The sequence below is a fragment of the Monodelphis domestica genome, chromosome 8 (assembly GCF_027887165.1).
Source record: "Monodelphis domestica isolate mMonDom1 chromosome 8, mMonDom1.pri, whole genome shotgun sequence".
Classification (NCBI taxonomy): domain Eukaryota; kingdom Metazoa; phylum Chordata; class Mammalia; order Didelphimorphia; family Didelphidae; genus Monodelphis; species Monodelphis domestica.
Genome location: NC_077234.1, coordinates 134,736,703 through 134,808,791, shown reverse-complemented (window position 1 = coordinate 134,808,791; position 72,089 = coordinate 134,736,703). Strand labels below are relative to the sequence as shown.

The window sequence follows — 72,089 nt, the reverse complement described above, 5'->3', positions numbered from 1 at the left end:
TATAAGATTGACTAAATATACACTAACCCCAGATCATTCCATGGAAGTTATTTTAATTTTACATAGATTACAATATCAACGTTTTTCTTTTTATCTCTTTTTCACAAAAGTGATATGAAGAAAAAATCATTTTCTTATATGGTTTTTTAAATTTGTTTCTAGGCCATTTGTAGTTTTGCTGCATTAGTAACTAAATTATTTTTATTGTTGACCAAATTATTATTATTGCTACTTATATTAAATTTACATAGATTGTAAATATCAGCTTTTTCTTTTTATCTCTTGTTCATAAAAGTGATATGAAGAAAAATCATTTTCTTATATGCTTTTTTAAATTTGTTTCTAGACAATTTGTAGTTTTGCTGTATTTGTAACTAAAGTATTTTTATTGCTAACCAAATTATTATTATTGCTACTTATATAACAATATATTTACATATATATATTGCTACAATATATACTTATATATTGCTACTTATATATACAAAACTTTCTGTTTTAGATTAGGTATCATTTTATTAAATTAGATGCAGTCAATAGGTTGTTTTTGATTTTGGATCCTTGGAACAATTTAGAGTAAAATTAATGATGCAAATGTAGCGTTTCAATAGTAAGCCATAACTATGTATTTGCAGATGTGCATCTTTTATTTTTATTAAAAAGTCATCAACTTGAACATTACCATAACTAATGAACTCATTCTTCTCTTCCATTGATGCTTAAAAAACATATTTTTACATGTGACAATAAAAAAAATTAAGAACAAACCTAATTTCAACAGATCCACGTTTTTTGTTCTAATCAGAACATTCTTTCAAATGAGCAGGAACTGCTGTTGCCATTAGGAAAAGCCTAGCAAGTTGGGAAGAATTTCATTCTAAAATCTTTTAATGGCTGATAAAAGCACCATGCACAATTAGGTACTTAATGGGTGTTTTCGATGATAATAATATCTGTTGTACATGGTGAAGATGCCAATATCCTCTGAGGAAACTTCAGTGATTTGTCTACCTTAAGATTGAAATCCATGTTTTCCTGGTTTTATTGATTGGTTCCAGATCCATGAATCTTGTCATGCTCCCAACAGGCTTAGTGACACCAAATGACAGTTAATGTCAATATAAAAGAGCTGCACTAGTAGGGCAAGTCAGAAAATAGCCTCCCTTAGCCTGCCCTTTCCCACTAAAATGCACTAGACCTTTTATTTAAAGAACAGCCTGTATCCCTGCTCGGTGAAACATTGGTTAGCGATAACTCATGTTTGTAAACTGCTTTGCGATTCTAAAAGCATCTACTGTCTAACAACCCATGAGATAGTTAGTTAATAAAAATACTATTATTAGAAAGAGTCAACACTCTTAGGAGACATAGGTGGAAAGCCATTATGGTGAGGAAACTTCACATGTTTTGCTAATCTAGTGTCTTGACCTAGCTTTCCACTAATCTATTGAAATATTTTTTTTTCTCACAAAGGAGAATAGGATGGAAAGTTAAGGCAAATGAACTATTTCTTGATTTCATGAATATAACTAAAAATACAAATGTGTTTAATTCCATTGTCTTTGAAAGTAAGACCGTAGAGGGCAGCACTTGAAACCTTTTATATATTTTATGTATATTTTAGTATGGAGTAGATGCTGATGTTGGTAAAAATAATGAAAAGAAGGCAGCAATAGAAAGAAACTCAAGGATTGTCACAACAAACCAAACACCTGGCATCCAGGGGCTGGCGGGCAAGCAGATTCACTGGCTGCATAATCACCTCATCTTGTTGGTCCAAGGAGTTCCAATTAGTCTATTTAGTGAGAGCAGGACTAAGGATTTGGTCACAGAGCTAGTTCAAGGAAAGCTTCTCGCAAGTAAGAGTTTTTCAATCAAAGGTAGAATGAGGTGGTGATCTTGTTTGCACATTAACAAAATCAAAATTGCATTGAATTATTAAAAGAAAAATTAACTGGATATTGCTGAAGAAAACTTGTGGTCAATGCAAATATTCAAGGTAGACAATCAAGAATGGACAGCAATTTTTGAAGAAAAAAAATAGTTTTGAAGGTCCAGAAATTTTAAATTCAAGCCAAGAGTTTTGAAAATTTGGAAAAAAAGGATTTAAGGATAGAGAGGAGTTAAGTAAATATATAAAAAAAAGATACCCCCACTCACCACCTGTATTTATTGCCAGAGAATCAAAGGAATAAAAGGAATGAATAAAACTTTTTGGTTTATGATTTCAACTTCAGAGTTCCCTCCATTTTGTCACATTGCCCCTCTTCCATTTATAACATCCAGAGAAGAGGATAAGGTAGTGTTGGGATGCTGGCTGCTAGAGTGGAATAAAAAATTAGATGCTAAAACTTGCATAATCATAATCATAATAGCTAGTATTTATATAGAGCTTTGAGATTGAAAATCATTTAATATATAGTCTCAAAGAAAGCTCTTATGAAATTCTAATTTGGTCTCCATGTATGGGACGGAGGGGGACTGTTGGGGAAATCAATACTGCCATATTGAGGAGGAATAGACAAAGGATCCATAGGTAAAAACAAATCTGTTGATAGTTAATGCAGATTGGAAGTTGAAATCAGAATGATCGGATTACAGGAATATGTCAGAAAGGTCTTAGTAAATGTACTGACAAGCTGTCTGGGAAACAGTGCTATAGACAATGACCTAATTATTTCAAAGAAATGAATTAGAACAAAATTCCAAGGCAGGGACAAAAGAAAAGGACAATCACATGCAATTGTAATAAGACCTGACCCACAGAAGAACTCACCTGGATGATTAATTGGGTGTGCCATCTTCCAAAGTCACAATAAAAAAGAATTGCTATTAAAATGTAAAACTTGGTTTTGTAGTCTGTAAAAGTACAGAAAACCCCAGTCTACACTTAGAAGATTTCCTATTCTCTTCCTGCAAGAACCATCTGGTGGTTTGTTCTTTAAATATCTCGTAACATGGGGTCACTGTATTATTTGGATTCTCCCAGCCAAGCTTAATTATGTTTGCTTATTAGTATCAAAGGGGAGAAACCTTAAGGTAGATTCCAATTTTTAAAGGCCAGAGAGACAGAATGGTCAGAAAATATTACCCTGGATGGAACTAGTCACCTTGTCAATATAACAGATGAAAAAACTGATTAGCACAGTTGTATTTTGCTTTTCTCATCTCTTAATCATTTGGCAGGACATGGAGAAGCAAGGCTTTGGGAGGGCATGCAAAGGAAAGGTTGTAATTTCACAGGATTTCAGTGAGAAGGAGCTTCAGATGATGCTTTTTTACTAAGGTTTAATCTATTCCATTCAAGACTTTCCCCCCCTATAATGTGATTGACAATTGGTTATGCATTAGTTGTCCTGTACTGAGGGGAGACCCATCACTTCAAGTCATTTTACTTTGTGACAATGTTAATTGTTAGAATATTTTTACTTACATTGAATAGGAATCTGTTTCTTTGCAACTTCCACACATTTTTCTAGTTTTGTCTCCTGGTTGTAGACATATCAAATACCTCTTTAGAAAAGAAAGTTGCCATTTTTTAGCCCCTTTCCAGTCTATACTAGCCCTAATTTCTTTCCCTAATCCTCAAATGGTATGGCCTCCGGTTCCCCTCCCAATCTTGCTTTCCCTCATTTGGATGTTATTCACCATTTTGACTCTCAGAAACAATTGGGTATGTTCATGGTTAGATGTTCTTGTTTAACTCTCAGATATGTTATGGATAAGGCACAACATATCTTGTATTTTTCCCTAATTGCCAAAATAATATGAGTATATGAGTCATAGCAAGTATTTATTGATTACATTATTTACTTGATTTTTAAATTAATTTTAAAAAGTTATGACTTGGATCTACTTTTGTTTTCAAGTCCCTTTTTGGAGAACATTTGGAGTCTGCCTAGTATAGTCTGATGCGTGTGTGTGTGTGTGTGTGTGTGTGTGTGTGTGTGTGTGTGTGTGTTTATGTTGTTGTTTTCTTTTCTCAAATGCTAGGGGATCAGATCTCAATCAGATCTCAAATGCAGCAGGGATCAGACAAAATCTATCTTGAAATCATAGAATGATAGAAGTTTGGAGGTTGAGGAAACATTCAAGACTCTTGTACTTTGGCTCTTCATTTTATATTTAGAGACTCTGATTAAGTAATAACCCAGAAAACTTGAATCACTTATACGAAGTCCCTAAATTAATAAATTAAAGAGTTGGGACAGGTATAGTTAATAATCAATAAACATTTATTTAGCACTAATTGTGCCAGGCTTTGTGCTAAGGTGCTGGGAATATAGAGAAAGGCATAAGATAGTTACTGTTCTCAAGGAGCTGATCAGGGAAGATAAAATAAAAAAAAAGCTAAAAAGTTTGGGTGAAGGAGGATGATGAAGTCCAGCATGTAGGATGGGAAATGTTCTAATGTGAGAATTTCAGAGGTGATTTCATATTATGGAATGATTAGTTTCTGTATATCATAAAGTCCGAGAAAGGAACAGGATGGGAAATGGTGGGGTGAATTCCCTGGGCTCCTTTCTCAAATGATTCTTTTGTTTGACTATATTTGTTTGAAATAAGTGGGCCATTAACTCTGCACTATTTTACAATCAGAATTTCAGGACACCACAGAGATGTTACTAACATATTCCCATAAATCAGACTTTCCTGACGATTCTTGATTTCAACTTTTAATCTGCATTGACTTTTGCCTAGTACCTTTTAGTCTATCCCTTATAGTATGGTTCCTCTCAGTGACAGATAATAAAAAAGTAGACAAATATAACATTCCCAGTAAATGGATGAAATGAAAATGAGTCCCAATAATTCTTTCCATAAAACAAATAAAGGAGATTTTTTTTAAAATCTGAGAGACAAAGAAGAAAATTGAAGGATACATATAGACTCCAAAACAAGACACCAGCCAAATTTCTTGATGAATAGCCTTTTGGGTCAATGGTTGGGAGCCACTTTGATCTTTCCTCTAACAGTTCTGGGAAAAAAGAAGCCACCTATTAAAATTTCATAGATTATAATTAATGATTCCCTTAATAAAAATGTCTCTAATGCCTCTTGACTGTTAGATAGCCTGAACTGACCCGTAGGGAGAATTTTCTTTGCAAGGGTACATAGAAGGAAGATCATAAATCGATTTGTTGTGGTGATTTATTGAGTCTTTGGGGGGGGGGTTCCTAAAACTTTCCTCTTTCTAAACTGAATATTTAAAAAGTTTTCTTAAACATATTGGAAAATGAAGAATCTACTATAGAACTTCATCTTAATCCCATTTTAGTATTTCCTATAGAAGCCCGAGAATTAGAATTTTATTAAGATCCACATTTTGTATTCCTATTGTATTTATCTCTGCTTTACAATTAGTACTTGATAATAGACTGCTATCTCCTCTAATTACTTCAGTCTGTATGTCTCATTTCCCCAACTATTTTGTCAGCTCCAAATCTACTGTGTAAAGCAAGTAACATTTAATGTGGTTGGCATTATAGTACTTAGAAGACTATTCTGGCAATATAGTAAATGTTCAATTGAGACCACTCTTCTCTGCTTTTTCTCATATTGTTCTACAATGATAGATGCATGAATTCTTAGGATTAGTGGGAACTTTAGGAGTTGCTGGTGTATGCTTCTACCCAAAGCAGCAATTGTCTCTGAAACATCCTGGCTAGATGGTTATATATCTTCTGTTTGACTCCATTCAGTGTCAGGGCATGCATTATTTTAAGAGGCAGTTGTTTTTATTCTAATACTTTTTTTGTTAGAAAGTTCCCTACTTCATTGAGCAAAAATGTATTTCCCTGTAATGTCTATTCATTGGTCCTAATTCTGTGCTTTGTAATAACACAGAAAAAGTCTATTTCTTATTTATATGATATTTTCCAGTAGCTGAAGGTAATAATAAATCCCACTTAAGTGTTTAATATGCCAAGGTAAACACCACAAATTCCTTTAACCATTCTTTATATGACAGTTTCTATACACTTGATGGTCTGGGTCATTTTTCTCTAAACGAACTTGTTTGTCAATGTTCCACAATAAATGTAATTTTCTTCCTGTGTCTTTCACTTTTTTCCTTCTTTATCATTCTATAATTGCCTCTTATTCTGAAAGTCTATTTCACATTACACAAAAAGATATTCTGTTGTTGTTCAGTTGTTTCAGTTATATCCAACTCTTTGTGATGTTATTTGGGATTTTCTTGGCAAAGATACTGGAGTGGTTTGCCACTTTCTTTTTCAGTTCTTTTTATAACTGAGGAAACTGAGGTCAACCAGATTAAATGACTTGCCCAGGGTCTCCCAACTGGTAAGTGTGTGAGGACATATTTGAACTCAGGAATGAGTCTCCCTGATCAAGGATCAATACTCTACCCACTAAACTACCTAGCTCCCCTAGGAAGTATTAAACTGACTTGTTAAGGTGAAGTTCGTTCTCAATGATCAAAACTTATTCATGGAAATACTTCATTACAATTTGGCTTCTTTGTCTCTATTACTTAGTAAGCATGCTCTTGGAATTCCTGTCCCATTGATTTCTACTGTTGATAACTATATGATAATTTAAAATTTGCTTAATCAGGATTGTAAATATACTAGATAAAAACCTCATATTTTAAATCTACCAATTCAAAAGATTAGGAAATGGACATAAGTGAAGATACTGACTCTGAGACCATTTCATAGAGAAATGTAATAGGCAGCAAACCCTTGATCTCTTTGCTAAGTGCAGATTTAGATCTTCTAATGTAATGCAAGTTCATTGCAAAGCATTATAGGGAAGAGATAAGTTACAAATGGTATGACCTCTAAAAACAATGAAAATCTATTGAGGGAAAAAAATTAGCTTGCTTGGTGCAAGTCTTAGATAAGCTAGATCATCCTATGAGCATATGAAGATTCAACATTTATTTAGTATTTACCACGTTCAAAGTACAAAAAAGAAAGTCCCCATCTTCAAAGGGCTTATAACTACTAGAATCGATGGAAAGGAAAGAAAAAAACTGGATATGAAATTGAAGAAATATTCTAAAATGAACTTTAACACCTGTGTGGATAGATTTTGCTCCCCAGGGACTCTCTCTACCAGCATCCCAGCTACCTATCTATTTTAAGTACTAAATGTAGGGAAGATATAAGTTTTGTGTAGCTCTGCCTTCTCTTTCTTCTTCCATAAATGCGGCTGTTGTGGTGGGGTGAGTGCCAGGCAGGAGAATTTTACTCACCTGTATTTTACTTAGGCTTTCTAATTTTGTTTCTTTTATTTCTTCTACTTCAAGTGATTATTAATAAATCTTATAAAATATAATACTTGGAGTTGTTGGATATTAATTTAAATTTTACACACCTCAGTATACAATGCACTATATAAGGAATGGAAAAGATGCTATAGAAGTTGAAGCTGGAAATAAAGACTAGACCCTGAAGAATCCATACTGGTAGTGATATAATTATAATATTCAGGGTTAACCTTTTAAGATATCTCAGAGAGTAAGATTCCAAAAATGTGGGGGAAATTTAGACAGAACTTTTCTTTTTTTTAAACGAGACAATGAGAAGACAGTAATGTAGAAACTATTGACTCATGAGCATCAAAATCACAATCTAAGAGTCGTAAGGGACCTCAGAGACCATCTAGTCTAATAATTTCCCATGTCAGAATCCCTTCTACACAGTTTCAACAAATAGCTCTCCAACTATTTGCTTGAAGACCTCTACTATCTTGCCAATGGTAGATTATTCTACTTTTATATAGCTCTCATTGTTCAGAAAAAAATTTCTTGCAACCAACCTAAATCTGCATCTCTGTGACTTCTGTCTATGACACCTACCTGCCCTTTTGGGGTTAAACAAAACAAATGGAATCCTTCTTCACATGATAGCCCTTAAATGCTACTTATGTACCCTCTTCATCTTCTCTTGTCTAAAATAAATATTACCAGTTTATCAAAACTACCCTCACACAGCATATTGCCTAGTCCATATAATATGCTTACATACTCATTCAAAAAGTCTTTGTGAGAATAATCAATGTTATAAAGTAGTCACTGAGGAAAGCATGAGAATGTTAAGGGTGGATTTTATAGATAGCAGAATATTGTCATTATTAATTTTTATAATAGCTAACAATATTATAACTACTGCTTATGTAGACATTGCAAATATTATCTCATTTGTTTTTCTTTTATCTGCAATAATAAACCAGTCAATAAATATTTGTTAAGTACCTACCATATGGCAGGCAGCATGCTAAACACTAGAGATATAAAAGGAGACAAAAGCAATCCTTTCCCTCAAGGAGCTCACAATCTAATGGCGAAGACAACATAACAACAAATATGCACAAAGTAAGGATAATAAGAAATAATTGTCAGAGTGAAGACACTAGAATTAAGAGGGTTAGAGAAGGTTTCCTACAGAAGGTGAGATTTTAGATGTGACTTAAAGGAAATGAGGGAAGCTAGCAATAGAAGCAGCAGAGGGACAGTAGCAAAGGCATAAGTTGCTTGGTCATTTGCTCTTCACAACAACCCTGATAGGTAGGTGCTATTATTATTATTATTATCATTTTTAAAGTTGAGAAAATTGAAGCAGACAGACATTAAGTGACTTGCCCAGAGTCATATAAGTCGTATCAAGGCAGGTTTTAAAAAATAAACATTTGGCTCGATGTAACAACATGTAAACCTAAAAAAAAAAGCTTCCATAAAAGATATCTTTTTCTATGCATGTTTAAAAACATATAAGATTCTGTGATGAATAAGACTGCAGATATAGTTTAGTTCAGTGATTAAGAGCAATCAAGACTGAGAACAAGATGGCCTAAGATGTGACATTATCATTGTCACAGATCTCCTTTATAGAATCCAAATTCAATTGTGTTTCTCCATAGACATGCAAAAGCAGCACAATTTTGTATATACTTATATAATGTTGTCTCACCCTATAGAATGCCAGCTCCTTGAAGACAGAGACTCTTTCATCTATGTCTTTGCTTCACCACTGTCTAACTCAATGTTCAGCACATAGTAGGACTTTAGCAAATTGTTTATTGATCAACATGTCTAACTGCAAAAGAAGGTTGACTAGTCATACAGCAAAAATGAAGGGATTTGCATTGGTAGAGACCACAGATCCATTACATAATATGTAAATGGAAAGCTAAGGGAAAATAATTTGAATATCCTATTGTACATAATTATAATTGGGTAAGCTTGGGCAATGGAACCTAAGTAACCCACAAATTAGAACAGTGGTCTATTTCATAATGGTTCTACTAGAAGATGAATTCATCTCTGCCACCCTGATCTAAATACTTGAAGTCCCAGATATCATTGAAAGTGCTTCTGAACAACCTATATCATGGACCTTCTAACTCTTCCCCCTAGCAATCCATTATATGATCAGGTTGAGATATGTGGGTAAGGGAACATTTTGGTCAGCTCTGTGATGGCAAAACAAAAAAAAAAGTTTTATTGTATTTTTCCCTACCTTAAACCTCTTTTCAATGTGGAGAACACACCAAATAAAGTGATAGATCTAATCACCCTAGTGCTACTGTGACATCTTCCCACAGGCATAGACGTCACTTGCCCCTCAAATGTTTGATTTCCCAAAATGCCTGGGCATAATTTAAACAGGTTCACTAAGTGAGTTCATCCAAATGAGTTAACTCAAAGTGAAATATACAAAAGGACTCTCTTTTTTACCTACTTATGAAAGGTTACTAGGGTTGTATTTTCTCTTTGCTTTAGGGCTAGAGGGAATATTTCACATAGTGAAAAGGTAAATTTGTCTCCTGGTTCATTAAATCAGTTGGCTCTTGCCATCCATAGAATGAAATGATCGTATGCCACAAATTAGATGGGACCTAGCCCCTTTCAGTTGGATTTTGAATAGCCATCATTCAGTAACTCGCACAGAAAAAAAAATAGCAACGAATATGACCCATTGACCTAAGGGGGGAAAGGGTCAATAGACCATTACCAATTCCCTTGAGAGTTTGATCTATGTTGACTTTCTTTTCTGACTGCCACTCTAGCACAATGACATCAAAGCTACTTGGAAAAGAGACAAACTGATCACTAGCATATAGTAAATTCTACTGTTGGTATTTGTTTGACAAACTATTCAATTTTACTTAGCAAGATAGCTTGGAAGAAGGAAATTCTCTATCACAGGGCTTAAAATAACCATGTATCCATATATTCACTGTCATATTAGGTTAAAATATCGGTGTTTATATTCACTGACCACAGCCCTGTTGAAGATTTCTGATAATTTCTTGTCATTATTTATTCAGAACTGATACCACAGAAGAGCAGTAATAATGACAACTGAGTAAAGTTATTTACTTCCCATATATGATCTTATTTTGTCATCACAAAAGCCCTGTGAGGTAGATGTTATGGTTATTATTATCCCCATTTTACAAATAAGGAAATTGAGGCTCAGAGAAAAGTAAATGATTTGCTACATGTCATACACCTAGTAAGCACCTTGAGGAGGATTGAATCTAACTATTTCTAATTTCAACATGTTTGGCCATGCTTCCTCCCATGACTTGAATTTTCTATTTAATTATTTGTTACTATTCCAGAGAGAGGAGCAGAGGGATATATTCCTATAACCTTCTTTTGACCATCTCAGAGAATTACACAGGGCTAGAGTCAATAGTAGACTATTGTGGTAATATTCACTTTGCCAGCCTTATGAAGCCCTTTCACTGAGTGTGGAATGAGTTATGATTTGGGTAAAATGGTGGCACAGTAGTCATTTTATCTAATGGAAATAGAGTACTCCAGCAATCCTGCCTGATCCAGAGATTCTTAGGTAGACACAGTTAACTCAGGCAAGTTTGGCCTCTTTGAGTAGGCTACCACACAGTAGATTCAAACCTGGCTTTTGTGACTTGCTTTGCCCCAAATCTATTACAAAGAAAAGTTTGGGATACGATTTTGTCATTTCTTATCATTGTTGGTAGCTTACTCTGAACACAGGAGATGAGAGAGGACAGGTTAGAAGGGAGGAGAGAACACTGGAAGAAAGGAATCCTGCCTTGTGGAGCAAGAAGAATTAGGAAAAAGGATAGAAACTTCTCCAATTCCTTCTGTTTGGTTCTTATAGTATTTTCTTAAATTTACTTTTTTAGTGTCTGGTGCTCCCTATTTTACCCAAATTGGAAGTGCAGTGGTCACTCATGTGCCTGACCTTATTGCTGTTTAGCATGGAAACTGTAACTTGCTCTGTTTTCCACCAAACTTTGTTCATTCCTTTGTAGACAGCTTGCTGCACCCCCTTCCCATTCCTGGGATCTCTATAACATATTGATGTCAGATAATGCAGACAGATGATCAGCTTTAGCTCTATAGAAGCCTGAACCTTGGAACCCCAGTAATCCACCAGGTTTCCCTTTTAGTAGCTTCCCCTAGTAGCAAGAATGTTAAATATGTACTAACATGCATAGATCTTATAACTTGCCAAATTTTCAGTTTTCTTCAGCTTGTAATAGAAATAGAAATTTGGAAGTCATGGACAGAAAGAAGTTAAAGACAAATCATCATAACTGATAAATATCTAGAAAATCTAGGGTTGGAACTGCCTCATTCTCCAATCTCCTTTCATCGGTCTCTATGTTTCAAGATCTTAGTAAAGTTCCTTAGATTTCCTCTCTCTTAAGGAACACATATTTTCCTAGAGGGAGACAATGTGTTCTTAGATGAATACAGGATATTCACAAAATAAATATACAATGTTGGGGGATTTTTTGGAGGTTGGGGGGTACCAAAAACTGGGAGAAATCAGGAATGGCTGAATTAAGCTCTAAGGGTAGTAAGAGTATCAGAGGTAGACATGAGTACCAATACTATTTCCAACATAGATTAACCTATATAAAGGTACAAAGATAGAATATAGAATCTCTCATAAGTGAACAGGCAATTCGGTTAGAGAATAGAGTGTAAGAGATATTACTATGTAATCAACCTAAATAAATAGACTGGATTCAGATTGTGAAAGGTTTTAAATGCCAATCAAACCAATTTGTATTGATCCACAAGGTGATGGGGAGTCATTGAAGCTTTTTGAAGAAGAAATTGATACAGTAAAAGTTGTACTTTAGGAGTATCAAATTGGCAGTTCTAGGACAGATTGGAGAGGATTAAGACTGGGTATGACATTAACAATTAGGAGTCCATTGCACGAGAGTAAATGAAAATCTGGATTAGAATGAATGTGCTGTAACAGTTGAAATGCTGAAGAGGTAGGATAGACATGACTTGGTAAATGATTGGATTATGAGGGTTGAGTGAGAGTGGAAATTCAAGGATAACTTCTAGGTTGTTGAACCTGAGAGGCAGATAAAGGATCCATACCTCAGGTCCCCCAGATGGTGAACCTATGGCACAAGTGCCAAAGATGGCACACAGAGTGCTCTTTGTGGGCACAAGGCCATCCCCACCCCCAGAGTTCATTATTAGAAAGGCAGAGGGATTCAGGCAGAGCTACTCCTTTCCCCCTCTCCACTTTGCCATATGACATTGTTTCACATCCCCCACCCCTTTGCCCAGAAGCCCAATGGCAGAGCACAGGGGGTAAAGTGGGTGGCTCACAGATGGCAGAGCGGAAGGGGAGCAGAGAGTTCGAGGCACTCTTTTCCCCCTCTCTACACTAGCTGAGACCATTCCTCATTTCACCCACCTCTCTGTCCAGCAGCCCAATGGGAGTGCTTTTTCCCTTCCTTGTGTGGGGTACACCTGGCACTCAGTGGGGATGAAAGGCATGTCATGTGGTCTCTAGTGAGGGTAGGACATGGCACTTGATCTGGGGGATGGAGCCTGGCTCTCTCTCTCTCTCTAAAAGGTTTGCCATCACTGCCCTAGGTAGAAAAGGGGAAATTTGCTTATAGTTGTTTAGGCTTGAATGAGTTGTGGTAATGCTTGTGTTCAATGGAAACAATGACCTGTTATTGGGATTATATCCCTTTTAATTTTTCCAGGTAGTTCCAAAATCAAGCTCTTTACTCAGAATCTAAGTTTCAATTATTTCTCAGGAAATTATGAGTGAGAGCACAGTAGGAACCATTTTAGGTGTGTGCGTTAAGGGGAAGGACAGATGAAGGTGACAGGGATTATTTTTAAAATTGGGAAGAAATCAGGATAAAAGTACCCTCTCTCCTCATACATATACAGTACAATTCATTTGAAACAAGGGCCCCTGCTTATCCTATCTGTTTCAACAGGAGTGCAGATAAAGCTCCAATGTTAAAAGCTAACACAGTTACCTTTATTATTAGCCCTGCAAAATAAAGCTTACCCAGTCCAGAAAGGCTCATCGCGAGACAAATAAGATGGTAAATAATAAAGCTTCTCTAGATGCTAGAAAAATACAGGTAAGCCGTGGTTCCCTCAAGCCTCCATGGATAATCAAAAGGAAAGGAAGTTATTAAAATGATATTTTATGTAAATTGTTATCTATTTTCTGGTTGTAAATTACCTACAAATCCCACCCATTTCCCTAACATATCTGTTGCACAATATATTTGTAACCAGAATCCTGCACTATAAAATATGTTTCAACCTGCCTGCAAATAAAATCCTTAAATTAAATGCTAAAACTCCACTAAATCCAAGTTGGCAAAAAGGGTAAAATCATGAGGTTGATTGAAACTTTTCTGTAGAGACAAAAAGCCCAGTTTTCCAATCCTTATGTGTAGTTATTGTGGAGGGTAGTTTCTAGTGGTCGTTCTTTTGAAAATGACAAATTCATCTTAAACCAAGCTGGAAAAAAAAAAGAAAAAAAAACAACTAAGCAGCTGCCTGGCATTAAAAATTTCTTTTCTACTTTAAGTAAACTTTTTTTTTTACTTTTTATAATAATAGTAATAGTAGCTAACTTTTATTTAGTCCTTACTATGTGGCAGGAACTGTCCTAAATGCTTTAAAATATTACCTCATTTGATCTTCACAATAACCATGTGAGGTAGGTGCCATTATTATTCCCATTTACAGATGAGGAAACTGAGGCAAACACATTAAGTGTCCAGGGTTATTCAGGTAGGAAGTATCTGAGGCTATATTTGAACTTATGTTTTTCTGCCTCCAGACCCAGCCCATTGCTCTTTTTACTATGCTATCAGTTGTCAAGCACTCTTCTAGTAACTGGTGATATTAAGACAAAAAATGAAATAATCCCTGACTTTGACACCATCTCTTCCATCTTTAGCTCAGGAACCTATGGACAAGAACTGTATACTCCATCAAATTATGTTGCACATCACTTTTTAACCAAACTTTAAGTTCAATGTTGGGTGTAGAGGACTCCTAACAGATATTTAAGAATATTAGAAATATTAATGGTTTGGGAGTGACAGGACCCACATTTAAATTCTACTTAGCTGCCTCCTTCTTCTTTCCCTTCAAACCCCTTCTCTCATCAATGAGTTCCTTCTAGAACCTCTGTTTGGGGGAAGGATCCAGACCAAACATCTTGGATTTCACCATTGCATCCCCAAGTTAGCATTCCCCCCTTCCAGTTCCTTTTTATATTATTAAATTCCCTCATTAAAATGTATGCTCCTTGAGGACAGAGACTCCATATCTTTTCGTGCATGCATTTATATTCCCAGCACTTAGTATGGTGTCTGGCACAGAGGGAATGCTTTTTGAGCTTAAGTGCTTATTGTAAACTGACTAAAGACTGCCACTTATTACTTATGGGCCTTGGGCCAAACATTTGACCATGCTAAGCTTCATTTTACTCTTCTTTAAAATAAGGTCATCGTATAAGACTGTCTCTAATATCCATCCATCTAATTCAATGAAATTCCCTCTTCCAATGAAGATCAGCATGTGTTCTATGGCGTATAATCTTAGGTATGGGTGGGAGGATATAATCAAGAGGTTAGATGACTGGTCCAGGGTCACATAGTGTATAAATATATATATATATTTATATATATATATGTATATATATATCAGAGATGGGACTTGAACACAGGTCTTCCAGACTCTTTGGCTAGTTCTCTATTTACTAAGTCAACATGGGTTTGCACCACCTCCAATCTTGTAAAATCCATCATTTCTCACTGTAACTCAGCAGTGCTACAGAAATACCTAGCTTCTTCAATTTAATACAAGAATCAAACAAGGGACTTGTAAGGAAAGAAAAAGAAAAGGAAAAATAATAAAGAAAGTAGGAAAATGAACCAGACCCAGGTCATTTCTGTTGACAAATAAGCCTTCTCTTCAAGTCAGTGCTCTTACATATTTTCCCAAGATGATGGATCCCAATATCCTTTCAAAATTGGTCTCAAACTTCTACATATCTTTAGGAATTAAAAGCCGTTGAAGTGGAGATGACAGGATGTGTTGGAAAGGGTTCTCTTACCCCCTCACATGAGGAAATAATTTCAATGTCTTAATCCATATATGAGGGAAATCTTTAATAAGCAGTTCCATGAGATCTTACCAGTTCCATGGAAACCTGGCATAGTTCATAGAATTTTAGAGCTGGAAAGGGTCTTAGAGATCATCTAATTAGGTAAAAAAACACCAAAGACACCAAATGACTTGACCTGGGTCACATAAGTGAACAGGAGAACTGAGACTAAAAAGAGCCTACTCTAAATCCAGTACCCTTTCCAGTACAAAACAGAACCTATGGAACTCTTAGGGTTTCACAAGGAAACTAAATATCCCAATTCCTTATTCCCATCCTTAGTTCAAATACTTTTTCCAAAAGATATCAAAGGGATGTATGCTAAAATCAGAATTAAATCTTTTTGGAACTATATGATAAGAATAAAATGAGTTAGAATACCTCATCTGAGGGCAAAACCAGAAATCTAGAAGTAGAAGAAACTTCAGAAGCCATCTAGCTCAACCCTTTAACTGTACAAATGAGGAAACATGAATACCAAGAATGTGGAATGACTTGCCCAACCATCAGAGCCCGGATTTGATCTAGGTCTTCTGATTGCAGAGCTCATGATTATTCCATTGTACTTCACCTTACAGCAGGATCAGGATCACCTCACTTCAGGAAGATTCCAACCTAGTGGTGTAAGATTGTCCTTGATGCAACAGCCCTGCTATGAAATCCAAAGCCTCTACAAGTACAAACCTCTTCAATCAAGTTACCTTAACCTCTTTGATTTCTGAGTCTCCAACCCAGGCTCCCAACCCCTTTTGTTTAACTTCAAGAAGGAACATTGAAAAGGAAGAGTTAGTAGAGAAGAAAATTCTCCCAGAAAGAAAGGAATTTGTTAAATAAGTTAAATATTTGGTTGGCACCGTGTTACCAAACAGTTCTAATTTTAGTTGTGGCAGTGGGCGTCCAGTGATCCTCAAAAAGGAAAACAAACACATATTTATTAAGTTTAGCATTCATACCATTTTGGTTACCAGAGCGCCTTGTCAATTTTTGTTATTATTTTTTCAAGATGGTCATATATTTTAATAGTAATACTTTATACCCTCCAAATGAGAAAGGCCACTGGCTCAAATCCTGCTAAACAGAAAACATAACAAAAGCCCTCTGAGCTCTGGTGACTTATCTGTCACACAAAGTCCTGAAGACCTTGATGGAGCTGGGATTAAGCCCTGGTGTCTCTTTCAAATTCAGTATTTATAATTTTTTAAGGATTTTAAAGGCTTTTTTTTTGCTTCTCTGTACAATGTTCATTAGTTCTAATCATATTATAGTCCCAATGTAGCTATTTTAAAGTGAAATTAAAAGGCAGCCCAGCTATGGAGGGTAAGAATTATTGAAAGAGGTGTCTGGAGAGCTATTTAAAATTTTCAAGTAAAAAAAAAAGAGCCGTTCTTTTCCTTTTAAAAATTAAGAAATCAAATACAGAAATGGTCTAATTTACATTAATGACTTCCAATCTATGAAACAATTTTTAACCATTTTAAAGTGAAAGGCTGGTGATTATGTCTATAAGTAGGTGGTGATAATAATAATAAATCTCTGAGAAACATCAGTGGGCTAGGTAGTGGTATATAGACACAGAGTTGGATTATCTTGTTCTGAGAGTTGTTATAAGGCAACAGGCCCAGAATATCCTTTTCGGCACTATGACAGCCCAGTGTGAAATCTTTACTTGCCCGTGGTCATCATTGGGAAGCAGTATTATCCTTCTTCTGTCCATAAAGTCATTTCAAACCATAACCACTTGATGAATACTAATACTACTTAGCACTCAGTAGGGGTTTTGTTCAGGATATACAAGGTTATAATGAGATGGAACCTTTGAGAATACAGCAAAGGAAAAATTTTGATTTCACCTCAGAAATCTTGAGTGTTTTTGGAAGGGACAGGGAGGAATAAAATACTATCTTTTGAAGGAAAAATAGCATTTTTTTCTCATTCCCTCAGAAGTTGTGTTACTAGACAAATGTTTCCAACTCTTAGATTGTCCTCTTTCTCTCTTTCCAAAGATATTCCTAACATTTGCTCAGCCACTATGTGAATTAAAGTGACTCTTATCAGATTTCTGGATCTCAATAATCTCATTTATAAAATTCAAGCCAGTTCAATAAACTTATGTAAGTAGCTCCTGTATGCAGTGCTCTGTGTGAAATTCTATGCAAAAAGCAAGTTTACCTAAGAAATAATAATAAATGATTAATAATAGGATGCAAGACTGAAAAGGGATGTAGAGGTGATTGAGTCTGATCTCCTTATTTTAGACATGAGGAAAATAAGACTGCTAGGAGTAAAATAACCTGCTTGAAGTCCCTTATCTATTGAGTATCTCAGGTGGAATTGAACTCAAGTCTTTTGTTTATTAATTTAATGCCTTTTTTCCCATCAGAGAGGTGCATGGTTTAGCAAAAAGAGTTCTGAGCTAAGTTCTAAGTCCTAACCAGTAGAAACAATTTGAATAAATTTTTAGTTGTGTGGCCTCAGACAAGTCATTTCACTACTGTGAATTTCACTTTTCCAATGTGTAAAATGGACTAAATAATATTAATTTAGAGTAACTCACAGGATTGTTTTTCAGAAGATAGTGCCTTGTGTCCACTAAAGCAGTTGTCTCATATTCTAGTATGGTTGCTCAATACTTCTAAATGCTTCTCCAAAAATATTAAAATGCAATTGGGAAAATAAATACAAATAAAAAAGAATGAAGATAATGTTAATATGTGGTTTTCTAACTCAATATGAGCCCACACAGATCCTTAAATATGGTTTAGTGGCTTTCATTTCTAACTGAGTTTGATACCACTGCCCTAAGGAATTATATAAATGTTAAATATTGGTTCTACTACATTGAGTTACCTCTCATGGAATTTATAGTCTTAAGGAAGATGGAATGTAGGCTTTGTGAAGTTTGAAATACATGGGTTCAGTTATATCTTTAAATCCTAACATTCTGCGGATTCATGATTATATGAAAGAATTTGCAAGGGCATTGGGATATAAGGGACCATCTACTCTGTACCTAGATGAGAAGACACTTGTCTGTATGCAAGTGTATACCGAGGCATATCTGAAGTCTTCTGGTTCTGAAAATGAAAAAGCTGGGGAAACTGTGAATCTAGAGCTTTATCAGAAATGAAATTTATACCTCTTACAGGAGACCTTCCTTCCTTGATTTCCCTAATTGTTAGTAGTCCTCCACTCTTGAAATTATGTTATATTTATTCTGTGTTTATTTTTATTTATTATATTATTATATTCATGTTTATTATATACTCATCAATATGCTGCTTTCCTCCAATAGAGTATAAGCTGCTTGAGCTCAGGGATTTTATTTTTGACTTTGTACCCTTGGTGCCTAGAATAGTGCCTGGGACATAGAAGATGCTCAATTAATACTGACTTGAAAAGAATTTATCAAACTCATTTCACATTCTTAAATCCAAGACAACCATTATGAAAACTCATTGTTAGATCATGCTTTTAAAGAATTCATACACATTTGTAATGAGGATAGACTGGCCTATGGAAATGATTTTATATGTATTCAATGACCCTCAAATATTTGATGAAAAATTAAATATTTCCAAAGAAGTAGATACTTGGGTAGTCCCTTTTTGTCAGATTTAAAGCATTCTCTAGGGAAAGTGTGCCAACATCGCTGATGGAAGGTGTTTTCTCATTGTGAGCTCTCTGATTCATTGGACTGGCACAATAATGAAAAGCTTTGCCCAGCAGGTATGGGCTATGCAGTTATATTTCTCAATAATCTGATTCCATTGATAATAGTCTCTATGTCTGAGTTTGAATTTTGAAGTCTGAATCAAGATAGGAATCCCATCTTAGACATTTATTAACTGTGCAACCCTAGATAAGTTACTTTATTTCCCTCCCACTCCCTAGCCTCAGCTTCCTCATCAGTAAAATGGGGGTAATAATAACAATAACCTTTTCTTTACACAGGGTTGTTGTTAGATTCAAATGGAATAATGAATGCAAAGTACTTTATAAACCTTAAAACAATCCATAAATGTCAGAGATTTTTCATATTGATGGAATATGACATTTTAAGTGATTGGTTTTCCTTGATCCGGTAAAACTACTATTCTAGAGGAAAGAGAACAAGTTCCAGCCCATTTTCAAAACATACAAGAATTTATTATAAGAAAAAGCACCCAAATAGCAATTTATTCAGGTAACATTATTAATGCTCTTACATGTCATCAGCATTAGAAAAGGAGGGCATAACATGTACTCATAGAGTTTCTGTGGAAACGAAATGGTTTGAGTCCTGAAAATTCCACTTTGATTTGGCTTGGGCTGAGCTGTTGTTAATAAAACTTCTTTGCACATTGTGTAGACACAGCACAGCCTTTGCTGTATCAACTTTATGCTCCAATAAACAAGACAATAATGACAAATTATCAAAGCAGGCCTCAGATGTGACCCTCAATTGGGAGAGCAGCAATTTAATGAAGACAAAAGCTAGGTGAAGGCTGCTAATATCATTTACTGATAAACAGATTTTCTCAAGAGGCTCCTAGCTCAATCCCCGGAGGACCCATAAACCTGCATAATTCCATTTAAAATATTGTGCAATTCACTAAATTAGTCTTTGAACATCCTTACTATCCAATTACGAAGCCCCAGCATGGACAGAATAATGAAATTTTTCAAACTGTGGAATGCATGTGGTCTTAACAAACTTATGACAAACACTGAAATTAGCTTTCAATTTTGAGGCCCCGGCTGCCTTCTCTTCATGCTTCGAGCCAGTGTTGCAACAAAAAGCACTATTGCAATGGCTAAGCAGAATGTAGGAAAAATAAATCTCGACGTCCTCAGAATTCACAACAGAGTCTACCTTCAGGAAAAAAAAATCATACGAAGTTGAATGATGTTTTTGCATTTGCAAGCTATTTGGTCCGCTTAAAATCTAGTAAAAGCTTTACTGAATAAAGGGCAAAAAATACCTCCTGGACAGTTCTATCTTCCAGGCAGGCAGAAAAAGGCGAGAATTTGAGGAAGTGAAATTTATTTCTGTTCAAGCATTGCAAGCTACATTATTAAAGTCATTTGTCATGCTTTGAATATTTCTGCCTGATTCACCATTAAATTGGCCTTCTAATTACCAACTTTGTCATGAAAAGTGGTTGGGACTGCTTCATTCACCAGGAAACTTCAATTCTTTAATCATTACTTGCCCCATATGGGGAAAAAAGGACACATTTTTATACTTAAATCTTAAAATAAATGATGTGCAGAAAATTATGCTTAAAATATCAAATCACCATAAAATTTTAAAGTGTTGATTATTATTTAGAATGTGTCTTTTTGAGTTATGAGTTCATTTGGATGGAGTGGAGCCTCGGTGACATTAACCTATTGTCTCGTTAAATGACAGTCCTGCTGTCACCTACATAACCCCTTGTGGGAGCTCCAGGGACCAACAGGTACCTACCCTCATCTAAAAATGCCAGGAGGCTTCCCTGGCTCTCCACTTTCACCCACCCCTCAGTCTGCGTACTCATCTCACTCAATCTGTAGAAAATATCCTGAACTCATAGTTTTCCATAGATACCACACAGGGAGTTTGAAGTAGCCTGGTCAATGTGAGAGGCTTAGAGGAATAGTGCCTTCTCTCTATTTGTCACCCATACTTTAAATTCTCAGAGTAGTGACTGTGACTCTTGTATGTCCTAGATACCGGGGACCAGAAACAACAATATTGCATTGTGGGAGTTACATGAACATTCTCATCAATTGCTTATTATAGTGGTTCTATCTGACATAACATTTTATTTAAAAATTTTATTGATACTCTTTGGGTTTTTTATTACCTTCATTTGTAAATGTATTCCATCCTCCTCCCAATTCCTAAAGAATCATCCATTACATCATAGAATAAAAGCTGAGGGGAAAAAAGTTCAGCAAAACTAACCAACATATCAACCAAGTCTGACAATCTATGCAGTGTCCCACATGCAGTTTTGTACTCCATAAAGGAGGAAGAGTTGCCTTTTCTTCTGTCTTTTTGAAAGATGAGTTTGATCATGATAATTGTACAGAGCTAAGTTTTGGAGGTTTTGTTCTGTCCATTTACACTATTGTACTGATGTGACATTTTACTGTGTGATGTAACTGTGATGTAATCTATCCTAGAGGTGTTTTTTTGGGGAAAGTATATCCTATTAATAGAGTTGACAGAATACCAACAGAGGACAAAGATGCCCATAGTTTGAGAACTACCAAAATACCATTTAAAAATACTTTTTATTGATATCTTTTTTAAATAAACAAAACCTATATTTCCCAACACATTGTATTCTCTTTCCTTTTGCCAGAGAAACATTCTTTACAACAAAGAATAAAAAAGAGGGAAAAGTAATTCAACAAAACTAATCAATACATCAAAAATTCTTGACATTATATGCAGAGGACAGGCAAAGTCATAATCCATTATCTTTTGGGGGCTACATTTGTTTATTGTAGCTTTGCAGCATTCCTTTTATTTTATTTTATTTTATTTTATTTTTTAAAACCCTTACCTAACGTCTTGGAATCAATACTGTTTATTGGTTCCAGGGCAGAAGAGTGGTAAGGGCTAGGCAATGGGAGTTACCCAAGGTCACACAGCTGGGAAATGTCTGAGGCCAGGTTTGAAACTACGACCTCCCCCGTCTGTAGGCCTGACTCTCAATCCAATGGGCCACCCAGCTGCCCCCTGCAGCATTCCCTTTAAAAATTTTGGTGGTTATTTTTTCCATTTACGTTGCTGTAATCATGGAACATGGTTTTCTTTGCTTTGCTTACTTTACTTTGAATCACTGTCATTGTTTCCTGGGTTTCTCATAATTTCTTACAGTTCAGAAATACTCCATTACATTCAACAACTTGTTTAGCTATTACCCCAACTAGAATTTACTGATTTATTTTTTTGAAGTTCTATGTTTTTTTTTTCTGTTTTAATTTAATTTAATTCAATCAATTTAGAACATTATTCTTTGGTTACAAGGATCATATTCCCTCCTTCCCTTCCCTCCATTCACCCTTCCCGTAGCCGACACATAATTCCAGCAGGTATTACATGTGTGCTTGATCAGAACCTATTTCCATGTTGTTGATGTTTGCATGAGGATGATCATTTATAGTCTACATCCCCAGTCATATTCCCCTTGACCAATTTAATCAAGCAATTGTTTTTCTTCAGTGTTTTTACTCCCACAGTTTTTCCTTTGAATGTGGATACTGTTCTTTCTTGTAGATCCCTCTAAGTTGTTCGGATCACTGCATTGCCACTAATGGAGAAGTCCATTACATTTGATTGTACCACAATGTATCAGTCTCTGTGTACAATGTTCTCCTGGTTCTGCTCCTTTCACTCTGCATCACTTCCTGGAGGTTGTTCCAGTTCCCATGGAATTCCTCCACTTTATTATTCCTTTGAACACAATAGTATTCCATCTAGGGTGATTTTGAAGGGAATTCTTTCTAATTCCTGCTGCTGAGATGTGTTGGAGATATATAGAAATGATGATGATTTATGTGGGTTTATTTTGTATCCTGCAACTTTGTTAAAGTTGTTGATTATTTCGACTAGCTTTTTAGTGGATTCTCTAGGATTCTTTAAGTAGACCATCAAATCATCCACAAAGAGTGATAGCTTGGTCTCCTCATTGCAATTTTAATACTTTCAGTTTCTTTTTCTTCTCTTATTGCTACTGCTACTGTTTCTAGTACAATGTTAAATAATAGAGGTGATAATGGGCATCCTTGTTTCACTCCTGATCTTATTGGGAATGCATCTAGTTTATTCCCATTGCAGATGATGTTGGCTGATGGTTTTAGATATATACTGTTTATTATTTTTAGTACAGACCCTTCTGTTCCTATACTTTCTAGCAGAATTTAAAAGGAGATGAAGGACATCTGGATCCTGTAATATCAGGGATGTGAGTTTCCTAAACATATATTATACTATCTGTGTACTCTAAGTTTGTTCCCACTCTTCCTTGTGAGTTCCCATTCATGGTTACTAGGACTATTTTTAAGAGTTTACTTGAGGTTTATTGATGGTAGAGAAAGATATTTTATATTTAATGTTTTTGCTATCTTATTAAAATGCCTTTGTGTTGAGCTAATTGTACCTACTAACATTATTATAGGTAAACTCACTGGTAGGGGCTCACAAGTTATCTATCTATCTATCTATCTATCTATCTATCTATCTATCTATCTATCTATCTATCATTAAGTTGTGGGGCATCCAACCCATAAATCTGAAAATGCAAACTGGGGAGGGAGTTGCCCAGAAGGATGTTATATTTCAAAATATTAAAGTAAATCTGAGAAAATATTGACACACCTTGGAAAAATTCAAGATCCATTTAAAGGAGTGGATTTTAAATTTAATTTTTAAAATTAATAATGAAAACCTCTCTATCAACATGAAAATACCTCCAATTTTATCATACATTTTTATTATTCTCTTTACCTTATTTGATGGTCCAGCCAAATAGTCCTTCTTGCTGTTTCTTACACGAGACATCCAATCTCTTTTCTCTAGGTTTTTGAATTGGCTATTTCCCATGCCTGGAATGCTCTTCCTCCTCATGACTTTATTTTAGAATATCTTATTTCCTTTAGATTTTTGTGACATATACAAGAAGCCTTTTTTGGTACCATATGCCCATTCTGTCAAAAGAAAAAAGTTACTTTGTTCTCTCTCTCTTTATTTCTTTCTCTGTCTCTGTCCATTTTAGAATTTAATTTATAGTTCCAATGGCAGGGAGTATTCCATTTTTAATTGTTTCTCTATTGGTATAAAAATACTTGATTTATTAATCTAATAGTAAACAAAGATTTCTCAATGACGTTGTTGTACTGTAGTTGAATGCCAAAGGTACCTTGGCCACTGACGTTTCCAGTATGTGGGATACTATTATACTATTTAGTATTCTTAAAAAACAAAACAAAACAAAACAAAACCAAACAACCAACCCTTGGAAATGGTATTTATAAGGACTTGAAGGGGAATGAACTTAGCTTCTTGAGTACTATATACTTGGCTGACAGAATTAATTGAGATGACAAATATATCATCTGATTTGCAGTCAGAAATTAGGTCTAGCTCTACCTTTGGAAGATATAAATTCAACTCAACTTAGTAGTTTTTCTAGGGAGCATTAGGTCCTATTTCCAATTATTTTTCTTATAATTTTACTCTGGTTAAAGATTCCTTACAGATCTACTATGGAATTCTACTTATGACAGACAATACTTTAGACAATAAACACATCATAACAAAAGTCAGGAGCACTTAGGATCTCCTACTGGGCAAACGAACATTTTTGTCCACTGACTCCTGGAATCTGTGTGTGATGATCTTACATCACTTAAATTTGCCTGGACTATTTCATGAAAATAGTTGAGTTTTTTCCTCTTTCCAGATGGATATAAAAGCAAAGTAAAATGGGCAAAACAGAATTATGGACTTTCTGTTTAGCCCATACAGCACAAAGTAAAATAGAAACTTGGAAACTGTGTAGATTTTATCAGTTAAGATAGCCAGAATGGATAATGTAAGACTGAAATGATTATCATTTTTTATTAGAGGACCTGAATAGTCTCTATTTGGTTCTTTTGGATGATCACATTAAACCAGAAAATTACCAGAATTCCACATTGTATTATGTAACTGTAAACTTAAAAAAATTACAAAATAGTTTAATAGGATTATAGATCACAGAATCACTAATCTAGAGTTGAAAAATACTTCTGGGTCTACTTAGTCAATCGGTTAACAGATAAAGAAACTGAGGCCCAAAGAAGTTAGTGTTCAGATTTCTTGAGTTTTATACCCAAGAATACCTAATTTTGGTTCTGCAGTATAGCAGAGCTTCAAAACTCAGTAATCATCAAAGTAACAGTTCATATTTATGTCACTTTAAAGTTTACAAAACCCTTGACTGTGTGGTTCTGATGACAAATGGATTTAAGTAATGAGATACCATGGATTACCAGTACCTAGCTTCAGGAACATCACAAATTTGTCATGAGGATATAAATTTTTCTTGAACTTATTAACTACTGCTATTTTATTGAATTTTTTAAAATTTGAAGGTGATCAGTTCATTTTAGTGCTATTTTTTCAAATATTCCCCATTACTGTATTTGAGATCATGAAACAATAATTAAAATCAATCTCTGAAGGATATTGTGAAAAGGAAAGAAATTGTTTCTTTCCAGATAGAGGATGCCAAATAGGAGAATTAAAATATTGTTTAAACTAAATGTTGAGAGGATAACTGATATGAGACCTCATTTTAAAAAAGTTCTTATCTGAGAATCAATCATTGTCTAGAGTGTTACAAATTTTTTTCTTGTCACCAAGAAGACATACACGAAGAAGAGGAATTATCGAAAGGGATTGGTTTATAATTTAAATTCATAAATCCTTGGGTTATTTAGTGCTTCAAAGTGTCCTTGTGAGCAAATAGGAAGCTAATTAACATCTGTTAAGTAGACTAGATGTAATGAGTGACCTATAAAAGGAGAAACTATAAAAATGAGATAATATTCATGTATGACTCATGGAATCTCATTACTTTATATTTCAACCATGTCAAATATTCTAAGGGCCACTCCATCAACAGCTTCTCCCTGACTACTTTAAAGAGGACAATATTCTAAGTTCTACAAGTAAACCAATCATGATGGGAGCAATGTATAGAATCCTAAGGAAGAGTAGAAGAAATGTTGACCATTGGTTTAAATGTAAAGGTAATTTGATCCATTTCTTTGCCTTACCCAGGCCAGGAAATTTGATAAATCAAAGCAGAACTGTACTAAAAAGGGAATACAGTGTTTTGTATCACTGGTCTCCTAGTAACATAATAGCCTAAGAGATTTTTTTATGCTTTCTCACTAGCTCTGGAATTTGCTTGGTTAGGAACTGTTTTTTTTTTTTTGCCAAGTTGGAACAACTCATTTAGCTTCTCTGACTCTCAATTTACTCATCACACCTTTTGTCAATGACAATTACACCTAACCTACCTAAGAGATTTGTCAATATAACAGACAAATAAAATTCTTTAATAATTTCTTATTTGAGTCTTACATTAGGTGTGTATTTTTAGCTTCATTTTAGAAGTGAGGAAGCTGAGGCCCAGAGAGGTTACCTTGCCCATATTTATATATCTAGTTCCTTTTTGCTCACAAGAATACTTTGAGATTTTGAACTATTATGGACCTAGTAGAATTAAATTGAACATTAACTTTTAGATGTTTCTTCCATAAATACAGAATGCCTCCAGAATGCTTTTAGCCTCAAGTGTGACAGAAACAATTTTATTTAAAATGATCGTTACAGTATTTTATATTGAAGTGATGTCTATCTTGGAGAAAGTCCTGTCCAAACTGGCATAATTTCCTATCCCCTCTGCTATATTGCTATACTATCCTCTATCCCCAAACTGAATGATCTGAGGTGTTAAGGGAACATAAAATCAAGAAAAGATATGTTAAATGCAATCTGGTTCACAATTCAAGAACTGTAGAGTGACCAAGTCACCTAGACCACTCCACTTATTCTTGAGGCAAATAAAAAAAAAAAAAAACCTTTCTCTCTTCCATCTATATCTTAATCCTTTCTCATTGGAAAAGGGTAAAGTCCAGCCAATCGCTCTACTTTGGTGCAAAGGCAGTGAACCAGACAAAAAATTGCTCCATTGAAAAAGTTTGGGTACCATCTTTAATCTATTTCCTCAAGAAATGCCCTTTGCTACTTGACCTGCTATTCACTTTTTGAAGGGTTTTGAAAATAGCTTTTTAGAATAAAGTTATTTATTATTTATATTTAATTTATTATACATAATTCTAGAGAAAAAGGGAGGATTATGATAATCTTTCACAATATATGTCTTTCTTGATGGTGAAAAAATTTGGTACCCTTCTCAATGACTCAAACAATAAAATGTGAACCCCTCCCCCTTTATTTTAACCCTCTTCTGTTAAAACCTTAATTGAAACAAGATTTTATTCACTTAGTGGACCTATTTTTTTTCTGGTCACCTATAGAAGACTTCTCTTTCCCAGATCAGGCCTTCTTTCCTTTGTTTCTTCCTTCATCTCTCTCTCTCTCTCTCTCTCTTTTATCCTCTCTCTCTCTCTCTCTCTCCTCTCTCTCTCTCTCTCTCTCTCTCTCTCTCTCTCTCTCTCTCCCCCTCCCTTCCTTCTCATCAATTTCACTTAAAATGATTATTGTACCATAATCCAACCATAAATTGCCTAAAAAGGTGCATCCCTACATATTGAACTATGACCTTCCAATTAAATGGCAGAGTATGTTCAAGAACAATTGACACATCAGTGGCAAGATCTTGATGTATCTGTTGTTGAGCATCAGTATATAGCCTATGATCTTTCAATCATAATAGTAATCCCAGGTTTGCCTAATGATGAGGCAAATGGCAGGCAAACAGAAAGTCACCCACAGCCCTTGACTTCAGGAAATGTAGCCAAAGTGTTAAGGTCAGCAGTCAAGAGCAGAGGAGGAGAGTGGGCAGCGACCTTAAGGGAGGCAGGATAAGGAAAAAGAAAGAGGTCCAATTAGGAAGCAAAAAGCACTTTGAGGCAAGCAAAACAGACCTTCAGAGTTAGCAGTCAAAGATTTAAAAAAAGAAAATAAATGATGATCTTGCTTTTTTTTAATATCAATGCTCTGAATCTTTTTATCATACCTAAAGAACTGTTAATTCATCTTTCATGAATACATTAGAGCAGGAGGGTTTTCCCATAGGCAAAAGCATTATACTTATTTGCAAATGTCTTACATAATGATGTGAATGCTATGCATAGAGATCTGTTTTGGTGAAAGGTTAGCAAGAATGCCAAGAGCTTTTCATTGTTTCCTTAAATATTCCACTGCCAAAAATAAAATAAAAAACAAATCGGGTTCTTTTATGGCGAGTCATTTTTCAATTATTGGGAGAGGTTGGCGTTTGTCTTTAGAAATCAATGGAATTATTGGGTCAACTGATTGTTGGCGGATGGACAGGAAGCATTTGTTACTCACCTAATGCAACCTGCTTCATCTTCAAATCCTAACTTCTAATAACTTCATTAAAAATTCCGTTTGTTCAGGAAACAATGCCAGATTTTTATTGGCTCTTCCAAAGTGTTATTAATACACCATAGAGTGAAAATGAAACTGGAAATCACAGCTGCAGACCCAGAATTTATTGTCATCGTTTTATTTTGCTTGTTATGGCCTACTCCAGTCTAAGGGTGCTCCTGTAGCAGCAGATGCTGAATTCATGAAGAGTTACATAAGGACCTTGTTGTCAAACATAAAAACAACCCATTTAGTGCCTGCTTTGCATCTACATCGGAATTTCCCTTTCATTATCCACCAGCTCCTAGAAGCTTATTATAGCCATTGTTTAATTTGTGCTTGGCTTTTACAAACGACACTTGTACAGGCCTCATGGGGCTCCTGAGAGAAGCAGGGCTCCTCTCCTTCCTCCCCTTGTGTCATTTCTTTTGTGAACCTTTATAATTAGCCACTTAACAAATTGAGGAAAATGAACCTTTGCCTGCAAAGTGCGCCCTCAAGTTTCGTCAACCACAAGGCTAAACCGGAGAGATGGAAAAAAGCCTTTAAATCAAGATTCAAATGCCCGAAGGGTTAAAAAAAGAATCCTTTGGGACTAATGGTCCAAAATAGGGACAATGCTAGTGATCCTTGGGATGGCAAACTATCCAAACAGATATTAGCATAATCAGGGTACCGGATGTATAAAATGCACATACATTGCCCACAGTACTAATGACTATTTCTTCTTCATTCTTCTCCTTTGCAGGGGGGGAAATATGGGAAACTCAGAAATTGGCCATTTTGTTAGGAAAACAAGAGACAAATTTATAAATTCCAGTATGGAAAATAATCTTAGCCACTAAGTATTCAGTATGGAAAATGACACTATTTTAAGCCCTTAATGAAGGCAAGCACATTTGTAGTGGTAATTTGTGGAAGAGAACTTAAAACTTACTATCTAAAATGATAATTATTTTTGGATTACTAATTAGGTTTCTAAATGTGTACCTCAGAGAACATATAATCCCAAAGTCATATATGCATAAAAGAAGCCTTCAAATTCACATTCCTACAAAATTCCGTCTTTCATGTATGCTGATTTACTCTTTTATAGCATATTAACATAGTGTTTTATATTTAATTTCCTAAATTATTAAATAAAGGGTAGAAAAAAATTCTACCCCCATTTCTTCTATTAAGGACTTACTTCAGAAGAATATTGGATATTTAGTGCCTTGTTCAGTGGATGAAATTCATGTAATACCAATTTCCTTGATGTTATCTGAGTAGTCTTCATCTACCTTTTCTCATTGTTAATTTTAAAAAAAATACTTTTTAAAGCTTTTATTAGTTATTATCCCTTTAATTTGAAAAATGAAACCTACCCTGATTTAATGCCATAACTAAGTAAAAATGCATAAGAAGGTTTTATACTCAAATGAAGAGAAGGGAAGAATTTCTACTTAATAAAAGTTCTGGAAATTGGAATTCTAGAAGATGAAATTTTTCAAGATGATTTACCAGTTTCTTCTTTTATGAAGAAATCAAGGTCTTTTGCAACTAGAGGGAAAAGATTACTTGCCCTCAATTGGGAGGGTTGGTGAAACAAAATATATGAGGGAAAAAAACTAATGGTTTTCAAAAATTTAAACAAATTTTACTTGCATTTAAAAACAAACATTATTAGTTAGAGACATGTTTAAAAAACTGGCCATCTTTCTGGAGAAGTATCAATGTTTGCCTTATGTTCAAATGTTCAAAACAGGAAAGAAAACTGAGTCTATAAACTTTAGGTCAGTGAGCTGTTTTGGAATGATATAAATTTGAAAAGTTTTTATTAAAGGGTAGGCAAATGAGGAGCTATAAAACGCAGTGGTAATCATAAACATCAACATAGCTCCATGAAGTATAGGCGTCTTTCCTTTCTTTTTTGACAGAATTATTAACTTGTTACATCAGAGAGAGAAAGAGGAAGGGGGGGGGAGGGAGGGAGGGAGAGAGAGAGAGAGAGAGACAGAGAGACAGAGAGAGAGAGAGAGAGAGAGAGAGAGAGAGAGAGAGAGAGAGAGAGAGAGAGAGAGAGAGAGAGAGAGAGAGAGAGAGAGAGAGAGAGAGAGAGCAAGAGAGAGAGAGAGCAAGAGAGAGAGAGAGAGAGCAAGAGAGAGAGAGAGAGAGAGAGCAAGAGAGAGAGAGAGAGAGCAAGAGAGAGAGAGAGACCAAGAGAGAGAGAGAGAGAGAGAGACCAAGAGAGAGAGACCAAGAGAGAGAAAGAGAGAAATATATAGAGACAGAAAAAGAGAAGAGACAGAGAAAAGTGAGAGAGACAAAGAGAAGAAAGAGGGGGAAGAGAAATAGCAGTGACATGGAAAAAAGAGAAAAGATAGGCAGAGAGAGGAGTGACAGAAAAAGAGAACGAACATTTATTAAGTGTTTAATATATTTCAGACTCTGAGCTAGGTGCTGAGGATCCATAAAAGCCAACAAAATAGTCTCTGCACTCAAGCTTATATTCTTTTCTAAAAAACCCTTACTTTCCATCTTAGAATCAGTATTGTATATTGGTTTTAAGGTGGAACTAGGCACTGGGGGTTAAGTGACTTATCTAGAGTCACACAACCCAGGACCTCCTTTCTCCAGACCTAGCTAACTCCAAGGAGCATATATTCTAATGGGGTTTGGAAAAACATAAAGAGATGTTGGAAATGGAGAGGTGGGCAAGGTAGGATAGATTCTAGGAAGTGGCCTGGTGCCCTATTAGAAAAGGTTATAACATGGTCACCAATTAGAGCCTGGAGGAGCCAAGAGTAGAGTCCTAATTTCTGGTGAGGCAAAATAGTCATAGAGTAATGTTGTTATGATAGGGAGCCTTTAGGGATTGCTAAAGATAGAACTTAGCTAGATTTCATTAAGGTCTTTGAAAAATAATAATAGCTAACAGTTATATAATGTGTTATGGTTTGCAAAGCATTTAAATGTTACTGCATTTGATCCTTATAACTACTTTGAGAAACAGGTACCATTGTTCTCATTTTGTAAATGAGAAAACTGTGACTATAAAAAGGAAAAAATGACTTGACTCGTTCAACTAAGAAAGAGGCTGAAGCAGGATTTTAACTCAAATCTTCATGGATCTAAAGCCGTCTCTTTATCCTTTGTGCCATACTGTCTATCGTTATTATTACGGACCAGAAATCCGTTTTAAACAGTGGTCGTTGTATTTAGAATTAGTTGAGACTAGTTGAGAATGTTATTAAAAGTTATTAATAGTTAACTTGAAAGGAGATCTCTAGTGTACTTCTTCAGCATCTTGGACTTTGGTTAACATTTTTATATAGGACTTGAAGGCATCTTCTTATAAAATTTACAGATGATACAGCATTAGAGGGGAGGAGTAGCTAACCCATTGGGTGACAGAATATGGGTCCATTCTTAGTATAATAGATTAATGAATGCTCTCTTTTCTCTTCTATCCACATCTCAAAACTTCCTAATAGCATGCCCCATTTTTTTCCTCCTTTTTTCCAATTTCTGCAAAAGAAAGAGCCATTTTCCTCAACAAGGCCAAATGAAAAGACATGAAATCATCAAGATAGTAAGTAACAGAGGGAAAATTTGAACTTAGTCCTCTGACTCCAAATGAAAAGTTCTTTCCAATACACTAAATTTTCTCTCTAGCTAACTGCCATCAAAGGGATCCTCTGTCAGTCATATATCCTCTTCTCCCTATTCATTATCATCCCTTTTGTTATCGCCTTCTAAAGCTGCCCCCACATTAGCCTCAATGTCATCAAATTCAGTAGATCCAAAAAACAGGACATCACTTCCATTTCCCTTGCAGTTGGCTTCGGGGACTTGGGATCAAATGAAAACTTAAATCTATAGCACATGCCATTAAAATATCTCTTTTGGGATATAGAAAAGACAGGCTACTTCCTTCACTTTGGGATCAGTTAACAAATGGCAGACTAAAACTGTTACCATGATTCCAGGGGTATGATTTCTATGCTTTTTATCATAAGAACATTGGCTTCCCAGGACCTTCATGTTGGGGAAGCTTATGTCATGTAAATAATAGAGCTAGAAACAAACTAAATTATTAATAATTAATATGAACTATACTGGTTAACATCATTATTAATAATATTAAGAAATAATTAAAAAGATAAAGTAGAAATCTACTAATGCATTACTTGCTCACAACAGGCACTTAAGGTCCATTGAATTGAATTAAGGAGAATTGTTCATGAAGTATAATTCTTCCTTCCTTAAAATGGCACTCAACCTTACAGGTTGGAGTTTCTGGAATTGGTTAGTACTTAGTTCCCTCATTATCCCTGAGATGACTTTGAGAAGTTGTGGCTTTTAACCTTGTAGTTACACTCACTATTGAACCTTGTTAGCTTTCAGAAAAAGAATTCTTGAGAAGGTAAAGAATGGAAGTTACATAAACATTTCCTCTAAATAGGAGACTTACTTTAAAAAGAGTCCTTATCTTTTTTCCCAAATTTCATACTAAGCATCAGTTTTAAGGCAGAAAAGTAGTAAGGACTAGGCAATCAGGGTTAAGTGACTTGTCCAGGGTCACACAGGTAGGAAGTGTCTCAGGTCAGATTTGAACCCACATTCCCAACTCCTGACTCTAGATCTGGATCTTTATCCACTGAGTCATCTATCTGCCCCTGGCCTTCATTTTTATTTTCATTTTTAAAACCCTTTTGATCTGTTTTAGAATCACTGCTGTGGATTGATTCCAAGGCTGAGTGGTAAGAGTTAGGCAAAGGGAATGAAATGACTTTCTCAGGGTCACACAATTAAGAAGTGTCTGAGAACAGATTTGAATCCAAGAACTCCCATCTTTATCCTCATCCCCTCCTTTATAAATCTTTACCTTCTGTCTTAGAATCCTAAATATAGGTTCTAAGGCAGAAGAATGGGTCTTACTTCTTCCCTGGAGTAAAATAGGTTCCCTATTTTAGAACAAAAGGAGTAAGGCAAACATGTGTCAACGAGAAAACTCCAAATTTCTGGGCCTAGAAATGATTTGCTTCTCACAGAAGTCAACTTCTGTTTTTTTATGGGATTCATTTCTGGGACTTTCCACTGCCATCCTCAGATGACTGTCTTTATTTTTAAAATTATATTTAACTTTTAAATTAATAAGCATTTATTTTCTCTCTCTTTAACCCTTCTAAGGAAAAAAAGAGCAAGACTTTCTCACAAATATATATAGGAAAAGAAATGCCTGCATTAGCCATATAAAAAAAAGCATATCCTTTTCTGCATCTTGAGTTGATCACTCCTGTAGCGGGTAGGTGACATTCCTTATCTCTAGTAATCTGGCATCAGGGTTGGCTATTTCTCTGATCAGAGTTCCTAAGTGTTCCAATTTTGTTCTTTTTTAATAATGCTGTTATTATATTAGCTTTTTGCTGGAATCTGCATTAGTTCATAAAAATCTGTTTCTCTGAAGCTGTCCCTTTCATCCTTTCTTACAGTACAAAAGTATTACTTTACATTCATATCTCATAATTTTCTCAGTCATTCCCATGTGCATGGGCACTCCCTTCATTTCTAATTCCTTGTTACCACAAAAGGGCTACCAGAAATATGTTATACAAATGGATTTTTTCTATCTTGATGATTGGACATCACTGGTACTATTAAAATTATAGGTAAGAAGGGAAATGATGTATCAGTCTGGTGAAAAATTCTATCTACTAACAGGACTCATTATATTTTTGTTATTTTATGCCAAATATTCCAATGAAGTAGGAATTTAGGAAATATGGCTATAGGAGTGATAGTCTAACCATTCAGGAAATCTGTGAGCATGCCATGCACAATATGCCCTTTGGCTCCTTTCTTATTCCTTTCCCTGGAGTAGAATGCCCTTTCACATCTGTGATTAGAGAAAATTCTTTTTTTTAAACCCTTACCTTCCATCTTAGAATCAATACTGCATATTGATTGGTTCCAAAGAAGAAGAGTCATCTAGGCATGGGGGTTAAGTGACTTGCCCAGGGTCACACAGCTGGGATATGTCTGAGGACAGATTTGAACCTAGGACCTCTCATATCTAGGTCTGGCTCTCAATCCACTGAGCCTCCCATATGCCCCCTAGAGAAAATTCTTCATAGGTCAACCTAAAATGCCATCTTCATGAAGCATTCCTTACCATTCCAACTCTCATGCCTCTCTTTGAATCCTATAGTCATCTCAATAGTAAAAAGACTATTAAAAATCCACGTCACTTAGATGCTACTTTGAGCTGTTATCACTCCTCATACATTTCTGTTCTATCTCACCACCTATGTAATGTCCTCCAGGAAGGGACCATATTTTAGACCTTTTTGTATATCCAGCCCCTAGTGCCATGTTTATGCCATAATAATAACTCCAAGTTTTTCATTGATTATTACACATCTTGATCGATAGGGAACTGACCTTCCATTAAAAAACTGGGCTCTAGTTTCACCTCTGACACCTATTAGAAAGACAGTTAACTTGGCAGGGCTCTAGATGACTCTCTAAGATATGTTATAATATATCTTATATATCTACACACTCATGCACACACACACACACACACACACACACACACACACACACACATATATATAATGCGTCATATATTAGGGGCAGAGAAGGTGCTGATTTGCCTTAGTGCCAGGAGTTCCCTCACATCAGAGTTCCCTATATCACTGAAATTACAGGTCCCTATCCCTACTGCATGTAATATTCTTTGGCCACAGTAGACCTATCAGAGATTTAAGGAAAACCTTATCTCATTACTTTGAAGTGGGGCATCTGCTAATGAATTTCCTAGCATCTAGCCCTGGAATGAACCTGCCAAGGTGGCCATTCTATCTGTAGGAACTTATGAAAACCTAATTAGTTTAATGGAGTGAAGAGGAGGCTGTCAGCAGCTACTTTAGAACTTAATTACATGTTCACAATCCAGGAATTGTGTCCTGCTTTGTAAGTGTGGAACAAAAATCAGGACTGATTTCAAGCCTCAATAAGGCAGAGATAATGCATGTCATGTTTAGCAATAGGATGGAAATATATGAGCATCCTTCCTTACATTTATCAGGCTCTTCACTAAATAGCACATCTGCCGATGGAACAAAATGTGGTCCATAGTCAAAAAGGTAAAGAATGTGAGGATCATCTGTATAAAGAATAACATGCTTTAGGATTTAAGAATAATATACTTCCTTTCATTTTTTTCTTTCAGGGAATTAAACATTTTCCTAAGGAACTTATAACCCCTTAAGATCAGAATTTAATGACAAAGGAGTGAGTATAGTAGAAAGAATATTATAGTAGAAAGAATACTAGATTTGGAGACATGAGGGTAGGAGTTCAAATCTTAACTCTAATGCTTAATAGCTGTTTGATTATAGGGAAATGATTTCAGTTCTCTAAACCTCAATTTTCTCATTTGAAAAAAGGGGATAATCATACCGCAGAACTCACAGTATGAAGAAAATACTCTGCCAATTGTAAAGGATTTAAAAATACAAATCATAATCAGCATTAGTTTGGGGGATGGCGCTACCAGTCTTACCCATTCTGAAACCATCATTGGTTTGCAATGACCACTTCCATTCTGGGGCAGTTTGTAGATCACACGTCTTGCATTGCTATTCCTATGTCAGTTGTCGGAAACACAATGCCCTTAATGCCTTGAATATAAAGGGTATGCATTAAATATTTAATGATGATGATGAATTATGAGCTAAGCTAAGGAATTCAAAAGATATTAGTGGTAATTTACTAGTTGCCACGTTTTTTCTTCTCCAGGAAGTAGAAACATGTTTCCTTCTGCTATGAGAAAGTTGGAAGCTCTTGTCATAGCCGAACCATGGGTTAGAAAAAGATAAATATTGAACTTTCTTTTCCAGAATTGGCAAATGAATAATATCTCCAAGATAGTAAATCTGTGTAAGAAAAGTCTGGGTGCAGAAACACATTTCCTCTTTCCAAAACACTATCTCCATTTGGTAATTTTATAAATTTCTTTCTCAATTTTGCACTCCATTCATTCCCAGGGGCAGTTTGAGACTAAGAATACAAGTCTTAACTACATAAACATGATGAATAGAAACAAATTACCCATATTACTCTATCTAGCAGGTGATATTGACCTATTCTAAAATGCATTATTGGACTAATTTTAAAACAAAAGAATCAAAGTAATTGATTAATGGCTGTGGGAGTGTTGCCTCCATCAATAGCTGAGTGTATTTTGAACTCTTTTCAGTATGCAGTGTAGAGAACTGAATTTTAGACAAATAAACAGCATTTTGAAGTGAAGAAAAGGAGAAGAAATTATTCCAAAGAGATCATGTGAAGCTGTTTTAAAAATTGGAGTGCCTGCATTTTCTTAAGTAATAGTTTTAACTACATTAACCTCTTACCAACAAAATGTATTTTTTGGAAGTCTCAGTATCAGCCTGGCTGAATGAGAGGCTAGTCACCAGATGAACAGTTTTTTAGCCATAGCCCCTCTCAAAGTCTAAATCAAAGAGAAGTGTCTTTCCCTATTGGTGTCTAGATAGTCAAAATTACACATTTTTGAACCATCCTCAGCAGTCAGAAGTAAAATCTTCAGGTTGAAAAAGCTCCCCTCCCCCAATAGGTCTATTCTAACAAATGAATTTCAAAATGTTTTAAAAAGAGAAAAATAGTAAATAAGCAAAATCAATTACTGGAATAAATTTTTCCTCCCCAAGTTTCAAGAATATACTTGATTTGAATGGTTGGTTATCTTGCTGCATCCTTCAAAAGGAGAGACTATTGTGCTTTGGACCTTCCCCTAGAATAGACTAAAAAAGAGTATGCTCCTTTTCAACAAACAGGACCCTGACACATAGCTATCTTACTTTGCATTTTTGTTTGTTTTCTGAGGGATCTAGAGACATCAGCTATTTTTCAATTAAACAATTTGCCATTGAAAAACCAATAGACCTTAAAGTCTGACTCAAATTGGCTAATCACATGAGCATAGAGTCATTTAGGAAGAAAAGATCACATGATGGCATTGAGAAAGGTAACAGGCTATAACTGTCACTCAGGAAACTCTCCCTTTGATTAAAGAAAGTCACTGTCTTTGACAATTTGCCTCTCGCCCGCCTCCTATCTGATTCTGGTGAGTTAGAGATATTCCTTCTTCTTAAACAGGTCTGGGGGCCCATTGAGCGCAGAGCAGCCCATTTGATACCAGTCTATTAGTCACCCCCCTCCTTCAGCTCAATGCATATTAATGGAAGTCGTCCAAACTCTTCTTCTCTCCTCACTTAACAAGCATAATAATAAATGAATATTTAAACTAGCTGCAGATATATTAAATGGAAACAAATAGGTTTCATTTGTAACAAGTGCACACAGGTTAATTAACAAGAAGGAGCTTTTGTGTTGAAACAAGGCTCCCTGATGCTGTACGTGCAGGTGCCGTTAAGGGCCAATTGAGCTCCATAGGATAATTATGAAGTACCATTGTGCTCTTCCGTTTGTTAACAAAGTGCTGCCTGCAATTTGCCTAAACCTATAAACCATCATCTGTGATCCTCAGCAGCAATTAAGTGACAAATATCTTCTCATCGGAGACTTGGGAAAACAAGAGAGACATCATAGCATTTAAGGAGCCAGATGGATATTTTAGAATGTCATCTTTGAAGGCTTCTCTTTCAATAACAGTATAAAACTGAAACATATTTGGTTCAGTAAGGGGGTGGGAGGGAGCTAGGCTTGAAAAAAAGATGGGCATCCTGAATAATTGAAGGGTTCTATGTTGGAACAGCTTTTGATTCTAAACTCTTGGAGTATTTAACAAGTCTAATAAAGCTATGTAAAAATGTAGGTCTTCTCATTACAGGACTATTGAGTCGATTTGTTTCTCAGGTCCCGAATACAACCATAAATTGTGAGCTATGTAAAGGAAAGAAGAACATCTTTGAGTTTAAGGAGGAAAAAAGGCCGAACAAACAGCAGCATTTTCTCCAGGGTATAAGTTACTAATTAGTTTCCCAGAAATAGCTTATTCCTGAAAATGAGAGATCAGCAAATGTTCTCTCTCTCTCTCTCTCTCTCTCTCTCTCTCTCTCTCTCTCTCTCTCTCTCTCTCTCTCTCTCTCTCTCTCTCTCTCCCTCCTTTCTTCCTCTCCTCTATCTTCTTTCTTTCTTTCTTATGCAAACATACACACAGAAAGCAATTTTCAACCAAGTAGTCTTCTCCTCCTCCTCCAGTAAACTAATTTATCTTGAAGTTTTGAGGATGTAACATTTAAAATGCTTCTGTAAGCATGGCAATAATTCCAGGAGCTATAAACTTTACAAAGACACTGTTGAATTAGTTCAATTAATTGTCTGGTTGGGAGAATCTCCAAAAACTTGCAGAAGCTCTTGTTTTTATAGTTAAGGATCTTCAGGGCATTTAGTTGCCTACATTAAACGATGCTGTCTAACTGGTCTCTGTAATTGGTAGAGCTAAAAGGCTATTCAGTAACATTATAAAAAACAATTATAAATGTATGAGTTTCGCTAGTCAGTATGCGGTTGGTTTTAGATTTTTTTTAAATTTTATTTCCAAAATAATGGCATTTACAAATGTTTTCATGAACCACAGAGAAACTGCTGCTTGGTGTGTTTTAATATAGTATTAGGTCAACAGCTTTCTTGAAAGAACAAAATCAACCCAGGGCCAAACAGTCAGACAGACCTAATTAAATACTCCAGGAGTAAGAAAAGCAGTCGGATAACTAGAACAGGCTTGACCCTTTTCTTTGTACTTTGCTGGGTTTCTCACTACCTTTGCTACTTTCCTCTGGATTTATTTTTTAATGAATTATTTAAAAACAGCCATTTCAGATCTACAATTAATTTTCAAAGAATTGGCAACAGTTGGAAATGATCACAACTTAAACAGCTTGAAAGTGGTTTCTATCTTGTCAGGGAAACAGAATTTGTTCTCTGGTGACAGTTTCACTAATCTCCTCTTGGCATCTGCCCCTCTGCATAGTCTTTAAAATATTAGTGGTGAACCCCTATTTCCAACAGGGACAAAATGCAAATATCAGAAGGCAGCTTTCTCTGTTTACCTAGATATTTTCCTGCTCTGTGAAAGGATGGAGACTAATGGAGTTCATTTCGGTAGGTTAAAAAATAGGTTATAGAATTTGGGAAATTTTTGTTATCATTAAAGAGCATAGTTCTGTGAAAAGGTGAAATATTGGCCCTATACAGCATATTGCAAAAAATGAAAGTGCTTAATAAACATTTTCCTTTGGTTATTACTTAAAGTAACCTTGTGGAGTAGTTGGAATTCTATCCTAAGGAACAAGATGTTGAAATCATGCTATTTGGATTCTTTGTTCCTTATCACAGTAATAGAGGGTTGGAGAGGATGTAAAAAAGGTCTCCAAGTCTATTTCTCTGCCCTCAGGTAAAGTTATAGTCAATTCTCTTCAATAGAAGAGAATCTATTATTTTTAAAGGTAACTAAGCAAAATGTTCTTCTGTAGTCAATTATAATATTCATCAGTCTTTACAGCTAGACAAAATAATAGCACAATAAATTAGCAGCTAAGTGACTTATCCAAAGTCACACAGTCAGTGAAAGAGTTGGTATGGGATATGAACCCAGTGCCCCTGGCTCCAAATTCAGGGATATTTCTGTTATATACCACTTCCAAGATGTCTTGTGGCTTATTTTCTTTGAAGGACTATAAACTAAGGTAGAAAGAAGGTTCTATAGTTTTATATGAAGCCCTAACTGCCTATTCAAGATATCACTTCTTCATGGTGGTCTCTGACTAATTTCATTTTAGAATAATGGCAAGACCCATCGTTATCCTCTATTCTTCACCACTTTCACTTAGTTGATGCAGAAAATGAAACGATGTAGAAAAGGTAAAATGTAAGCCTCTAAAAGGATTGTTTTTTGTCTTGTCATTATGTCTTGTCTTCAACACAGTCAGGACTTAAATGTTAAGGACGAAGGAGATGTACTTGTCCAAAATCACATAGCTCAGAGTTGTAAAATGGATACAAGTCTCTTTAATTGAGGTCTATCATTCTTTCCATTGTTCTACCTCCAGTTCCCTCTATAGGACTTGAATTGATATTTAAACCAGTTATTAAAATCTAGACAGCCTTAATCTTTTTATTACTGCATATAGAAAAGACAGGCTATAATATGTCAAGGACTGAGAAGTTCCTTCACACATGTAGATCACAACTCATCTATCATCTATAGTTTGGGAAAGTTGCCTGAGGATTGAAGGATTTGAATTTTTACTTTCAGAAGTATCAACAAAACACACTCACACAATTGGATTCATTACTACTTTTTAAAAATTCTTTTAATCTCCTTTCACTGAAATTTGTGTTTCTGTGGGTGTGTTTTGTTGATATTTCATAAAATGAAAATTCAAGAAATTTTTACTGTTCGAATTTTTAAAAGATTCTAACCAACAGTCAATAACAACTATTCTTTGATTTGTTTCACCAAGAAATCATACTAGTATTTCTGGTCAAATGCTGTTGTCATAAACACATTGGGACAAGCTGTTATTTTTATACTCTTGAATTTTGTCATATTTTTTGAAATTTGTGTATAAACTAGAGCTTAGATATGCATTCTTCATAAGAAGATCTAACAGTAGTTACATAACAGCCTTTCCATACAGGTATCTCAAATCTGGCACAATTTTCAGTCATCAAAATAAGTGGATCAAAGGCAAGTTTCTTAAACAGGTGCCTAGGATTTCAATTCATACATCATATCAATAAAATATACTCTTAAACTGGTTTTTGTGTATTCTGAAGCAGACTCTGAAATGCTTCTCTCCTGGATATGGACCAGGAGCAGTGTTTTATTAGTTACTCAGTCTTAGTAATATGGAACAGGCAGTAACAAGTAGCATGGCTCCCCCAAACTTCTGCTAAACTAAATATCTATAAAGGAGGAGTAGTTCTATAATACAATGCTTCATGATCTCCTTATTAAGGGAGCCTCCTTTTACACTACCGAGCAGGGGATCAGAAAACAGCAATAACTATAAGTAAATTACTAAATATGGTTGTTGCAATGTTGACCTGGAATCAGATGGAAATTTCAGATTGCTAACTTAAAAGGTCTCTCTTTCAAGAGCTGCATAAAACAGAAATATATTTGGAATGAAGGTAGTTATGGGTTTAGGGTAAGGTGGGATCTATATTCAAATATTATGATGGGTAATTTGAATAATTGAACTTCATAATGAGTACTTGGGGCTGATTTTTTTCATTAGCTACTCAGCAATGTCTGGTTAATTGTGGCAACTGGAAACGTTAAGCTCTGTGCTTGGTTATTCAGAATGAACATACATTTGATGGGCTAGCAGTGTCTGACTTCTCTCTCCTGCTGACTGACTTGTGGTTAGTTCACTGCTCATTAGTCTTTACACCAGAGTATATAGAAGGAAACTTGGTAAAAGTCAAATAAGTCCATTTGGAAGGAAATATCTTGAAATGAAAATTCTGAGTGGAGAAGTCTTTACAAATATGTCAGTTTAATGGGGAAAGGGCAATACATCTTTTCAGAGAGCCCTAAGCCACAGTCATTAACTTCTGAAATTTTTTCTTTAATTTTGTAATAAAGTGTTCTCAATCATTAAAGGAGATCACAGTTGGTAACTCCAAAATAGATTGCAGTCTCTTTTCCAAATAGTTTCCAAGAATGGAGATGGTTTTTTAATATTCGCCTTTCTTTTTCATAACCTCCATGATTTTTTGTTCTTGTTGTCATTTTTTTGTTTTATGTTGTGTTATCGCTCCCTGAATCCAGTACTTGTTGGGCATGATTTTTCATTGAGACTTCCTAATGGTGAGGGGTAGATGGGAAGATGAAGGATGATCACTCAGGTGGTTGAATGGCATCCCAAGTTTCCCTGGCATGATGAAGTTATTAGTACAAGACTCCTTGAGACTTCTACTTGGCAGGAGAGGAGTTTAGTAGTGCCCCGCAGATGATAATCTCCTTCTTGGCTCCTATCAATGAATTGCACTGTATATCTGATGGCGGATTATTGTTGATTTAATGTTCAAATATTCTGAGGTATATTGGGAGATAGGAAACAGGGACTAAGGGGAGGTCCTAGCCTGAACCTCAATGGTCCTTGGCCCAAGCAGCTGCAAAGCAAAAACCTAGGTTTCACTGTCCCAAATCCCAATAATCTTCTTAATAATAATCAATGTATCTATTAGGACTAGGGACTGATCCAGGCAAGGTGCACTGGGTAATGGGGAGAGCCAAACTCTGGAGCAGAGAGTCCTTGACCCTCCGGGTCTGAAGAGGATATCACTCTTCAGTGATGGTCCATGGAGTATTTGGTTGATGTATCTGATTTGGGTTGAGGATATAAATGAGCAGTGAGTAGCTGAATCCTTATGGCTCTTGGTGCCATCACCCAGCAAGGAATTGCTTCCTTCCTCCTTTAGATCTTTCCTCCAAAAGCCCCAAGTTCTCTTCAGATCTTTCCTAAGTCCCCACATCCTCTGCCCAATGGTCATAGCTGTCAATCATACTTCTGTCACAGTCCCGTTTTTCAAACCCCATTTGCAACCTGCTTTTACTCTCTCTCTCTGTATGTATATATATATATATATATATATATATATATATATATATATATATATATATATATATATATATATATATATATATATACTTTATTCACTAGTTACCTAGGCTGCTCCAGTATTTAATTTTTGAGATTAACTCCAAAATAGACGGCAGTCTGTTTTATAAATGTGCTATATTTCTCAATTTCATTCAGAAAATGAGTAGCAAACTACCTCTTCCTGGTAATCTTGATCTAAGTGTGTTTTCTATTTTGCCACTATTTGCCCTAAATTTTATTTCATTTTAAATAATATTTTCCTCTATTACCTATAAAATAATTTTAGCATTTTAAAATATTTGGGTTCTAAATTCTTTCCTTTCTTCTGACCATTCTTCCTTTTCTCCCTTCCTGTCCTCCCCCAACCTTGAGAAAGTAAGCAATCTGATATAGATTTTATATGTACAATCATGTAAAACATTTTTCCATATTGATCATTTTGTGGAATTGAAGAAGAAGAAGAAGGAGGAGGAGGAGGAGGAGGAGAAGGAGAAGAAAAAGAAGAAGAGGAGGAGGAGGAGGAGGAGGAGGAGGAAAAGAAGAAGGAGGAGGAGAAACAAGAGGAGGAGGAAGGGGTGGAAGTGGAGGAGGAAGAAGGGATGGAGGAGAAAGAAGGGAGAAGGAAGGAAGGAAAACTTATTCAACTATTGCCCAATTGATGGATATTTCAAATTCCAATTCTTTGCTATCACAAAAAGAGCTACAATAAATACTTTTATAGAGATAGATCTTTCCCCCTTTTTTTTATCTCTTTAGGATACAGACTTTGTAATAGTATTGATGGATCAAAGGGTATGAAGTTTTAGAGTTCTTTGAGTATATTTCTAAATCACTTTCTAAAATGGTTGGATTAGATCACAACTCCAACAGTATATTAGTGTTCCAATTTTCCTTCACCCCCTCCAAAATTTATCATTTTCCTTTTCTGTCATATTAGTCATCATGATGGTTGTGAGGTGGTATCTCAAAGTTGTTTTAATTTGCATTTCTCTAATGAAGAATGATTTTGACCTTTTTTTTTTCATATGACTACAGATGACTCTGATTGGATAAGCTGAGCCATGACTCCTTAGACCACAAATATCAGATCCTATCATCAGCATATAATGATCAATAGTTCCTGATTGCTAGGTGATTTTTATAACAAAAAGTTCTTGTAATATACTTAGGTTGCTATTGCTGGATTTTTCTGAAAAAAAAAAAACTAATCTCAGGAGAGACATACCTTATTCTCTCTCTGATTTTCTTATTTTGCTCTTTCTACATTTTGCAAATAAATTATAAATAAATCTCTTTGGAATAAATATAAATCCATACTCTTTAATAATCCAGCCCAACCCTTTTAAACTTAACCCATTTCCCTCCTTACACTATTAAGTATAGACCAGAATCATCTGTTATAGAAAAGACAAAAAATTGATGTAACAGATTACATATATACAGTACTTTTTCTAGTACTTTTGTATTTTATGATCGATCAACCAATGAACAAATACCTTTTAAGGGCCTACCACATGCTAATCACTGTCTCACTAAAATGTGGTAGTCCTTGGTCTTAAAGAAATTAAGTTTAACTAAGGAGATATAACAGGCCCATAGATAAGTATATACAGAGGCAATATATGGCCTTGGATTCCCTCATGGATGAATAATTATACCTGTCTCACAGGCATTATCCTCCTCCTGTTATAGATGAAGAAACCAGAGATTATTAAGTATCCAAGACTGAGTTAGAGACAGATCTAGAACTGGAAGTAAAGTCTCTGGATTCAGTATAGAGTAATTTTTCCACTAGTATGTGTTGCTTAAAAAAAAAAATCATCTATGAGCTAGCAGAGAAATTTGGAAGTTAATTTATTAAACTTTAAATTAAATTAAATTAAGTAAATTTTAATTTTTGTAAATTGCTAATGGTTATGATATGGATATGATCTGGGATCTCACAGCTCCTTTAAGGTCCAGGAAATTTTTTTGTGGACCCAAGGGAAAACCCCGCCTATTTCGCCTAAATATCAGAAAACACACCATTTTTCTTTCATTTCTTTTGTTAAGTTAAGTTTATTTACAAGCATTTCAACCTGTCCTTCCCCTCAGCATCATTTGGAAGATATATACAAACACACACACACACACATATAGTCTTTTATGTTTCCATTTTTCAGTTCATTCTCACAATTTGTTTTTCAAGTATTAAATCTGTAGCTGTATATGATGCTTTTTTGGTTCTACTCATATCACTGTTCATTATCCTGTGTACTTCTCTCAAAGCTGGTTTTATTTTTAAATTAGCCTTTAATTTTTAAATGAGTAAATTATATTTTAAATTAGTCATTGTTTCCCATCACACTCAGATACCAAAATTTGTTTAGCTGTTCCCCAATAGATGGGCATCTCCTCAATTTCTAGTTCTTTGACGCCAACAAAGGAGATATGCAATACTATGTTTCCTTTTTCTCTGATCTCCTTGGGAAACAGACTCAGCAAACAGACTCAGTTGGGTCTAAGGATATACCGAAATATTTTGAGGTTTTCAGTTTTCCTTTCCACAATACACAGTTATATAACTGTGTGCGTAATACAAAATTGCTCTCTAGAAGGTTTGGATAAATTTACAGTTCCACTAACAGAGTATTGATGTCCTTATTTTTCTACATCCTTTCCATCATCTGTCATTTTGCTCTTTTGTCATTTTAGCTAATCTGCTGAATATGAGATGATAATCCAGAATTTTTTGGTATGTATTTCTCTAATCAGTAGTGATTTAGGTTATTTTAAACACACACACACACACACACACACACACACACACATATATATTTGATTTCTTCAACTTAAAAATGTCTGTTCAACTTTTGCCTACTTATCAACTGAAAGATGGCTTATTCTTACAAATTTGACAAAAATCTCTCTATATATTGGGTATGGGGCTTCTATCCACAAGGCTGCCTATAAACATTTAACCTGATTTTTACTTTCCTTCTAATCTTGGCAACATTTGTTTTATCTGAACAAAAACTTTTCAATTTAATGTACTCAAAATCATTCATTTTACATCTCACAATGCTCTCCATCTATTGTTGACTCTCAAATATGCCTTTCCTATTCATAAATCTGATAAATATTTTCCCTGTTCTCCTAATTTACTTATGATATCTCATTTTACGCCTAGATCATGGATCCATTTTGATCTTAACTTAGTGAATGGTGTAAGATATTGGTATATACTTAGTTTCTACTTTCCAGTTGTTCAAACAATTTTTACCAAATACTGATTTCTTATCCCCAAACCTGGAGTTATGCTTTTGTCAAATCTAAAGTTACTATAATCTTTTACTATTGTCTGTTGTATAACTGTCCTGTTCCACTGATCTACCATTCTATTTCTTAGCCAGTACTAGATAATTTTGATGATTACTGTTTTATAATATAATTAAAAATCTGGCACTGCTAGATTTCCTTCCTTTACATTTTTTTCATTAATTCTTGATCTTTTGGTATTTTCAATTGGAATGAAATTGTATAAGTAGGTAAATTTATGTAGAATTGTCATTTTAATTATTATTGACTCTACTCATCTTTGAAAAATTAATGTTTCTCCAGTTATGTAGATCTTACTTTCATTGTGTAAAAGGGGTTTTATAATTATGTTTATATAGTTCTGGGTCCATTTTGACATATATGTTCCTAGGTACATTATTCCATCTGTGGTTATTTTAACTGGAGTATCTCTTTCTATCTTTTTCTTGCAGGACTTGTTAGTAATATATCTATTTTAATATATATATATAATATTGATAATTTATGTGGGTTTGCTTTATATCATGCTATTTTGCTAAAATGAATGGTTTCAGCAACTTTTTGGTTGAAACTCTAAGATTTTCCTCTTATACCATAATGTCTGCAAACAGACAATTTTATTACCTCTTTGCAATTCTCATTCCTTCTCTTTCTTTTTCTTCTCTTATTGCTATTGCTAACATTTCTAATATGATTTACACCAATATTTTAGCATATTATATAGTGTCAATAGCTTAGTAGAAACTGTAAGCCCTCTAGCTAACAAAAGTCCCTCAAATATATTCTTTACAGGTTTTCTGGAAAATTGCTATTTTTAGCTTTTCTAAAATCACAGGTACCTCCCTCTCCAAAATTTCATTACAAAGCACTTGCTGACTTCATAGTACCACTCCTCCTTTGTGTACATTCTCCTGATGGTATCTTCCAAAGTTAGGACAGAGATGGGTATCAGGTCACATTGGTGCTATTGAAAGTCACAGTCTAAATCCTAGAAGGTCAGAACCAGGAAGGATCATAGAAATTAGATGATCTAATGCTTTCTTTTTATTTCTAGAATAGAATAGCTTCTAGAAGAGTCCCAGAAAGCTGCAGGGATAATATACTAAGATTATACCGATAGTGCTTAGTAGTTCTAGAACGTGAACTCTAGTTGCCCAACTCCAAATCTAGTTTTTTTTTTTCCTTTACTATTATAATGCCTTAATGAAGTTGGAGTGGTTCTGAGTATTGGAACTAAATGACAGTAGAATGAGCAGGACAAGCCACCTGGGACTCACTGAGCTGCTCATATATAGGGAGCAACAGCTTCTATTTCTTGAATATAGGTCCAATGTAACAAATGGTAAGACATCAGAGCCCCAGGAGTGACAAGTAGAGAGGTGGGTAAGTACTTAGATCTCTTCAGAAGTATAACTAGGGCAAAGCCATAAGGACTTTTTCTCAGGACAGGAATTCTGGGTTGGGGCATGCATACAGAACCATCTTGAGGATTGTTTTCTGCTGATTGCTCTCTGGTACTGATAGTCTATTCAGAGGAGAGCATTTTCTCCCTCTGGAGCAGTTGAGGAAGTTGATTGTGTCCCACAGCTCTCTTCATTCTCCAATAGGTTATGCTCCACATGTGCCCTCCCCTCAATTCGCTGCTATTTTTCTTAGGTGTAAAAATATGCTAGTTACAACTTAGAAGGACACCTTCATTCACTAGGTATGCTGCACATAACATTCAGGCAAATCTTTCTATCCTTTCCAGTGATTGTTGGTTTCTTCTCAGGGTGCTTACAATAGTGCCTGCTACCCTATGGCCATTCAATAATTGCGTCTGATTGACTTACATGTTAATTTTTAAAGGAAAAATGGCACCATTCTTAATAATTTTCCTTTAGCTGACTACTATAGTGAAACAAGTATTTATATGATAATATATGAATTTATATAGCAAATATTACATTCTCTAGCAGACAGCTTTCAAGCACCATGAGATAAAATACTACTGTCCTTACAACTAGAAGCTATTAACCTAATTAGTGTACTAAGCATAAAATATAAATGATAGTACTATGTTGTGAAAAATAATTGAAAATAATGGCTACCTAAATTTCAGAATTATACAAATGATACAATTATTTTACCTTATAAATGTTGAGGTGGTAAGAAGATTGTTAAGTAAATGGATTAAAGAGATATGTTTTAGGACATCTTGTAATCTCAGAATTACCCAATAGAATTGAACATAAAGCTTTGAGTTCAATTTAGATCTGCATCTTTAAGGTTGGCTGGGGAGGAAAAGTTTGTTGGATGTCGTACTGTAGTTCATTTGAAGCATGCTTGCCTTCTGCTGGTTTAATAAGGATATTAGGCTAAGGCTTTCTAGGGGAAGATTAAGAAAAGGTTGGTAAGCAATGAATGTAAAAAATCATACAACTCATGAAGGGCTTAAGTCTTAGAGAATATCAGCAAACATTTACTAAGTACCTACCATTCAGCAGGCACCATAGCTAGGCACTGGAAATTAAAGCCAAAAATTAAAACAGGCCCCTCCCTCATGGAATTCACTTTTTCCTGGGAGGAAACATACAAAGATATCATTGTTTTGTTTTTACCATTCTGATTTCCTATCCTGCCCTTCCTTAACCCTCTGTCTCCACCTCCCTACCTTATATCCTTTTCTTCTTCATCCCTCTTCCTTCCATCGACATGCTTTTTTCTCTCTGTCTCCTGTCCGCCTAGCCACATACCTTTGTTCCTCATCTGTCCAAAATGAAATGCCAGGAAGAAATGAAGAAGGAAAATGGTCCTGAAGCAGGAAACACAGAAGCAATGAACACATCACAGATAGAAGATGTCATCTGCAAGATGGGCTATGATAAAGTTTAGACAGGGCAGGATTAAAGAGAAAATAAGCATGAGCTTGGAAAGGGAAGGAAGCCAAATGGATACTTGATGAACTTGGGAAATCTTGCAGAGATTAAATTCTTTGATTTCCACATATGCAAAAATGGCTGACCCCTAAGGTTTCTAATGACTTGAATACTGTGCTCCTCTGATCCCATTATCCTTAATATATTAATTATCAACTTGGGTCCAACTGAGGTCCAATCAATGTCTGTCAAAATAAGAACAGAATTCATGGGCTTAGAGGAAAAAAATTAGTCAAACCAGTCAGAAAAAGAGTGGGACTAGATCAGAGAGGCAGCTACCTACAGTGCAATATTAAAAGGACTGGGGGAATTATGATATTTTTAATATCCATTTTTATAAATGCATATATTTTAATGTAAAAATGCCACTTGCTCTCCATAAGCATTTAGTTCTTATAAGATAAATGGCATGCATTGTATCAAAGACTTAAAGCTTTCAATGGTCAATAACCCACAGGGGACACAGCTCCAAAGCTCATTTAGTATCCCATAACCATATTCTGGGCTTAGAATCAGTTAATTGGTGTCATTTGTACATCTCCTCTGGGAAGCCTTCCTTGATCTATCTACCTAAAACTGATCTCTACTTCCTAAAGTCTCTAATGATACTATTTGGAATTCTCCAACATACTTGTTATATTCAAATTTGTATAATGATGTTGTCCTATCTTCTCTCCTCTAAATGAATATATAGCCCTTGAGGACAAAAACGATACCTAATTTTATCTTTGTATATCCATAACCTATCATAGTACACATATAATGGGTGCTAAATACACACTTGTTGAACTGAGTCATAGGAATCCTCCCAAAAGGTAGGATGCTGATCCCCACCCATTTCTCACTATTTCTGATGGTATCATGTAGATCCCATCTTAAATTCTTAACCCAAATTTCAGATTTTAACCTAAAAGTCTACAAAAGTAGCACCAACTACCCTGGTTCACTCTGTGTCTTTATGGTAACTCTCCTTCTGAAATAGAACTCAGAATGGAGTTCAGATGTGCTATACTAGACAGAATGTGATCTTAAAACATTTCATCATAGTTCATGCCCCAGATCGTTCTATAGTATCTTCCTCCCTCTCTTGTTCTTAAACCAGGATCCAAATTCATTGCTGAGTCTACCAAGCCTCACAGACATTCAAAATCACATAAAACTCACTCCCAAAACACACTACTGTCATTCATAGAAATACCTAAGAATAATAATAACTGTTTTTGAGTCCTTCTGCACAGTGATGCTCATGGATTCCAGGTCCTTTAAGAAAGTTAGAAGGTCCCAAAATATTTATAGAATCTCTCTTTGTGATGGCAAAGAACTGGAAATTATAGGAATGCCCATCCACTGGGGAATGGCTAAATAAATTGTGATGTATGGTTGTGATTAAATACTACTGTTCCATAAGAGATGATTAAAAAAATACTTGGAAAGAAACACATGAGATAATGAAGAATGAAACAAATGGAAACAGAGAACACTATATATAGCTACACTTAATATTTGAAGAATAACTTGTAAATATTTACCTCCAGAAAAGATGAAAACTTGAAAAACATCACTTACATATATACTTTGTTTACCGAATCATGCCTTCTATGGTGTGAGGAGGAAAGAGAAGAACTGAAAGAGCTGGAAATAAATTCTATCTATAATAATTTTTTTAAGAAAAGAAAGCTAGGTGGTAGAGTGAATAGAGTCCTGGATCTGGAGTTAAGAAGACCTTATTTCAAATCCAGCCTCCATCATTTATTAGCTGTCTGATCCTGGAGAAATAATTTCATCTCTGCCTCAGGTTCCTTAACTATAAAAGAGAGATAGTAATACTTCCTAAGATCATTCTGAAAATCAAATGAGATAATATTTATAAAGTGCCTGGAACACAATAGGTGCTTAATAAATGTTTCCCTCCTTCCCTTCCAATATTGATCAATATATACAATCCCTGAAGCTGCTTTTTGACATTACTGAATGCCCATACTGCCAGTAATGGCAGATGCTTCCTTTAGGTCACACCCTCTACCCCATGAAAGAGAATGAGGAAATTTTCCATAAAGAGACATGTTTGCATCTTTTCCTCACAGCATCCCAAGCTATAGACACCTTGATTTTTAATTAATCATAAAGGCTTTCGTTGAGGAGCAATGATGAAGTCAAAAGAGGTCTAGATCTTGATTCAAAAGATGAATTCAACTGTCATCTCAAATTCTTATTATTTGTGTTATGCTGGTCCCTCTACTTTGTGGCTCATGGACTCAGTTTCCCCTTTAGTAAAATGGAGCTAATACATAACATTACCTAAGTTGGAGGATTTTTGTGAAGAAAATACTTTATAAACCATAAGAGACTATATAAATGAATTCAAACAAATGATAACTTATTATGTAACTCTTTAGAAACTTGACAAGGAAGTGTAAACATGAAAATTTGAATTAGGATATCCTTCAGTCAATTTATAAAGCCCAGGTTTCTTCTCTCTTTCTCACTTTCTCCTCCCACCACATATACATATATACATTCATATATATATGTATATATACACACACATACACATATATTTATATATACATATATATCTGGAAATTTTGTTCGATATTGTTATAGAAATAGAGCTCCTATCATTATTGACTGTTCAGATACAGATAACTGCTAAATCTAAATATGCTTCTTGGCTTTCTCACTAACTCCATGCTTCCCTTTCCTGTTTACTCCTTTCTTTGGGAATTGTACTTCTAGATTCAGAATTGCTTCAGTCTGCAAACAATTTGAGTAGCTGTCACCACAGGCAAAGTGAGGTGGAAAGTTGAGGCAATTATCTGGATAATTCAGGCAAAACCCCACTCCTCCCCTGGGGTAAAAAGGGTGGTTTTGGGGAGAGGGATCGACTGAGCCAAATTGCTGTCTATATTGATAAAATTCAGGGCATAATCACCCAGCTCTATGTTTTGCCTGTATAGACCCTGATTTATAGTTAATATCAGATTTTGAAATTCCATCCCAACAGATCAGTGAATGGCATACCTCATATGGAAGAGAGAAAACACAAATTGCTACTTATATCTGAAATTCAATAGAAGTAGGATTCCAGTTTTCCATGAAGCCTTTCCAATACTAATACTTGACCTTTAAATTGTGGCAGGTTCTTATAATGATCAGTCTTCCCACTACAATGGCATCACAGTCTGGTACCCCAGACTTCATGTGGCAAAAGTCTACCTTTTGAGGCAAAAAGCCGTTCTAGATCAGTACTCCCAAATCTGAGCTGTTGGATCCAACTAGGACCAGGATGGAGTGGACAGGAACGGGGCGGGGGGTTGTAACAAAATTCCCTTAGTCATTATTTGGCCAGAATTCCACAGCTAACATTTGTCCAGAAGTGAGGCTGTGTGTTATTGGCTGCTGTCAGGGTTCTGAGAAACAATGGCACGCAGTCTCATCTGCTTGTGCCGACTGGTAGAAGCTTTGTTACATTGCTTGGGCTGCTTTTCCTGACTCTCAGAAGTGTAGAAAGCGGCAGCCTGGGAAACGAGAGGCAAAGCAAATCCTTCCTCGCTGGTACATTGGAGGGTCTGGTCTATCATATACCATTATAGTTGATCAGGCTTAAAAGACAAACTCAAATTTTCAAGCAAAGCATTCACTAGAGGACACTTATAGATCGTGTTCTCATCCCAATACGGTTCCCTAGGGAGGAGAGTGCACAGTACAAGGAACAGAGCTGCGGTTTCCCATCAATCTAAGTTTTGCATAAAACAGAAAAGAGCCGGCTGTAAACATGAGTAACTGTCATCTGCATAGCAACCAGAAGGTGGCATAATCTCAACAGTGATTGAAGCCTGTCAGGTCTACTGCAGAGCATAAGCAGATCTACTTGGGAAGGACCTGTTTTGAAAGTAAATTTGACCCTGTGATGGGATATCCATTTACTTGGATTCAGATGTCTCCTCTTCTTCTTTGCACATGCCCTCATCCTTACCCTTGTAAGAGTGCGAAAAGTTGTTTTGTTCCATCCTCTTCTCACTTTATTCTATTGTCCCAGTTTCCTTAAATTGTTTAGGCTCTCAGTCTTGTTGTAAGTAAGTTATTCTCTAATTGAAAATCATTGATTCATGAAATCTAGAGTGATCACAAAAAGGCAGCATGCAGAAAACGTTCTGGTACCTGCTTACCTACTTGCAGCTGATTCCCCCATCTTCAGCTATAAACTTTAATTTCTTTCTCATTTCATTGAAAATAATTTTATTCATTCAAAGAATGATTAATTTCACATTTAGTCAAAAGCAGTAAAAATAAGTACCCGCAGGGAGTGTACATCTTCCCCAAAGCTAAATATATGAGTGCACATAGATGTGTATACACACAGGTATATATTTTAAAATAGCAGTGCATCTATCTCAGGGAATACCATAAATAGTGTCATATGATAAACTATTGGACTTAGGTCTCTCATCCATTATAAAGGAAGCAAATGATCCCCATGATATCCCTCTTATCACTGTGAAAGGAAAATATTTAATTGTACTTCATGGCATTGGTTCTGATAATATAATGCTGGTGACTTCCATAAATATCTGAGCAATGTCCCAAATGTCAGGATAGGCTTCCCAATGCAACAAGTTTGTAAACTAAGGTGAAAAGGTACCCTATAGATACTTAAAAGGAGCATTCTTCCTGATTCTCACATTATGGCTGATTCAAAAGAAAAGCAAATATTACTGCAAAAGCCTTCTTTCATTTATACAGAAAGCACAATCTTAAAAACTCTGTTTGTCCCAGGCTTCCAATCGGGTTTTTTCTATTCTTAGCCTTCTGTTTCTTTGCTCTCTCACCTCCCCCTTAGTTGAGATATATCTGTAAACCCTTCCTTTAACTCTGCCTAGAAAGCATTCTTTCCTTCTGCCCCCTCCATCTGGTCATTACTCCCTGGTCAGCCATGCTTTCCTTCTCTCTCATCCACCAATATGCCCATCTGGACTCTAATTGGAAGGTATTACTGTTTGGATAGAAAACTTACTTGCATTCTAAACAACAGCCAGTATTTAAACGTAATTGTGCTGAATGGGCATCCCATCTATTTGAACTCAAAATCACAAATGAGTAGAAATCTATAAATGTGATTTTGGTGATAGCCCAAATATTGAGATATATGGCAACACAGTATAACAAAATGACATAAACAATAATAAAAGTCTACAAACACTCGGGATCTTATCACCCAGCAATAATAATTTCCTTAAATAGACAAAAGATTTAAAATAGAAAAACCTAATAGTCTCTCTATCATAGGACATTTTGTTTTCTGGTCATTCTTTTAATTTTGAAAAGGTTGTTTCTTTGGCATTCCTATGATTTTAATTAGACTCAAAAACTCACACCTACTTTCTGTGCTTTCTGGTTGTTGATTCTGTAAAGACAATAAAAATTGAGAGAGATTTTGCAGTTTCTTTCTCTACCTGCTCCCCACCCCAATTCCTTCTCTCTCTAACCATGGACAGAAAAAGAAAAAGGAAAGTCTAACCTTAAATTGGACTACAGTATTTTAATATCCATGTGGGAATATTCTAATACATACTTATTTTGGCAAAGAACTAGAAGCTGCCTGCAAGCAAGGGCCTGAGCATCACATTTGAGGATGCTAGGCTTTCAGGGAACCCAGACAAGAAAAGGGATGACCTGAGATTATTAAGGACCCTTAAAGATGAAATTTATCCCACCTTATGGAGGAGATACAAAAGCCTGCCTTATTCTGATGGATCTTAAAGGACAGCCCAAAGAAAAGAAGAGCATCACAATAGAAGCTGCCTACTTTTGTAGGAGAACTATAGTAGGGAGTCCCCGTAACAGTCTTGCATCTATAGGGGGCCTTCTAGGGTTATTCATTCCAGTGAAAAGGACTCCAAAAACACAATGTGGCTCACAGGTAACTAAGGAAAAAGCATTAAAGTTTTTTATCACTTAACTTATGTTGAGGACTGGCTAGTGACTCATTTATGAAATTTTCCTCATTTACTGAAAGATATCCACCTACAGGATGAAAGCAGAAGTTCTTTTTTGTATAAAGGATCACTGACTCATAGGAAAAATACTTTAACTGAAGACAAGACACAGAAAGCAAGTTTATTTCTTTTCTCTTCTTTTTAGAGAAATAAATTCAACTCATCTAGTATTTCAAATGAAGAAAAAGCATGAAATTTGATTTAGCAAGTACCAGAATTAGTTGGCTTGGGAGTCAGGAAGACCTGGGTCCAAATTCTATCTCAGACATTACATGTATGACCTTGGGCAAGTAATTTCACCTCTTAGATTCCCACTTTTCTCAGCTCTGAATAGAAGGGATTGAACTCAGAGGCTTATGTCCCTTCTAACTCTCAAATATATCAACCTATAAGATTTACTCAATACTATATTTCAGCAATCTATTGATTGTAAAGTTAATTATTAGAAATATTAAGGATTAGAGAAAATTATTAGAGATAAAAGGGAGATGTAAAGGAGAATGAAGAATGGAATGGGCTAGCAAAAATGGAGATAAGTAAGAATTAGAGGAATCTCCATATAATTGGAAAAATGTGAAAACAAACATTTCAAGACATTTAAAAAATCCTTTTATAACTATATTTTACTTTAAGAAATATAAGTAGAAAAGAGTCAAAAAGATCACTACGATTTTGAAAATTAAAATCATGAGGGAAATGACCTTTTGAAGACTGCTTTGAAAGAATGGATCTTTGAGGAAATGTTAAAAGAGCTAAGGGTATTTACTAGGAAAGAAATACATGTAGAGGGAGATAGGGAGAGAAATAGAAAAACTGAGTAAGTATTAAGATAGGAATCATTGGGAAACCATATCCTACAGTTGACTGGAACATTAAACTTCAGAGAATTATTAACCATCATTTACTGGCCTTTAGAATGTTCATGAACTAATTAGCTACTGTTCTCAGCTCTTAGGTAGATTTAAGTTCTCAAATCTTTACAATCTCCACTTTGAACTGGATAGTTCTGGGTCTGTATGAGGAAGGGACTTATTCTCTGAAGCATCATTGCTAACTGGAGTGGCATCATTGGGAGGGTTAGATGGAATTGATCTGCTATCTGATCCTGAAATGCAAGTTCCTCATACTGAGTTTGTTATAGAACTTCCTGACCCCAGTTTCATATTGAGGAATTTATCTAGTCCTAAATTAGGGGATCCAAAAAAAGATTATTTTAGCCACTGGGATACCTGGTCCATTTGTGTGTGTGTGTGTGTGTGTGTGTGTGTGTAAGAAAAAAGGAATGAAACTATGAAATGCCGGGAAATGGCAGTCAGCTTGATGGTGTTTGTGTTCAGACTGATGCTTCATTCCCTATAAGAAGCATCTTTTGGCTTGTCAAGAGTCTGAACCTTCTGTTAACTCTTCCCTTTTGATTAGAGGTAGCAGTTTCCTATGTTCAGTAAGTCTTTGTATCTTTTATTGGCACAAGAAGTTTCATTGTACCCTTTTCTTCATTAAATGATTTTTAGTTCTTTTTACATTTCCACATTGTTCTTAACTTTTAACACTAATAATTTTCAAGTTCTCTCTACCTATAATTAGGGGTAGTGTTAAGTATATGGATGAATTAAAATAATAAAGCATAGATTTTTTTTCTTCTTTCTTGTTTCCTCTTTATAATTTTATTAGAACTCCAATTCAAATACCAGAAAATGAAGTGCACTCTTTCTGTTTGTAAGAATAAGCATCGTATAATAGAAAAGGAATCTCATCTTGTGTCAGAAGATCTGGGTTTTGAATCATACCTGAATAAGAAAAAAATGCTACATTCCAAACAATTCCTATAATCCCTGGGCAAAATGTCACTCTTAGGTGGGAATTTGCTTTCTCCTTCAATTTTCTGAGATTCAGGAGAGCCAACCTGGAACATCAGTGTCTTAAATTTTTCATCTTCCTAAAAGGCAGGAATGGAAATGAATAAAACCTTGATTAGTCAGTCAGTCTACATGCATTTATTAGGAGATAATTAAATGTCGGTCACTGAGCTAAGTGCTGGGAATACAAATGAAGCAAAAAGACAATCCCTGCCCTCATGGTGCTTATGGTACAAGGGATTTTGTTGTTCAGTCATTTTTTTCCTATGTGTGACTCTTTATGACTCCATTTGGGGTTTTCTTTGCAGAGATACTGGAATGGTTTGCCATTTCCTTCTCCAGATTATTTTACAGTAGAAGAACTGAGGCAAACAAAATTATGAGACCTGCCCAGGGTTACACAGCTAGTAAGTCTCTGTGGGTGCATTTGACTTAGGAAGACAGAAGACTTTCTGACTGTATAGGCTCTTCACTCTTCGACTTTGCCATCTTGGATGTGGCCAATGGGGAAAGATGACAAAAAAGGTAGTGAAAAGTGGAGAGAAAGAGGAGAGTGTGATAGAAAACTGTGGAGGTGAGTCAGCAGCTAGGAGAGGGAGGAAGACATCTTTGACACACAACTCCTTCAACTAGAGGTTCTGGTAAGAAGTGTCCCATTGGCAGAAGAGGCGTCAGGGCCAAATATTATGTGCAAAGGACTATGGATATGAACAGAAAAAAAATCAGACAAAAATAGAAGCCTTCAAGGGGCTCCCATTTTAGAACCATGATTGCTAGACAAGTTTATCATACAGCTTGAGCCTAATCCAAGGAAGCATGTTTCCTAGATTGTTCTGGCTGGGCCTTTTTGATGTGTCCAGGGCAAAAGTGGTCATCCCAGCCTCCAAAGAGTCTAGCCACCTCTTTAGAGTGATTGATTGCTTAATTCTAAAGGACATAACAGGATATCTTCACTATAAATGTCTCTGACCTGGTGATTAGATGGATAATGACATAATCAGGCAGATAATACCATTTTAGGAACTGGCAGTAAGAAATAAGACTAAATTTAGTGCACTATAAGGAAAATGCTTATCACTCTGAAACCATTCCATGATCTTGATCTAACGTGATACAGAAAATCTACTAACTGTAAGGAACACCTACAGCTTCAGGCCCAGTAAAATGTTTTCCCCACGTGCCCACAACTAAAAATGCAAGGTTTGTCTCCAAAGACACTTTTCCAGTGCTAATATAGAAACTTTACAATTTTAAGTGTTCAATGGTTGTCAATAAGGACTGCTTTCAAAGTGCAAAAGTGTTTTACAGATTTCCAAATGGGAATATCACAAAAGAACTGGATTCATCTTGTAGATTATAAACTCCTTAGAATCTAGGATTATGTTATATTTATCTGTATAGCTCTCTTAGAGACTAATACAGTGGTATCAAACTCAAACAGAAATAAATCTTTGTAAGCTACATATTGATTTGGAAAACCATAAATTAACATTATCTATGTTGTATTGTATTTTATCCCTTTTGTTACAAATTTCCCAATTAGATTTTAATCTGTTTCTGTCACTTTCCAGCCATGAGTTTGACACTTCTGGTCCAATATACAATTATTCTAAAAGCAAACATTTAATAAATAGTTGCTTGTCAATGAAAGAAAATCAAATGGGGGTAAGCAAAATCTAGGGCATAGAAAGAATTCTTGGCTGGGGTCAGAATCACATAGACTTAGTTTCTAGGCCTATTTCATTCATATTTTAGCAATGGGACTGTCAGTAAGGCACCTAGACTCTTTGTTCCTCAGCTTCTTCACTTGTAAGTTCTCTCTACTTCAGAAAGTTGTAATAAGTAAGGATGAAAGAAGATAATGTATGGGCAAATGTTCTAAAGATCATAAAGATTTATTCAGGTTATGTAAATTTAAAGCATTATTATGTGATATCCAAAAGAGGAGCTGTAGAAAGCAAAAGTGTGTTAGGTGGAAATAAAGGCATTTTAGAAGAAACAATAGAGGAGACTGAAAGAGAGTCAGGAATGGTGGATTCAAAGTGCAGAAGTTGGGAACATAGACCACTATCCTGAGCATTCTTGTATCAAAGCCAGAGGTTTGAGTTGATGGAAGATATCTATAGTTATAAAACAAGGCTTTCAAGGAACCTAAAAGAATGAAATACTTCCTCTAGAAACCAAAAGGGAATTAAAAGGCAGCAAGTTGTCTGACAGAGTAATGGGAAGTAGAATTGTGTATAAAAGATATAAAACCCCCTAAATTTAAGGGCAAGAGTCTATTAATAAAGAGGAGGTTGTGACAAGGTATGGTGGGAAAGGATTGCTTATCACTTTAAATCCATGGAAATCTAATTGAATAATGTGAACTACATATGATAAAGAAACATTCTCCACCACCATCACAAGGAAAATGTGTTCCTTTCTTTTCTACTCACATTCTTCAGGTCATATTTTATTCTTTCCTGACTTTTTTGTCCCTTCAAATCTAACTTTGTTGTTTATTCTAACATCATTTCTCTTATAAAGAAATCTGGGATATTAGGTGAAACATATATAAAATGTTTTTGGGATAGCCTTGCCCAATGACCTCTTTGGGAAAAGGCCAGCAGTATTAGAAAGACCAAAGAATGGGATCTTCAATGGAAGTAAAAACACACATGTTTTACATTTGATGAGATGGAGCACCACATTAAACTATGTGCCATTCCTATTCTATTACATAAGAAAGGTAGATTTTTGACAAAGCATCATGTGTGGAAAAAGGGAAGACATCTAGCCCAGAGATTCATAGAGGTGCTTGAGCTTTAAGTTACCCGAATCTGGCTTAACCATGACTCTATTAGACAAAGAGAGTACAAATGGTTTATCTCTGTAATTTAAGAGAGATACAATTAATAATTTCATAGGATCAAAGACATAAGGTTTTCTACCAATTGACTCAGTTTCCAGTAAGGGAAGGAATCTTAGTGTTCATGACAAAAGATTTATACTTCTGACTTAATTAGCCTTGTCTATAGACAGCTATTGTGCTTTCTCCTGCACACAATTAATAAATATGAGCCAACAATCTTAATTTATAGAAGACAACAAAAGGGCCAAAGACAACCTAAGAAATAGAGAAAAACAATGGAGGTAGCACCTGCCAGTGATAAGCATTAGGGAAAGAGTTGAACCTCTATCATCTTCTCATTGATCTCAATTCCAGCTTGGAGCACCATGAATTTTTAGTTCTAGAGTAGATACCTCATCCCTGGAGCCTAGGCTGCAATATTCAGGCTCAAATTTCTCTGACATCATATTGCAAAACATATGCAAGTGATTTTCAATCTTTTCACTGGCCATTGTTCACTCTAAACCTGAACCACTAACTCAATGTTATGTAGCTGCAATCAGGTTTTTAAAAATCCGTACCCAATGTGTATTTCCATGGCCAGAACCATCACCTTGGCAGATACTGCTTTAAGTGGTTGTCAGAATTCTTGCTCAGCCACTCCAGCTAATCATCCTTCTAATCCCCCGATCATAGTCAATCTTATAATCACTGCCGCAGAGTTTCCATTCAAATCTATGAAACTCTAACTGCCATTTTGAATTTCTCTCTAGATCCTTGCCCAAAACATTGATGTTTTAGTAACATGGTAACATCTGTGACCATGAAAGCTTAAATATGGTTCTAACTGTAACTACTACTTTTACTTTGTCTCCCTTAATCAAAATCCTTTAGAAAGTTCCTACTTCTTTTGATATAATGTCTAGGATCCTCAGCTTAGCTTTTGAGGACCTTCATCATCTTGCTATAGCCTACCTACTCATCCACATTATCCATTAAGTTCACTGTTTATTCATGGTTATCCATGAACCATGTAATAAAAAGACCATTCCCATTTCTATTTGTATCTTTTCCTTCTTGTTATTTATTTTGAATTTTAACTATTCCACTCACCTACAGTCCTTTCCCCTTTCTTCCAATTACCCAAATCTTATCCATTCTTCTAATGAACTTAGCAAATGTCAACAAATGAACATTTCCACATGCAAAGAAGGATAAAATATAAGATTGTATGTGAAGCTATCAATCTCAGCTTGTTCTTTAAAGTATATATTAAATTTTAGTACAGCAGCATCAGAACCACCCTGCTGGTCTATATCCCCTTCTGAATTTCCTTCTACTCATTCCTTTGAATTTTTTAAATGTTTTATTGATACTATATTCTTTCTTTTCTTTTTTGACATTACTATTACTCACAACCCTTTCCTCAAAAGCCTTCTCTTATAACAAATACATTTCCTAGCTTAGTTTAACCTTCATGAAATCTTTCCTGACTACTACAGCTCTCATTAATCATCTCCTCTGATTTCATAATGGACATAATTTGTATCATAATAGTTTATCAGCTAATTGCTGAGTGAATTTCAACAATTCAACCCAATTAAGGATCTACTTATACAACGAATTATACTAAAAGCTAGAGATGACAATATTAAAAAAAAAAACTATGTAACTTCTACTCTCAAGAAATTTATAACCTAAAAAGAGGGAAATCATATGCACTAATAAGTAAAAGGCTAGGTAGAAGAGATTCAAAGTTTTCTAAGAAAATATGAGGAGAGAGAAATCTTACTGGAGGGGAATGGGGTAAGACAGTTGGTAAGGTTGCAGCTGAGTCGGAAGAAAAAGATTTCAGTATGTGATGGGGAGGACATATATTCAGCCAAAGGGAACAATTTTTTCAAATGCGAGGAGGCAGGAAAATGTAGTTTTAGATCAAGAATAGTTCCTTCTCTAATTTCCTGTGTTTCATGCATGTTAGTTTTGACAGCCTAACTCCCTGATGGCAAGAACTATGACATCATGCTTTCAGTTTTCCCTGCTGCTTCTAACCTAAGACTGTGTATATAGAAAGCTCTTTGTAATTTATTCTTGATTGATAGCTATTTAAGGAGATGGATACTCACCAAACATATGCTAAGATGTGACTCAAATCTAATGATGAGGTAATACTTAGGTTTCCATGTATATTTACATAGATATATATGTACATAAAACATATATGATTGTTGCATATGATCACTTTTCTGAAGTTCATACATTGTTTTGTTAGAAACTCTAGAACAGCCAAATGTAATTTACAAAAGACTTTTAACATATACTGTTAAATTTCAGTTTTCTGAAATAACTTGGAATTATGATGATCCTCAAATAAATACATGCTTTGTCTTTGTACTGGTTACTTCATATTCTTGGGATGCACTTTCTCTTTCTTTTTGCCTTATAAAGTCCTTTTTCTTTAAGACACAATTTGAACACCAGATTCCATAGTTTTCTTGATCCCTCCTCATCTTCTAGGGAAAGAAATGATAAATTATAGGCACCAGATCAGAGAAAGGAAGAACTTTACAAACAAAAATATCTTCTGAGGGAATTATAATAACCATAACTTTGCATATAAGTACTTATCCCATTATTTCCCATATAAAAATTACTCTGTGTATAATTAGAGGGGTATGGAATTGATCACAGGAGTACTGAATATGACTGTATAATTTTTTAAATGGGAGTCTATATTTGAAAATTTGGGATATTTGGTTCTAGAGTTATCAGGTGATCTCGGTATTAAGACCATTACTTTGGAGTCTTTGTAGCACAAAGAAAACATTGTCCTATTGAAAGATAAATGGTAGTAATATAATAAGGGACAATTAAAGATCTTTCTCACTTTTTTTTTAGGAATTGAAAGCCTAGAACAGTTTCAATCATTTGGTATTAGGTAAAAGGAAAATAAGATGACTATATATATTATATGATGAAATTTGCCACATCATTTTGCTCTTTGAAACATTTAACTTTTAAACTCAGCTCAGACATATCCATATCAAATATTTTATGGAAACAGACCTTAGTAAACATGAATCTAAATGAATACTTATACCTGGGTTACTGTCTTCAGTTTCTTCATCTGCATAAAGAGAAGATTAGGCTGGATGATTCCTGTGATTCCTTTCAATTGTAACACTCTATGACTCTACCTTTACTCATGAGAATGTATAAATTGAATACTACTTTGCAATTCACATCAGTCATATGTAAACCAGAAGAGTGATAATGTATCACAGAATCACAGAATTTTAGCATGGGAAGGAACCTCAGCAGTCTAACTCATATATAAAAGCATCCTCATTATAACAGACCCAATAATAGCGATCCAGTTTATGTTTGAAGACACCCAAGGAGAGGGAAGCTGCTACCTCTTGAGGTAGCATAGTATTTTACTTTGGGACCTCTCTAAATTGATAGAAAGTTTTTCCTGACATCAATTATAAAATGACTTCTTTGTAACTTCCACCCATTGATCCTAGTTCTGCCCTGGGGGACCAAAGAGAATAAAGTGTCTTCTATATAAAAGCTGTTCAGACACTTGAAGACAGCTATCATATTCCCCCTCTGCCTTCTCTTCTCTTGGCTAACCATGCTCAGTTCTTTCAATTGATGTTCATATAAACTCAAGGGTCTTTACCATCATAGTTGTCTTTCTTTGGACACTCTCCAGTTTATTAATGTCTTTATTAATAAATTGGGGTATCTAGAACTAAACATGACCCCAAATAAGGTCTGAAAATGACAGAGTGTATTGGGACCCTATTTTCTCTCAATATATTCTAACATCACACACTTTTTTGACACTCACGTCATACTTCTGCCTCATATTGAGCTTACAATCCACTAAAGCCAGCAGATCTTTTTAGAACTATTGCTATCATCGAGTCTCCCATTTTATAACTGTGAAGTTGACTTTTGAACCCTAATATGTTGTCTCCTTTAAACACTTGGAGAAAACTTAATGAATATTAATGTTATTTTTTTAAACAGAGCAGAACAGAGGGATAGGATACAATAACAGTTATATCTCCATTGTGATAATTCCACATTCATAAATTTCATCTATTCCCATAATTTTTCCTTAATCCTAAACTTCTCTGTAAAGAGTAGAACTATAGCAATCAGTTTTACCAAAAACACACTAATTTCAGAGCTGGTCTTTGTCTGCTCCCTTAAAAATCTTGATTGAAGTAGTCATGAGTGGAACCCAGAGACATAAGCTATTATAGGTGAGGCATAGTGGAATCCTATTAAAGATGTTCCACATAGCAAATAGACTGACTGGTACCCAATTCACATCCTTGCTCTATGTTTCAAAATAGGTTTTATTGAATCTTTTTGTTTTTTTTTATTTGCAATCTTATCTGAATATACCTCTCTCTACCTCCCCAACTTAGTAAATCTTTCTTTGTAACAAAGAAGAAAAGCTAAGTAAAACTATCATTTAAGGCAGTTTGTGAGATTTATATATCCATCAGAATTTTTATATATTTGTCCCAAATTCCAAATACATCTTGAGTTCCTTGAGGCTGTGAATCTCTTTATTTCTATATATTTGTATGTCCAGGGCATTGAATAGCATCAATGAGTAAACACTCAATAATAGTCAAGAATTAAGCACTTATTATAAGTCATATACTGTCCTAAGTATTGGGGATAGAGAAAGAGGACCCCTAAAAAGTCATTGCCTTCAAGGACCTTATAGTTAATGGTATGTAATTTGTTTTCCAGGTATGATCAGAGGTTGAGTCTTCACATCCACTCCTGGTTACTTAAGGCATTGCCTATCTGCATTCTTAGAGTCCTCTAAAAGTATAGGATTTAGAGTTAGAAAACCACCTTATTGAATCCATTCCCTCTATTTTTCCATTGAGGGAAACAAGACCCAGAAAAAGGGAAATCCCTTGCTCAGAGTCACATAATGACTAGTAGAGGTGGGATCCTAATCCAGGATTTTTACTCCAAAGACAGTAGTACCCTTTCAATCCCAAAGCATTTTTTCCTTTCAAGGAGCTCAAAAAAGATGGATTAACTATAAACAAATGTCTATCCAAAAATTCTGGATTTAAGAACTCAGATTCTCATGATTAGAATACTAAAGTAGGCAATTTGTCCTACTTGGTAGTTAACTTGAATTTTTTGTACACTTCTACAACGTGTTGGAAAATTATGACTAATAGAATGATAATGCAGGAAATTTGCCTTTCCTACAATACAAAGGCAAATTACCTCTGGCTGAAGGTGGATTGAATTTCCAGGGTACACAACAATCCTGGGCCCATTCTCTTTTGTCCATCACTCCTCCACACTGCTTTATAGCTCAGCAATAGCCTCTTGTTTTAGTGTCAGGATATGTTAGATACAAAATAATGAAATTTGCTTAGAATTAAAACAAAACAAAACACAGTAGTGTCTGGAGGTTCAGAATAGGAATGGTCATTGGAAGTTAATTTAGTACAAAACTCTTTTTAGAGGGACAAACTAAGGATTTTCAGATAATTGAAAGGGACTTAATTTTTGATTCCTTAACTTAGTGCAGGATTTATTGAGTTCTCCTATTCTCTACCAGCTTTTAAAGATTATATTTCACTTTGGATATTCATTTGTATATTTTTGTATGTCTTAAGTACAGTATTCAAATGTGTCAAGTACTCCTGCCCAATTCCTGCTCAATTTTGAAGCATACATTAACATGTAAATAAACAAGATCAGAATTCAAGGTCTGCTCTGGCTCTTACACTTCCTAAGTTACCCTGTACCATTTGTAATTCACAAACTAGGCAAGAATTTCTTTTCAGACTATAAATTGGAAGAGAGTTCTATCTGAGACTCTTATATTTCAGTTCTGGTGCCATCTCCATCATGAGATTTTCCCTATTTCAGTGACTCCTTATTCCCAGCTGGATCAGCATGATAATAATGGATAGTGTGCTAGACTGGAAAGCAGAAAGACATGTGTTTGGATCCCACCTCAGACCTTTTTTCAAACAAATAATTTAGCTTTTCTTGTACTCTTGAAGAGTTGGACTCTCTTGAAGGGGTGTCCTGGCTGCTGTTGCTTCTGCTCCTGTAGCACTTATTTTCCTTGCTGGGGTGAAGTACTATTGGAGATGGATTTTATTAGGCTTTAAATTTTTAAGCTTTGAAAAATCCGGATTGCTATTGGTGTTTTGGAGTGTGAGTCCTTGCCAGAGTTTGTGGTTGGCTGAGCCCAAAATATCAACACAGCCTCAAGAAGGCTCTGAAATTCAGCCTGTTGATAGACTAGCCCTACTTCTAAGATTCCCAATCCTATATGCAAAGGTTCAATTCTACCTTTTAGCTGCACTAGTCAACATTCAGAATTAATGCTGACTTAATGAATTAATGGGGCAAATGCTTTGTAGCAATTGCTTTATCCAGGGACCACGGTGGTTTATAAGAGTGTGACCCTCTTTCAAAGTGGAATGTCTTCTACTTCTGTTCTTGCTATAGGTTCTCAGTAAATATATTTTTGTAAAAGAAGTTTATGTTGATAGGTTAAATGAATATTATTGTTCAGTCATATACAACTCTTTGTAACCCCATTTGGTTTTTCTTGGCAAAGATACTGAAGTAGTTTGCCACTTCCTTCTTTAGATTATTTTGCAGATGAGAAAACTAAGGCAAACAGGGTTAAGTGACTTGCTCCGGGTCACACATTTAGTAAGGTTCTGAGGCCAGATCTGAATTCAGGAAGATGAGTCTTCCTGACTCCGGGTCTATCACTCCTTCCACCTCGGTTAAATTTTGCTAGATCACTAGATCAATCAATGATATAAGGGAAATACTAACCATGATGATTCATCCTGGAAAGAATATACTGAAATGGGGGTTTGAGCTGATAGCATTAGAGAGGACTCACTCTGAGCCTTTAAGGTTACCCATAGAATCCTGATGGGAATATCTGGCCTTACTCTGAAAGACTTAACTCATAGGTACAAGTGGGAGTTGGACTGAGGACCCTTAGAAGTTATAATAGTTGAACGGAGATTAGAATAATATCGATTTCCCATCCACTTCCCTCTTCTCAGGCTTGGGCTACTCATCCCTTGCTTTAACTAGAGGCAACTGCTTTGGGGAAATACCCATATGTAATAGGTCCTTCCATTGAAAAGTCAAAAGGGAGAGTTTAATTCCCTGAAAAGACCATTTGACTAATACCTCTCCAATTCTGGCTAGTCCATTGAAAAAATTAAAAGAAGCAGATGATAACCAACATATACATGGTGCCAGTTTTTAATTAATTTTTAATGCACATATTCATTAACAAGGCAGGGTTAGGTAACTCGAATCCTACTTCATCATGCTGGCTGGTTGCCTAAACAGAAGCTGGCGAATCAAGATACTGCTTGAGTTCAAGTCATTTGGAGTCAGAGGGAGGGTCACAGTTAAGACCCTGTTGGAGCAGATTCAGTACAGGGGGCCCAATTAGTGGCTGAATCCCCCTGTGCGGAATGTGACACAGATGAGTGAGCCTGCACCTGCTGGAGCTCTACCTGTGCCAAGGACCCACAGCACCAGTGATGCTCCGGTTTGTTTGTGTGCTTGTAGCTGAACGCTTTGTGACTAGTCAGGGAATGGGTAACAGCTTCCCCTCTGCTAGCTGAAAGCCTGCAAAGAGGATGTAAGTGAGGTTCCTACCGACAACTAATGGAGAACCTCCTTTAGAGCAAGTGGTAGAGATGCTGTTTTTGGATCCCAGGAACTTTGATTCTCATCCCAGAAAATTGCTTGGGAGGAACTGATGGTTCATTTCCCCCCAACTTTCAGTTTTCTGGATTGTGTTTACCTTTCTGTTTGGATAATTTATGCCTTATGCCAATAAAGTTAGATTACAGTTTAGAGGAAAAAAGGATTTGCTCAGCATATGGATGGAGTCAATGGACTTTAGATAAGGCTTTGTCTTCTCTTCCTTCTATAGACAGTACTGTAGTTGCATGGGTATGGAGTGGGTGGCAGAGGTAAGGAAAGCAGAGGCAAAATAAAGTGAACATGATTTTGTACATTTTCCTCCCTAGATTTTTATTTTCAGTGGTATGGGAACACCACTCACTGATGCAACGGATAGTTCTTCCATAACTTTGAAGCCTAGAGAATTACCAAGTCAACATGCTGAGAGACTGTTACTCATCATAGGATAATAACCTACAGAAACGTATTCCTTTTTTCTCCCTAAATCCTGTACCTACTCCAAATACCTTTTGGGTTTTCATCTTAAGTGTTTTTGTTTGTTTGCTTTGCTTAGAGCCAGAAGGGATCTTCTGGCCCCTTTACAAAAAATTTACAAAATGTACAAAATAATTATTTTTTAAAAGCTCTAAATAAAAAAATTTTACAATAAATTAAATTTTACACATAGGAAACTGAGGCACAAAAAGAATTGCTCATGGTCATAGTCACAGAGCTATTATGTGCCAGAGATACAACTGAAGCCATGCCTTCCTGACTCTAAGGCTGGTACCTCTATCATGCCAACTCTCATGTGTAAATTATCATTTAATAATAATAAAAATAATAATAACACATTTATATAGCATTTAAATGTTGCCAATGTGTTTTACATATATTCTTTCATTTGATTTCATACACATTTTCTCATCTGCCCATTAGGGCTTCTTAGAAAACTAGTTCTGAGAACTAGATGCTTTAACTTCCAAGTAATAATCCTCAGAACACACACAAAAAATTCCAATTCAGTCGTTGAATTTGCAGTGTGGGCACCTAGGTTCTGTAGGTCTTTTTATAGAAATACAGAGGTAGGTGAATGGAGACATGCGCTCCAACAGTCTCGTTAGCAACATGAGCTCCAGAACAATGTGCTCTTCCAACCTGGTGTATCTTGCGAAAAACTGGAACTTTAGGCAGTTATCTGGACAATTCAGATAAACATCACTATTTCCCTGAAGGTGGGTTTTTGCCTGCCTTAGCTGGGGAATTTAGGCCCTACACAGCAATTGCCCACTTAAGAGGACATGTGCAGAGAATGTTCTCAAAAGTACCAAGTCTTAGATAGTGGGTCGCCTCAATTAGAGACTAAAGACTGAGGAAGCAAGAATATAACTTTCAGGAACTTGTGATATCAAGAGAGATTCAACAGTATGAAAATGTATAATTTTTGATTATATTAAGTTGGGAAAAATGTGTAATTTTGTCCTATTCTCCATGTAAAGCCTGTGGTTTTTACAAAATATTTTATTTCATGAACTAATAGTTATGAGTAGAATATAGGTAGAGTGAATACAAAGGCATGAGACCTATTTTGTCCATTTCATTGGATCTCAATACGTTAGAGTTGCAACTTCTCTATCTGTTTGGCAAAAAACATACCTACACCACCAAGTCATCACTGAGTTAGCTTCCCTGATATCAGCATGGTTTGTTTCAAAAATTTAATTTCTGGACACTTTTTGAGGCGCCACCTAGAACTGACTCAGCGCTCCTGGACCTTCACTTGGGGCCCAAGACTCTGCAGCTGCCATAGTTCTACATTTGCCTAAAGCAATGTGCCAGCTGTCTCTGCCCGTATTACCCTACAGTAATGTGAACAACTGGAAGCAATAATGTGTCTCCCCATTTGCCTAACAATACCAACATGAACAATAATTCAGAAGACTGAAGATTTGTGCTGTAATTTAATAAACCCCATGCCCATTTCTACAATTGAGTATCACATCTGTGCAATGGATCCTCGAAGTGTAATATTCTTTTATAAGGGACCATTAACCAATCTTAAGTTTATAGGTTTCCTTAAATCTTTTTCATCAGCTGTTAAACTACAGTAAAGAGAAAATTGCCTCTTATGAGACAAGGGATAGTAAAATACAAAGACTGTGATTAAACGTCAATCAATTAAGGATTATAATATAATAAAATGCTGACTGATGATTAAAATGAGTACTTTCTGGGAGAATTTTATAAGCAATATTAAGAATTGTTTTAAAAAGTTAGTAGAATAAACTTCAATTACATCATTATATATTTGGGACTATCTACTAAATTACTTTCTTAGAGAAAAAAAAGGGAAGAATTATGATTCAGGTGCAAAGATCCCCCAAATCAGCACTGTGCCTCTTTACTAGAAAAAATACCTTTGCTCTATCTCTTGTTTTACTACAGTCTAACTTCTGGGATTTTAAATCCATTTCTGAATGGAATAAATAACAGAAATTTTGTTTCAGCTGGTGTTCAGCAATCTCGTACAGCTGGGCAACAGTTTATGAAAATGGATCATGTAGTAAAACGAGAGAACAAACAAATACCATCTCAATTTAGGTAACAAAACACTGACTAGAACTTAGGGCTCAAGAAGGGAGCCTTGGGACCTTTTGTAAATCTCTCTCTGTAAGCCTTCCTGGAAGGGTAACACCACCTGGGGCTACACTATAGTGCAAAGTACTCTGGATTTGGAGTTTAGGGATCTAGGTTCCAATCCTGGTTTACTACCTGTACTCCTTTTCTGGGCTTCATTTTCCTCATTTCCAAAAGGAGGGATTAAACAAGATGACCTCTAAGGTCCCTTCCGTAACTGTATAATCTCCCTTAAAAGAGACAAAGATATTCCTTGGCCAGAAGAGAATCACTATACTCAAAACAGGGTAGAATTACTCACAAGGGATCTAATTTATTCATTTCTCCTTGCCTGTTGGTCAAAGGGTCTGATTCACTAGATTCCTTGCCTTTAGCTGGAAAGGGATGAAGTGTGTAAACTAGTTACATGCTATTAAGCAATCTATGCAATTCAGGAGAGACTGAGTAACATCCTTTTGCTATCTTCTCTGTTCTATTCCATTGCTCAAAGAGAACCATTGGCAAGAGGCCACCTTCATTTGTGGATGGGCTTTCCCCTTGTAATTCCCATCCGTACTACAGGCCACTTGCCTCCTATCTTATTTACTCATTTCCCCAACCTTTGAATGGCACTCCCCCTCCTCCCCAGGCAGCTTTCCTGATGAGCTCTATTAAACAAGGTCCTTCCAGGCTCCAAAGAATTTAGGAATGCTCTCTACCAGCTTTGGTGGCATCTCTGAGCTGCACTACAGCAGCTGGCTTATATGAGCCTTGAAGGAGTAGCACACGTGGCAGCACATTGGAAACACCGGAGCAGCTGGCAATGAGAACAGAGCACTAAATATGGCGGTAACTCATGGCCTTGCTAGAAATCTTACTGGAGATGCTTTGTGCAGCAAAGACAGTGGCAAGACCATTCAAAATAAATAACAAGGAGAGGGGAATGTGACAAAACAGAACAAAAACCAGGGGGAGGAGGGGTATAAAGACAGTTTTTCTTCTTCTTTATGTCTTAATAAATTTATAACAAGCTAGCCAACTAGAAATGCACCATCTTCAAAAAGAATAGTGGGAAAAATCCCTTCACTTCATTTGTTGAAAATGAATATTAGTGAACAAAATAATAACTTCCAGATGATTTCCTGTTGTAAAAAATGGAGATTTGAACCCCAGACTTCAATTCCCAAAAGTCCTTGGTAGTTCCCAGAATTCCATAAAATATCACTGGAGATACCCATCTGGGTCGAGAACAAAATGAGTATTTAAACTGACTGTACCACCTACTTGAGCTCTCTGCTTCCGCTTCTAAGCACACATGTCTCTCTACCAGGCAGGCAAGATGTAGGTTGCAGGTGCTTTTCTTCTTTTGTATTTTCTTTAATTCTTAATTCTAATAATCTTTAATAAACCTCTAAAATATAATACTTTTCCTTTAATTCTTAATTCTAATAATCTTTAATAAATCTCTAAAAGTATAATACTTTTTAGTAGAGAAACTAATTTGTTTGTTACAGTTTGGCTGACCACTCAGTTGAGACGAAATATCCTCAGTCTTCTTAACTTTCCTAAATCTTTTCTCTACTGTTACTAAGTTCAGCTTTTAATTACTGCCTAGATTTTTTAAAGCCATGTTTCTCCAAGGCTTTTTA

The 72,089-nt window shown here is 35.5% G+C and overlaps 1 long non-coding RNA gene across 2 annotated transcripts; it reads right to left on the bottom strand.

The window, feature by feature from the left end:
• Nucleotides 1-48,724: 48,724 nt before the first annotated feature.
• On the bottom strand, nucleotides 48,725-52,991 carry LOC103101105 (uncharacterized). 2 transcript variants are annotated; one of them, XR_471533.3, is made up of 4 exons: nucleotides 52,616-52,991; nucleotides 49,135-49,275; nucleotides 48,958-49,040; nucleotides 48,725-48,848 (listed from the first exon to the last, which is right to left on the bottom strand). It is a non-coding gene; the product is annotated as an uncharacterized LOC103101105 (long non-coding RNA). The 2 variants fall into 2 exon arrangements; XR_008913981.1 differs by having other exon boundaries at nucleotides 48,725-49,040; nucleotides 52,616-52,983.
• Between the last annotated feature and the right edge of the window lie 19,098 nt (nucleotides 52,992-72,089).